The 60,948-nt window shown below is 38.9% G+C and overlaps 3 protein-coding genes and 1 pseudogene across 3 annotated transcripts; 2 read left to right on the top strand and 2 right to left on the bottom strand.

Annotated features, from left to right (window-relative positions):
- Nucleotides 1-238: 238 nt before the first annotated feature.
- LOC117493169 lies at nt 239-7,990 on the top strand (annotated as a pseudogene).
- Nucleotides 7,991-9,259: 1,269 nt separating this feature from the next.
- Nucleotides 9,260-10,641, top strand: LOC117493166 (myosin-7-like). Its single transcript, XM_034143595.1, has 5 exons — nt 9,260-9,412; nt 9,810-9,914; nt 10,244-10,339; nt 10,410-10,541; nt 10,618-10,641. Exons 1-5 carry the CDS (start codon nt 9,260-9,262, stop codon nt 10,639-10,641), a joined length of 510 nt encoding a protein of 169 aa, XP_033999486.1.
- Nucleotides 10,642-13,393: 2,752 nt separating this feature from the next.
- Nucleotides 13,394-32,514, bottom strand: LOC117492557 (myosin heavy chain, fast skeletal muscle-like). The gene is made up of 39 exons (XM_034142863.1): nt 32,311-32,514; nt 31,247-31,390; nt 31,004-31,160; nt 29,696-29,723; nt 29,496-29,607; nt 29,333-29,425; nt 29,138-29,201; nt 28,831-28,929; nt 28,640-28,743; nt 28,093-28,231; nt 27,888-28,006; nt 27,625-27,774; nt 27,362-27,532; nt 26,517-26,826; nt 25,623-25,711; nt 25,458-25,545; nt 25,223-25,340; nt 25,014-25,137; nt 23,778-23,914; nt 23,445-23,700; nt 23,116-23,358; nt 22,371-22,547; nt 22,149-22,294; nt 21,481-21,571; nt 21,007-21,396; nt 19,779-19,905; nt 19,350-19,468; nt 19,070-19,266; nt 18,437-18,620; nt 17,762-17,927; nt 17,555-17,679; nt 16,549-16,857; nt 16,257-16,460; nt 16,012-16,137; nt 15,254-15,424; nt 14,807-14,911; nt 14,624-14,719; nt 14,000-14,134; nt 13,394-13,464 (listed from the first exon to the last, which is right to left on the bottom strand). The coding sequence occupies exons 1-39, from the start codon at nt 32,512-32,514 to the stop codon at nt 13,423-13,425; spliced, it is 5,859 nt and encodes a 1,952-aa protein (XP_033998754.1). The 3' UTR covers nt 13,394-13,422.
- A 4,710-nt stretch (nt 32,515-37,224) lies between these two features.
- On the bottom strand, nt 37,225-60,059 carry LOC117492556 (myosin heavy chain, skeletal muscle, adult-like). The gene is made up of 38 exons (XM_034142862.1): nt 59,859-60,059; nt 57,411-57,554; nt 57,125-57,281; nt 56,170-56,197; nt 55,964-56,083; nt 55,491-55,590; nt 54,708-54,771; nt 54,523-54,621; nt 54,343-54,446; nt 52,934-53,072; nt 52,725-52,843; nt 52,473-52,622; nt 52,215-52,385; nt 51,329-51,635; nt 50,959-51,026; nt 50,663-50,750; nt 49,951-50,068; nt 49,743-49,866; nt 49,063-49,199; nt 48,169-48,424; nt 47,351-47,593; nt 47,046-47,222; nt 46,773-46,918; nt 45,207-45,297; nt 44,725-45,114; nt 44,518-44,644; nt 44,315-44,433; nt 43,386-43,582; nt 43,120-43,303; nt 42,884-43,049; nt 42,665-42,789; nt 41,834-42,142; nt 39,367-39,570; nt 38,069-38,194; nt 37,813-37,983; nt 37,626-37,730; nt 37,452-37,547; nt 37,225-37,368 (listed from the first exon to the last, which is right to left on the bottom strand). The coding sequence occupies exons 1-38, from the start codon at nt 60,057-60,059 to the stop codon at nt 37,225-37,227; spliced, it is 5,814 nt and encodes a 1,937-aa protein (XP_033998753.1).
- Between the last annotated feature and the right edge of the window lie 889 nt (nt 60,060-60,948).

The raw sequence follows: 60,948 nt of genomic DNA, 5'->3' as shown, positions 1-60,948 counted from the left end.
CAAGGACAATAGGGAGATATAAAAAGAGACCGTGCAACGGCTTGCGTTTGTTCTTGCAGATAGCAAGGTGAGTCCACAATCCTTTGTGCAGGTTTATTGTACTTTATGAAATTCTTCCTAATCCTGTATAAGCGCACTAAGTGGGTGAGTACATTTTAAGCATTATCCAGAGCATGAAAGAATTTAAAAGATGCTTCATGGTGCCTTTTTGGTCTTGGATTCAGGAGGATTTTCAAACATGAGTACAGATGGGGAAATGTCAATCTTTGGGCCTGCTGCCCAGTTCCTCCGCAAGTCTGAGAGGGAGAGGACGGAGGCCCAGGCTCGGCCGTTTGACAGCAAGGAGGCGTGCTTTGTCAGCGATGAGAAAGAGCTGTATGTGAAGGCTGAGATCCAGGACAAGGAGGACGGCAAAGTCACTGTCAAGACTGTGGATGACAGAGTGGGTGGACTGACAGATTTAACCTTTTATTAGATACTGAAAACAGACCGTGAAGACGATTTTTCCTGTTTTATGGGATGTGCTTTAGGACTTTATGCATTGTTATGTGAAAGGATTTTATGCAGCTGCAGTGTGTCTGTAACATCTGCAGTAAAAACCCGCAGAATTGTATTAGTGTGGCTTTCGACTGCCCTGGAGCTCTTTGCATGTAATATTTGTATAAGAGAATAAAAGTTAATATTGTGTTTTTATAGCTCATGAAAAATGTGAAAATCAATTTTATGGTGTCCACATTTTTCTGCTTTAAAATGTGAAGCATTATACTCTGTTTTGCTTTCCAGACTTTAACTGCCAGGGAAGACCAGGTGTTTCCCATGAACCCGCCCAAGTTCGATAAGATTGAGGACATGGTGATGATGACTCACCTCCACGAGCCGGCGGTGCTGTTCAACCTGAAGGAGCGCTACGCAGCCTGGATGATCTACGTGAGTCTCTCAGCAAATATGATGCCAATGAATGAAACAGTCTCGATACAAAAACTGAACCTAGAAATGAAAGTGCGGTTAGACATTTTTTTACGTGAGATTGTGAAATCCACTTGTTGCAATTCAACAAGGAAATCAGTTCTGCAGTTTGTGATTTATTTTTGACTTATTTAAGAAGTATACTATAGATTATTTTAAAAGAAGTTTATTATTATTTTAAAACCTTTTCATGTTTTTTGTTTTAATTCAGTTAAGTCAAAATTGTTATTGCAAAATTCCATTTTTGGTGTCTTTTTTATGTGCTGTTTATTTCTGCTCTGTGACACGCTTTGGGTTGCACAATTGAAAGGTTAACTTCTATTAAGTACATTTTTGTATGTTTTATTTGCACTTAAATCCAACAGAGGAAAAGTAAAAAATAAATAAAATACATGGGCAGGAATAGCAAAAATGCAGAATACACGACAGTAATGAGACATTAATTGTTTTACTGTCTCACCAAGGTTCAAATGACACTGAGTAACCATTCAACTGCAGATCAGATCAGCAACAGAAACAAGTCACAATAACATTCAATTCATATTTGACTTTTTGATCCAAAAATATACAGTAGATTTAAAAAAGATATCAATCTTTGAATACAGAATATTTCCCATGGAAGATTTTTATCTTTTTAACATGCATGAATACATTCTGTTCATGCTGGATATTCATATGAACTGCCATCTGTCACTGTCATCACAGCTGAGTGCTCATGTTTTGATTGAATGGATTGAGAACTGAAGGACAGACCATTTATAAAAGTAATATGAATCTAGTTTATGGAACATGGTACATATCAGGATGAAAACTATCAGTAGGTTTTATCCTCTGGAGAACATGAATGTCGGCGCAAAATGTTAATTAATCCACTCCAAGTTCAGATATTGCAAGATCTTTTCTTTTCCGTGTAGACCTACTCCGGGCTGTTCTGTGTGACTGTGAATCCCTACAAATGGCTGGCGGTCTACAACCCGGAGGTGGTGCGGGTCTACAGAGGGAAGAAAAGGATGGAGGTCCCCCCTCACATCTTCACCCTGTCCGATAACGCCTACCAGTTCATGCTCACCGGTATGTTCGCAGCCAGAACAACAATTCAGCTAAATTATTTGATTCATTTCTTTCATCATGTGTCACTTTTGTGTCCTCAGATCGTGAAAATCAGTCAATTCTCATCACGTAAGTGTAGCAGAGATTTTGCTTATCTATTTGCAGACTTTTGTACGTTAAGCTGTGAGAGGCTAGTAATTCAAATAATTTGAAGTGATCAAAATAAAAGACTAATCAAAAATGTTTTTGTCTCCAGGATACTCCTTGTTAGTTCCTAAAGAGATAGAGAAAATAAAAACAGTTTGTTGTTGCAATATTCATTTTGGCCACAAGAGGCTGTAGTGCACCAGTAATGTTTTAAATTGAATAAAAACACAATTTATTTGTTGTAATTTGCCTCTTGGGCATTCCGTACAATTCACACAAAAAACAGTTAAAGGTATGTTGTTTGTGTCTTAGTGGAGAATCTGGTGCAGGCAAGACTGTCAACACCAAACGCGTCATTCAGTATTTTTGCGACGATCGCGGTGTCTGCAGACAAGAAAAAGGAGGCAGCCGGTAAAATGAAGGTAAGTTCAGGACAACATTTGACAAGCTGTGCAGGAAGTAGAGTCGGTTTGTGTTTCTTGGAGGCAAGTGGGTGTGAGAATTACATGTTTGCTTTCTGACAGGGGACCCTGGAGGATCAGATCATTCAGGCCAACCCTCTGCTGGAAGCTTTTAGGAACGCCAAGACCATGAGGAACGACAACTCCTCTCGCTTTGTGAGTCAAGAGTCTGAGTTATATTTTCTCCTGAATTTACATTACATATTGTTGTTATGTTATGTCTTACTGTTGTGCTACCTTGTATAATGTACTTTGGTAATTGTTGATATGGTCATGCAAATAAAGCTTCTTTGAATTAGAGTGAGATGCTAATGTTTTTCGAACAGGGTAAATTCATCCGGATTCACTTTGGCACAAGCGGTAAACTGGCCTCTGCAGATATTGAAACATGTAAGTGTATGCAAATGTTGTGCAGAACAGTCACATAGATGTTCCTGCAATATACAATTAATTTAGTTTTCTGTCCTTAAGATTTGCTGGAGAAGTCAAGAGTGACATTTCAGCTGTCGGCTGAGAGGAGTTATCATATTTTTTACCAGCTGACCTGCAACAAGAAGCCTGAACTGATCGGTAATCTGACTGTTGTACTTATTGTTCTTACTCAGACTTTCAAATGTAAGATATTTAAGCTTTATATTTCTTCTTTCAGCTCTGCTTCTCATCACCACCAACCGCTACGACTTTGCCTTCATCAGTCAGGGTGAAATCAGTGTTAAAAGCATAAATGACGCAGATGAGTTAATGGCAACAGATGTGAGTCGACTCGTTTAAAACTTAAGAAGCTCATCCCGTCTTTTCAGATACTTTACAATCTGTTTTTACTCTTCTTACGATGCAGGAAGCCATTGATATTCTAGGTTTCGCGGGTGAAGACAAAATGTCCATCTACAAGCTGACTGGCGCTGTGATGCATTATGGGAACATGAAGTTCAAGCAGAAGCAGCGTGAGGAGCAGGCGGAGCCAGATGGCACAGAGGGTGAGGCTCATCCATCCAAATTAACACTGACATGCCCATTAAGGAATCAGAAAATACAAAATATATATATATATTTTGAAATGTTATATTGCAGAAGCTGATAAAGCAACGTATCTGATGGGACTGAACTCTGCAGATCTGCTGAAGGCACTCTGTTATCCCAGAGTGAAGGTTGGAAACGAGGATGTCACCAAAGGACAAAATGTGCAGCAGGTACGATTTCTAATAAAAATGACTTCCTCTCTTTACATTTAATACAAAACAAAACAACATCCAAAGCCATCTGTTTGGTTGTATGCTAATTACCATATTGTATCAAACTTAAGGTATAATAAACCATAAAGAGGAAATATGTGGAAGAACCCTGATCTTTTACATAAAGAGGAGTTTTAAATAGCAACATTTCAGAGAACATTCATGTGCAAGTGACATAGTGAGAATACAACTGGATACATGGCAATTGAATTGTCAGAAATATATACAATTTCAAACCCCTATTCACTCTTATTTTATTAATAAGGGAAAGTAGGAAATATCCATATTTCAGACTCTTAAAACTGCATTTTCTGCGAGCTTTTTTTCTTTTCTTTACGCGAGCTTCTCCGGGTCAGATGGTGGGTTCCGGTGTTTACACATTGTAGGTTCTCCTGAATGTTTTCAGTTCTGCAAGTATAGCATTAAGAAATATTACTCAAGTGAAAGTATGCTATCAGGAGAGTGTGGAAGTATCATGTTATGATATCAAGTTTCATTGTTTTTCTTTCAACGCATTAAGATTATTTTTCATTACAAACGAATCTGCAGATTTATCCTGCCATTAATCGATTTATTCTTTGTGAGTGGGACCGTCACAATGTTTGATCAGTCCACATTTCATACTTATCAGTGCCTTAACATATTGTACTTACACTATAAGGCAAAAACTCATACTGAAATTTGTTTAGCTGGAGCCATGACATCTATTTCTTAAGATTCTTTCTGTTAGACAAATATAGTCAAGTTAAAAATACAGTCTCTTACCTCTTGAAGAAGTAGAAAGTTGATTCAAAAGAAAATACTCAAGCAAAGTACCAGTATCTCACAATTTTACTTGAGTAATTGTATACAGTATTAGCTACACCCCTGTTTCTGTATGCATAATTGAGGAAATGCAGGAATATAAAGTATATCAAGCAGCAAAAGTGGGGTTAGGATTTCTGTTCCTGAGCAAATGGAGAAATATGGAACAATGTATCGATAAAAGTGAGAGGCTGGTGTTAATATGTTTTAGTTTTAAATGCGTAACTCATGCAGAGGCCGCTGCAGGAGGAACCAAAAAAGGATCCAAGAAGAAAGGAGCATCTTTCCAAACTGTGTCAGCGCTCTTCAGGGTAAGATGCCTATATGCCTAAGTTCTAAACGTGTTTTGTTTCTTAACACTTGACAACTTCCTTTGTAACACCAAGTAAATTATGCTAGCAGCTAGTTGAGGCTATAATTTGAGCTAAATGCTAACAACATCATCAACATGCCAACCAAAACAAAATGCTAAATGTGTGATGTTTAGCATGTGTACCATCAGCTTAGTGATGCTAATATGTTTAGCTAACATGTATATCAATTATATAATGAAGATAACAAAAAGAGGTTAATGCTATTTAAAGATTCTTACTATAACATAATGTTTGGTTTTAGAGGTAGGGTTTCCCTCTGTTCTTGTATTGTGCATTATTTATTAGTCTTGAAAAAACTGAATGGTGCCTGAATTCTATTGTACATCAACTAATAAACGTTATATTGCATTTGTATTATTTACATATTTGTATATGAACTAAATAACAGTAAAGTGGGGGAAAAAATGTACCTTTTTAATTTATTCCAGGAGAATCTTGGGAAGCTCATGACGAATCTGAGAACCACTCATCCTCACTTTGTGCGCTGTTTGATACCAAATGAGACCAAAACACCAGGTATGTTAGATTTGCTCATTATAACATATATATATATATATAATATACAATTTTGGGAAGAAAACAAATTATTTTGTTCAACATAGGTGATATGGAAAACCAGCTGGTTATACACCAACTCCGCTGCAACGGCGTCTTGGAGGGAATCCGGATCTGCAGGAAAGGATTTCCAAGCAGAATCCTCTATGGGGATTTTAAGCAGAGGTAAATGAAGCTTTGGATTTAAATCAGCAGTTTTCACATTCTTCATGCCACCCCTTAGGAATATATTAATCTGGCCTAGAATGACTGAAGGTCAGCCAAGTTTTTAAATAAACTTTTATGGTGCATAGCCACCAGTAAATATGAACAAAATAAAAATAAACAACATGGGACAATGAGTTTTACAAGTAAGAATTTGGAGAATTAAAGGTGGGGTAGGTAAGTTTGAGAAACCGGCTCGAGATCGCTAGAATTTGAAAATACACAACCGGAGAAAATCTGTCACTTCCTTATAGAGCCCCTCCTCCAATACACACGAACGCGCACATGACCAATGAGGGCACGAGATAAGTTTGTGCACAGATGGAAGGCTGACAGGCAGGTAGGCCATCCAGTTATTTTAGCCGGGCCGGCTAAAATGATTGGTCGTACTTTTACAGTATTACGGCTTCCACAGATGACATTTTTTTATGAATTTTTTGTCAAAGCACTTAAGATATTCATTGCTATCGGGATGTTAAGAGCATTCCATGGAATATAACAAAAAGTGTATCACGAGCCGGTTTCTCAAACTTACCTACCCCACCTTTAAGGTAGTGATTCTCATAAAAGCCTGTAATAAAACAAAGTATGTTTTTAACAAGATGGAACAGAAGTGTAAGTTGTTGACTTGCCTACAATATTTTTACTTTAAAAAAAACTAAACATTCTAAGCCTCTGATAGTTTTAGACTTCCTGTCTAATACTCAGACTTCTGATTATTCCTGGTACAGATACAGGATCCTGAACGCTAGCGCTGTTCCAGAGAAACAGTTCATGGATAACAAAAAAGCTGCAGAGAAACTGCTGGGCTCCATCGACGTGGACCACACTCAGTACAAGTTTGGACACACTAAGGTTTGCATTCATTACTTTTTCAATCATAGAGACTAAATAAGCTTTGGCAGATTAATATTTACCTTTAATTTCAGATGTGTTTTTCAAAGCTGGTCTGCTGGGCGCTCTGGAGGAAATGAGGGATGAGAGGCTGGCGCAGGTGGTGACTTCCACCCAGGCTCTGTGCCGCGGGTACCTCATCCGCCTGGAGTACCAGAAGATGATGGCCAGAAAGTAAATATGCAGCTTTTCTCTACTTCTGTGGCAAGCTGTTTTAACATTTGATCAGTGGAGTTAAAGTAAACACAGATTTAAACAATTGCTTTTTGACTCTATATAGCTATACATCATTCATAGATTTATAGCTATCTAAAAATGCAGTTTTAAATTAAATATTGATATCACTGCCTAGAACAGTAAATGACTGAAATTACAGATATCTAGGATTGTATTTGAGATATCTGGAACGCAATTGTTACACATGAACTTTATATTTTAACGTGTAACAATTAGATTTTTAAAATCTACAATTCCTACTGTAGTCCGAATCACATTTCAAATATCAGAAAATAAGTTTACAGATTGCTCAGCCCCATATAAAAAAAACACATTTCACATCCACATGTGTTAATATGACATATCAGTTCAATCAGTATCAATTTATATATAATGTAACAATCTTTTTTCAACATTTGAAAATGAAATGTAAGATATCTGTGTTGGTTATCGTTACTTGTAAAAAGAAGAAGTTAGTGATATTGATATTTCAATTAGATCTCTGTATTCAGTTTTTACTTGTGGAAATGTAATTACTACTATCAAAAAACATAACAAAAATGTTTACAGATATTCTAAATTAACATGTTATCTAGTCAAATAGAAATATTGCGATGTGTTTATCGCTTGTGAAAATCCATACTAGTCAGCTCCACAGATAAGATGGCAAAACAGCTTACAGTATAACCTTTCTAATTTGTGGTTAAAATAACGTGTATGTGTTTTGTATATAAAAGAAAATAGCATTATAGATTCAGACTTTTGCAGAGTAAAGTAATCCAAATCTGACCTGGACAGGGAGGCGATCTACACCATCCAGTATAACTTCCGCTCCTTCATGAATGTGAAACACTGGCCGTGGATGAAGCTCTACTTTAAGCTCAAGCCTCTCCTGAAGAGCGCTGAGGCTGAGAAGGAAATGATCCAGATGAAGGTGGATTTCACAAAACTCAAAGAGGATCTGTCCAAATCAGAAAACCGGCGCAGGGAACTCGAGGAGAAAATGGTCTCTGTCGTACAAGAGAAGAATGACCACCTCCTGCAAGTCCAGTCAGTAAGTGATAACACGGAGGTAGAGGAGGGTTAGGGTTAGTGTGTCTTTTTTTTTGTAATTTTGTGGCTCTTTCAAGTCATGGTGGGTCACAACTTTGTTGTTATTAGCATCTGGTTAGCTAGCTATGCTAACGAATATAAGAAGCTTTTTCTACAACCAGTGAGGTAAAGGCACATCTTTATATGATCATTATAGTTATACAAAATAAGAGAATAAATTAAACAGGTATAAAATACTATTAGACAGTACAAAAAAAGTTGATTGATTTGTAAAATATCCATAAAGAAAAAGAAAATCTGCTTACAGTTCTGTTTCATATGGGTGTTGAGAGATGTGTCCATAGATCTCTTCATTTTCTCAAAGTGCACCAGATTGATGCTTTTAACTTCAACATTTAAAAAAAAAAAAATCTTGTACTTGAGCAAAAGTAGAAGTACTCAGATCTTGTATTTGAGTTAAAGTAGATGTACTCATCCTAGTACCAGAGTGTAGGAATGCTCTGTTTCAGTAAAAGTCCTGCAATCAAAATGTTACTTAAGTAAAAGTACAAAAGTATTATCAAATTATATTTAAAGTACCAAAAGTAAAAGTAGTCATTGTGCAGATTGGTCCATTTCAGAATAATATATATGATATGTTTATAATGATTGATCATGAAAGTGTTCTCAAAGCTGGTAAAGGTGCAGTTAGTTTGAATGACTTTGTATACTGCAGGGTAGCTTGTGAATTTACTCCAGGTGGAACTAAAGTCTGATTTAACACTTGATTGCTGTGTCAGCATTCTCACTAAACAATTGAAACACACACACACACACACACACACACACACACACACACACACACACACACACACACACACACACACACACACACACACACACACACACACACACACACACACACACACACACACACACACACACACACACACACACACACACACACACACACACACACACACACACACACACACACACACACACACACACACACACACACACACACACACACACACACACACACACACACACACACACACACACACACACACACACCTAATAGTAGATGTTCTACCTCCTGATACAAAAAAAGAAGTTATATATGTGTGTGTGTGTGTGTGTGTGTGTGTGTGTGTGTGTGTGTGTGTGTGTGTGTGTGTGTGTGTGTGTGTGTGTGTGTGTGTGTGTGTGTGTGTGTGTGTGTGTGTGTGTGTGTGTGTGTGTGTGTGTGTGTGTGTGTGTAGTCGCTGCAGCAGTAAAGAAAAGCAACAGCTAACCTGATCAAAGCTGCTGTTATCAGAGCATGCAGGTGACGCTCCTCTCAGGTGCTTCACATACAGCAGGTACCCTACAGGTGGAGGTGTGTTTGTGTCTCAGAGGAAGCAGTGTGAGCTCTGACAGGTGGGCAGGTCAAAGGTCAGAAAGGTATTACATCACTGTGTTACACAACGCTCAGGTAGGGTCAGAGACTTGACCTGAAACACAGGATGGAGAGGGTGTTAAAGGATCACATATGGTAAACAACGTATTTTAAATAGATTTCTAATTCATGTTTCTCTCATTTTGACACATCTCTCCATAATAATCAATCAGATTGATGGATTCCAGAGAAGAGGAAACTTTAAAGGCCTTTTTCTCAAAATGATGACTCGGTGACAGTCATTATATAATGTGACATATTTAGCTTAATATTTGGAGTACAACAACAATCCTGATATCATTAGAAAGCTAGGAATCTCCTCTTTCCAACAATGTATACAACTCAAAATGGGTCTTGGGGTCAATGCGACTGATTTCGATGGAGCAGGTCACATATTGAATCGTTTAAAGATATTGTAACTGCTCGTTTGCAGGTTAGAGAGCTGGAGACCGAGCTTGAAGCAGCACAAAGACACGGCTCGGACGCTGTGAAAGGAGTCCGCAAATATGAGCGCAAGATTAAAGAGCTCACCTATCAGGTAAACTCTCATACCTTGTTCCTATAGTGGGGGAGGAAATATTCACATCCAAGTTCTAGTATCACCCTGTAACAACACTCCATAACAAGGTAATGTCCTGAATTCTTACTTTACTAAAAGTCTTTACCTCAATTTTCTATTTTACATCCGCCTTTTCCCTAGTAATACACTGTGGTTTTCACTTGACAGGAAGGGGGACCAAAGAGTTTCATCTAAAAATGAACTGAAGCTAACAAATCTGCAATGTTTACCTCTGAAGTTGAATAAGTGAAACACAAGTATCCTACCAGTCAGTAGTAACGGATCTGTTTCCTGTTTCTGATTTTCAGTCGGATGAGGACAAGAAGAACGTGATAAGGCTGCAGGATCTGGTGGACAAATTCCAGCTGAAGATCAAAGCGTACAAGAGACAGGCCGAGGAAGCTGTGAGGGACTTTCTTTTTAATAAGAATATTTTATAATTGGTGCATTTGAATCTAATTTGGTGTGTGACAGGAGGAGCAGGCCAACACTCATCTGGCGAAGCTGAGGAAGGTGCAGAACGAGCTGGAGGAGGCGGAGGAGCGCGCGGACATCGCAGAGTCCCAGATCAATAAGATGAAAGTCAAGGGTCAAGACATGGGGAAGGTGAGTCCGCCGGCTCCTGGTATCAAACTGTGTCTCATTAATACTGATGATGATTTATGTTTTATGTCTCATGCAGCAGGCCAAAGACAGCGGAGAGTAATGAGTGGCTGCCAAGAAGAAGACTGAAGCTGAGCTAGTGTGCAACATACTCTTAAGAAATGTGTGTTTATTTCGTTATTTAAAGCCATTATGTGTGTGATTTTATGCAGTGGTGTCAATTAGCTAAGTACATTCAACTTAATACCATTTTGAAGTTACCATTGTGGAATTCACAAACAAGAAAAATGGGTTTGTTCCACTGCTTAACATTGGCTGTTAGTGCAGCAATAGCATCGTAACTTAAAATGACGGCAGCTCTGATCAAGGTTTTCTGTAACAGTCCATGGGTGTTTCTCAATCGCGAGTAAAGCTGCTTCAGAGCCACTATTTCAAGCATACTACGTCATCGAGTGCCGCCGAAGTACTGTTCCAATCTCCAGCATACTTGGAAATCTACCGAGTCCGGCGTACTCCGTTTGGAGAAATATCGAGGCTGCACATGAGTAGACTCCGCGGCCTTAAAATCCCCACAATGCTTTGCGCACGGACCAATTTCCCCAAATCTGTGGTGGAAGATGTAAGGCGGGGCCTCTCATATGACGCACACCTGCACACTTGCTAGCGTGTTCCACACTTCGTTTTCCGAATGCCAGGAAGTATTCTTGCCTCGCTTCTGAAGCAAGATGCTCGGCAGACATGTGCTACCAAGCAAGCGTACTCGCGATTGAGAAACACCCAAAATCTATTCACAATATCTTTCTCATTAACAAACCTTTAAACACTGCCACAGCCCATACCGTGATCCCTTTAGTGTTTACTTCCTGTCTGTCTCTACTTCTGTTGATTTCTCTGACGTCCAGCCTCTATAATGGAATCTCTTGCCTTCTCCTTTTATTTACTGGGGACAGTTTAGCCATCAAATATAAAAGTGGATATTCAAAAAGGTATTCCACGTTGTTTTCTGATGAAGAAAACTAATGTTTTTCGTCCACACCTAAAGTAAAATCGACCGGACTCCGTTCTTTTTACAGATTGATATGATTGCGCATACTTGATCGTCCTTAACAAGGGCCGGTTCTCCTTGGCAGTGGTCTGTTAGCGAGAATTAACAGACACCTGAAATCCAAATTGATCAATTATAATCCAGTATTCAACTAAACCACGTAATAAATAGGGATACAAAATAGCTCCGTCTTTACCAGCTGCGAGACAATGCATCAATAATTAAAATACAATGATATAAAAAATATTATTCTGCATATTGAGTTCTTTTACTTTTGTTACTTGAAGCACATTTAGATTTGAGTACTTGAACCGAAGTCAAACTTTTAAGGAAGGACATTTGATTGTTATAAAGTATTTTATACTGTGGAATTACTACCTTAAATTAGGTTAAAGATCAGATGACTTCTTCTGCATCTGATTGGATGAGATCTTTTATTTTATTTCTTATACAACCAAGTTTGTTCCATTGAGATTTAAGATCTCTTTCTAATTATTTTGATGTTTATTGTCTGTAGAAAATGACAACATATTGCTGTATTCTCCTTTTATACTTTAGCAGGATTCTGAATGAATGGGTGAAATATTATACTAAAGAGTATTTTTTTTTTTTTTTTAATTGAGGTAAAATGTGTACTTCTTCCACCTTTGATATATATATTTTTAATCATTTGTTAATTCAGGACGTCTCAATTGCATTTTGTTTTTATCAATACAGCAACCTTCCCAGCACAGCAGTGCTTAAAAACGTTTTTGCAATCTTGTTTTACTCATTAGCACTCACTTTTTGAATGTGTCCATTGCATTGTGGATGAAAAACAAGTGTCTTTTCTCCTACCACCACTGGAGGGCGGCAACGCAGGAAATGTTTCACATCCACACATAGTGGCTTTAAATGCTAAATGTAGTTTGCATTGTGGTAGTTGATGTATGTTGCCTTCATTTCAATTAAATAGTAATAAAGGAAATATCCCACGCTTTGATTTATTGTTTTCATCTTGAGAGGCATATCACCATTATTTGTATTATTATCTTTTTTGTTTTCATTGGTCAACGTGAGGGACATACATTTACCTGTCAAGTAACACAGAACACATTGACTTATATTTTTCAAACATGTATTATTGTTCTAAAACTAAAAACGACAGCAATGCTAAGAATACAGAAGGAAACTGATCTATGACGGTTAAGGAAATGGAAAACATTTCAATTGAGATGAGAGGAAATGACTAAATGATGATGGATTTAACCGGAAATAAATCTTATGTGGTGATATATATAAATATATTGGATGAATGCATGGATAAATATTGTTAGTACCTCCATTTAACACTTTAATTTAGGAGTATGCGACATATATGCACAGTAACGTAAGAATCACCGTATGTTGTCAGTTTATATTTTTATGGTGATTTAATATTTAGTTTTCCAAAATAATCAGGTTATTGCAAACTGTGATGGAGTGAGCCTCGAGCTAAATAATAATATATCATTAATAAATTAGTCATATTAGTTGTCTTTCTTTTTTTTATTCTCAAATCAACAATAAATGTTGATTTTTCAACACGGGAGATATAATGTAATTTTATTAAATGTTTTAAGACACATTGTAGCAACAGTTCATGTTTTACTCTACAGTATATCAATACTGGATTTGATGTTGAGGAGGTCATTTAATATTAATGACAGTTTTGACTCAATTGGCAGGTGATTGTTAATTTATTTTAGCAATATTTACTGATTTAGTTAAGAGTTGACATATTATGGTGTTAAACTTTACACATTCATATTATTATATCTCATTTATTTCTGTCATGCACATTAGTTATCCGCTGGAGAGTTAAAGTCCAACATTCAGCTTCTCGCCCTGCTCTTCTTGTGCCTGCAAATGATGCAAAAACAGTGTCTATTAATATGACGTTTTATTAAGTAATTTATAAAAAGGTGGAATTTCTATTCTTTGACCCTAGATTACTTCTTATTTTGCATATTTGGGGACCACAATTGATTTATGATAATGTATTTTTTCTTGATAACTCAATTGTTTACCGTGGTCTTAAATGTGACTTTACATGGTGATCTTGGTCCAAGGTTGTGATGCAGAATAAATATGTGAATTACAACTCTGACTTTGTGTTGTATGTAAGAGACACATACTTTTAAAAATATCAAAATTCACATTTGTCCTCCTTCTCTTCTTTCAATTTTCCAAATCTGTCAGCCCAGCTGTTATTATAGTTTAACAAACATTATTATTTCATTTTAACTTTTGAATTACCTCTATAAGTTGTCTTTTTCTTTCAACCGTTTGACAAAGGTAGCCTGTGGTCCTATCAACTCCTCAATAACCCAGTTACCCCTCTCAAAGAAACAGCTTATTATAAGTATTTACTGTACATGTAAGAGTCCCTCAGTACCTTGTTCCCGATCTCCCGGCTCTTTGCTCGCATCTTATTGGACAGAGACTCGGCCACGTCCGCTCTCTCCTCGGCCGCCTCCACGTCGTGCTGAACTTTCCTGTATCTGGCCAGGTGACTGTTACTCTGCTCCTCCTGGAATATATGAAGAGTATTGATAAGTGGTGGAAGAAGTATTCTCATCATTTACTGATGTATAAGTACTAGTACTGCACTGTGGAACTTCTTTGAGAGTAACAGGCCTTCATTCAAAACCTTATTCCTGTTATAATGACTTTCTATAAATATTAAGGAACTAAGACTTAAGTCTATTCTTGTTGAATCAAGACTTTATTTGTGGAATATAAAATGTTTTACCTGAAAAGTTATTGCTTTATTTTCAATAAATTAAAACTTTATTATCGATACCTAATGACTTTATTATTATAAAATGATGACTTAACCCTAAAAAATGACTACTTCTCAGAGAAAACAGATGTGTCTTTAGAATTTGTAGAAATAACATTATATAAGAAAAGTCTATCTACAGGAGGATCAATATTTGATATCATCTTTAAACGTTAATAACATCTCCAGTGGTGAGGCAATTACTGAAAATGTTTCTGCAAATCTTGATTCACTCACAGCTTCTTCCGCGTTCTGTTTGTAGGCCTTCATCTTGTTCTGCAGCTTGTCCACCAAGTCCTGCAGTCGAGTGTTGTTTTTCTTGTCTTCCTCACACTGAAACAAGTACAGGTATATTTGTACAACATTAATATGGAGGTGAAATGCTTCAATAAAAGATAAGGAGAAACAGAGTTTCTGTACCTGATAGCTCATCTCTTTGACTTTCCTCTCGTATTTACGGACTCCCTGCACGGCCTCCGTCAAACGTTTCTGCTCAGCTTCCAGCTCGCTCTCCAGCTCACGGACCTGGACAGCGAGAGATCCAATGATTTTCCAGGGTTTTATTTAGACTTCTGTCTAGGGACTTTAGTTGACGGCTTTATGGACAACTACACAGAAACATACAGTATTCTTGATGGATTGGCCTTTTGTTCTTAGTCACACTGCAATCCATCGAACATTTAAATGACTTTGACAGGGTTTTCATTTTGCATAAAAGCACAATTTGTCCTTGAAGAGAGACTGGATATTCTCTGATCTACCATCATGTCCATTTTGGTGCAGATTACAAACCTTAAAACCTTTTTTTATTATTATTATTATTATTTCTATGAATCTCTAACGTGGAAGCAGAAACATGAGACATACCCTTGCTTCCAGTTTCTGGAGCTGTTTCTTCCCGCCCTTCATGGCCAGGTTCTCCGCCTCGTCTAAGCGGTGCTGCAGATCCTTCACCGTCACCTCCAGGTTCTTCTTCATCCTCTCCAGGTGAGCACTGGTGTCCTGCTCCTTCCTCAGCTCCTCCGCCATCATGGCCGCCTACAGGTGCCCGAAGAAGAGCAAAGCATTTATTCAGCACAAGCTCTTTATTTGCTCTATTATAAATACACAAACATAACACAGATAACAAATTATATATCGTACAGGAAGAGACAGAAAACCCACTGATTTATCTTACAGAGAACTCAATATAAATAAAGGAAAAATAATACAACTCTATAGTAATGATGGCAAATTATTAGACCGAAACATAATGAAGAAACTGAAAAGTGTGTGTGTGTGTGTTTTGGGGATTTCAGATTATACACATGATAATTAGTAAAATGAAATATCACATAATAAAAGTAAAGCCTAGACACATCAGCAGAGAAGGGAAATAGCTTACTGAACAGCAGTTAAAAGCACTTTTTGTTAACCTTTTTTGTCAGGCGGGACTTTTTCTTAAATCTAATGGAAATCAACCTCTGCAAGTCAGACATTTAACTAGAACAACATCTAAGAATTTGCTTTAAAGTATGTTTTGAACTGTTCATACAAATGTCCTCCACCTGAAAGTATCCTAAGAATGAAAACAAACATTTGAGAAATGTTCATGAGCTAAATAGTGAGTGTCTGAATGCACTCACATCAGTGATGGCTTTCTTGGCCTTCTCCTCTGCGTTCCTCGCCTCCTGAACGGCTTCCTCTATCTCTCTGTGAAACTGCATTATATCCGCCTCCAGCTTCTTCTTGGTGTTAAGAAGACTGGTGTTCTGCAAAAGATAAAAAGAGACTTAAATCCAGCAGGATCAAAGGTTTTATTCGACCAGTGTAATGCCTGGATATAAAAAGGGGTTTATTCCAATATGTTTGATACTCATAAACCACCTACCTGAGTGTGTAGCAGTCCTGCACGCTCGCTGGCGTCCACCAGCTCCTGCTCAGATATTTTGCGGCTCCGCTCCATTTGATCCACGAGCGCTCGGAGCTCCTCCACCTCGGCCTGCATCAGAGCCGTCCTGCGCTCCATCATGCCCACCTGCTCCTTCATGTCGTCCTGCCCTCTGATGGAATCATCCAGGTGGATCTGGGCGTCCTAGAAATGTGTTTAGATTATGAGCTACCTTACATGCCAAAGCGATTGTCTAAACCGGATCTGTTTTTTGCTTTATATCTTGCTGTACCTTGAGTTGCCCCTGGACGTTCCTCAGCTGTTTCTGTGACTCGGCTGCCTGCCTGTTAGAATGACTCAGCTGGAACTCCATCTCGTTCAGGTCCCCATCCATCTTCTTCTTCACCCTCAGCGTGTCGTTCCTGCTCCGCACCTCGGCGTCCAGAGTGGTCTGCATGGACTCCATCAGTCTCTGGCTATTCCTCCTCAGCTGGTCCATGTCCTCGTCTTTCTCCGCCACCTTCCTGTCCACTTCAGCCTTCACCTGGTACAGCTCAATTTGCGCTTGCAGGAGCTTTGACTCGTCTTGCTCCAGGGAGGCCTTTGAAAAAAACATCAGTTGGTTCTTACACGGGGCTGGGGGAAGTATTTGACTCTTTTATATACTGTTGGTCAGTTGGATCTACGGAAATGTATCTTATTCTATAACATTGTCATACGTTTGTAGCTTTGACGCTAGCCCTGTTTTCAGCTTTGTGACGATTCATTACCCAGCTGATCCAAGACATTTTAATTAGTTTAAAATTATTTTCAACACTTCAGTTTATCATAAAATATTTTAAATCATCTGGAGATACTGTACCTGGTTTTCACAGGACATGAAGAGGATAAGAAATGTCAATGTGTAAAGTCAGAAAATAAAGTTTTATATTTTTTTCAAAGTATTATATATATCTTTAAGATGAAGTGAAATCAAGGTAATGAGATGAATTGAATATAATACAATAAAGATATTTCCAATATTTGAAGGAAAACCAGGAAATGTTTACATTTGAGAAGTTGGAACCATTCAGGAATTCAAAGATTATCAAAAATGTGCAAAAATCTTAATTTGTGAAGTAAATAAAACTGACAGATATATGTGTAAAAGTACAATATTTAACTAAGGAATGTAGTTGAGTATAAGAAGAAAGTGGCAAGGACGTTCAAATTCTACTTAAGTAGAAAAACTTAGTTAAATTCCCCCTCTGTACTTCACCAATGCTTGAGACGTATTTAATGTTTGTGATCATTTATACCTCAGCTTCATCCAGAGAAGTCTGCATGTCATATTTCTCCGTCTCCACCTGCTTCTTGAACTTCTCCAACTCGTGGACCGTCTTCCCGCTCTGCCCTATTTGCTCCGTGAAGTCAGAGATCTCCTCTGTGATAAAAACAGAATTAAAAATTTTAAAATGTTCCCAACAACATAAGCTGCTCTTTTCTCACAGTGAGACTTGACTCACGTTGCAGGTTTTTATTCTCCCTCTTCATGGTCTCCAGATGATCCAGCGCTTCTTCGTAGGAGTTCTTCAGTTTGAAGAGTTCGGTGCTCAGAGATCGAGACTCCTTCTGAGCACTCTCCAGCTCCGCCTGGGACTCCTCGTACTTCTGCTTCCACTCGGCCACGATCTGAATTCAGTGAAACATTAGCTGGTAGAAAGTAGTCTTTTGAGAATATAAGATGGATAAATGGATAGTATATATAGAAGATATTTTTTGTCAAAGGTTTATGATAAACAGATACTGCACAACTTGAAAAATAAGGTAGCACCTTCACTTTGAAAGTAGTAAGTATAATTGAAATGTTACTCAAATATTGAAAGAACAATGTCATGAACTTAGATTAGCTAAAGATAAAAAATAAAATAAAAGACAGGAGGGATAAAAAGTTCAGTCTAAATTAAAAATATAAAATGCATTATATGCCCATATTCTATCAATTTAAAGCTTTGAAATCACAAAAAAGTCACTGACAATAAATATTAGGTAAAAGAAAATCCAAAATTCAAATATAAATATACATGCCCAGACTTAAATCCAAATACAGATCCAGAAAACGTGTCTGTACCATACTATTAGTTATTCATTATTAATGATGTGTTTTATGACATTGATGTGGTATTAATAAACGCAAATACCTTGTCGAAGTTCCTCTGCTTCTTGTCCAGGGTGGCTGCCACGCTGTTGGACCGCTCCACGTCCACCATGAGGTCCTCCATCTCGTTCTGGAGTCTCTGCTTGGTTTTCTCCAGAGAGGCACACTTTGAATTCACCGCCTCGATTTGCTCTTCGGCCTCTTGGAGACGCTGAACAAGCTTTTTCCTGTCAAAAATGTAACCACTATGTTTAAAAGTTTAAAAGGCGACATTTGTTATGTACAAACAAAGTGAGTGCTAGAATGCAGCCAATATGACAGATATCAGTGAATTGATGAATGGGTCTGTAATTAAGTCTTGTTTTCCTTGGAAATGTCATAAAACACCAGTGACAAATATAATAAATTACTATTGCAATATATTCAAATAGTCAGTCCGTTTTTAATATATTTAAAAACATATATATGTATTTCCATGTTGTTGCTACACATTGAGACAAATTGAATTTCCCAAACAATGTAAAAAAAGAAAGCCTTGTGGAATTGCAATATAATCAGTAGAAAGAAAATGTACTTTTGAATTAGAAAAATAAAGAAATATACTGTAAATTGAGCTCCTTTAGATCTACCCTATCTCTTAGAGACTGTTTGATGTTTGAGTCTAACTGATGATTACTTGGCCTCCTCCAGCTCCTCGGTGCGTTGGATGGCGTCCGTCTCGTATTTGTTCCTCCACAGCGCCACCTCGCTGTTGGCTTTGGACAGGCAGCGCTGCAGCTCGGCTCTGGCCTCCTGCTCCTCCTCAAACTGCTCCCTCAGGAGGTCGCAATCGTGCCGGGCCGACTGCACGCTGTGAGCCAGAGCGATTTTAGCCTAGAAAGAAAAACAACCAAAAGACATTTAATAAGTAAAAGACGCAAAGTAAAGCAGACAAGTGTTACCAAACCTTTACTGACCTTTGTTTCCTCCTCCACCTGCCTCTTTAACTCGTCGATCATCGTGGTGAATCCCTGCTTTCCTCTGGTCAGCTGCGAGATGAGGCTCTCTCTTTCTTCCATCTGTCGGGAATATTCAGCTAAAAAAACAACATTTCTTTCAATACAAACCAATGGTGTAAGGAAAACAATTACTTTGACCTAAGTACTGCACATAAGTACAACTGAATATAACATTCTCATTAGGTAATAGTTCAGAGAGCTCCAACTCAAACACAACATTAGTGCTTTAAACAGCCTATATTCTTTCAGACTACGTACTTTTACTAAAGTCACTTTATCAATGCAGGACTTTTACTTCACTCTTACATCATAACTGATTTTGTTCACAGTGTGGATCTGAATACTTCCTCTACATCACTTTTATTTTAAAGGAGAAAAATTCCATACCATTCTCAGTTTGGAAACGAGCCCTCTGATTGTTTAGATCGGACATTTGCCGCAAGTTCTCGTCATTCTTTGTCTTTAGCTCCATAAGTTGATCTTCAAGTGAGCGACAGGTCTTCTCCAGGTTCACCTAAAAATGTGTAAAGGTTGTACATTACGCACTGTATTATGTATGTAGGTGAGTATTCGTAATGAGTTACACTTTTGAGGTACTAGTACGTTACTTAGGTTGTTTCGTTTCATGCTCATTTCTACTCCATAAGACGTAAACGCGGATACAAGCGGTCGAGATGGGTTTTCTCCGCAGGCTGGCTGGCGTCTCCCTTAGGGATAAGGTGAGAAGTTCAGTCATCCGGGAGGGACTCGGAGTTGAACCGCTCCTCCTTCGCGTAGAAAGGAGCCAGTTGAGGTGGTTCGGGCACCTAGTAAGGATGCCACCTGGGCGCCTCATAGGGAGGTGTTCCAGGCACGTCCAGCTGGGAGGAGACCGAGGGGTAGACCTAGGACCAGGTGGAGGGATTATATCTCTTCGCTGGCCTGGGAGCGCCTTTGGATCCCCCAGTCAGAGCTGGTTGATGTGGCCAGGGAAAGGAACGTTTGGGGCTCTCTGCTGGAACTGCTACCCCCGCGACCCGACCACGGATAAGCGGGAGAAGATGGATGGATGGATGGATGGACATTTGTCTGACAGCTTTAGTTACTTTTCAGATTACAGTTCGTCATCCTTTCTCTGTACAGTGAAAACCACGTATCCCCAAAGTGTTCATTTTGATAAACTGAAGGAAGAAGTGTTCTTTTATGCATTGCAAACATTTAATTTAAATGAGCATTTCAGTCTTTAAAAATCCTCTTGGATCAGCTGGAAAACACATCATCACAAGGCTGAGGCTATAAGGAGCCACTCCCCACGCCCCTCTGAGAGATATTTGGTTCAAAAAGAACACAATGTTGCTCTAGGAGGAGATTCAGGTGATAAGGTGGGGGGGGGGGTTACCTTGGTTGGTGATTGGCTAATGGTTACACAAGCCAAAAAAACGTTATGACATCATAAAGTGGCCAAAATCTGATCAGCTCATTTTCAGGTTTTTATATAAATGGATCAGGACAAAAAGAGAGCGAATCTTTTGTCCTGAAACTTTCAGAATCTCTTTACACAGAGGGGACACATGTTGATGAATAAAAGACATGAAAAAGTGGATTTTGCATAATAGGTGACCTTTAACAAAATCACCTTAGTTTTGGCGACAGTTTCCATATTAACGGACAAATCGTCGATCTCCATCTTCATCTCACTCTTCTCCTTCTCCAGCTTCTGTTTGATCCTCTGGAGGTTGTCGTTCTGCTCTCCCTGCTCGGCCATGCTGTCCGCCTGCTTCTTGCGCAGCGCGGCGGTGGTGGCCTCGTGGTGCAGCGTGGCCTCCTCGAGGTCCCGCCGCAGCTTGATGAACTTTGCCTCCCGCTTCTTGTTCATCTCGATCTGCAGGGCGGTGCCCCCCCCGGCCTCCTCCAGCCTCTCGCTGATCTCCTCCAGCTCCCTCAAGAGATCGGACCTCTGCTTCTCAATCTTCGCCCGGACAGCTCGCTCGGCCTCGACTTCTTCTTCCAGCTCTTCAATACGAGCCTTAAAATAAAGAAATACAGCATGCATACCGTTAGGGTAGTTATCAGTCAAATGAATGCATTACTTTTATGTGAGTTTTATTACATGGAGCTCCTTCATCTTCTTCTGAAGCTGGTTATTAATCGTTTGCTCGTCTGCAATTTTGCTGAGCAGCTGGTTGTTTTCAAACTCTTTTCTGCAAGGAAAAGAAGATATGAGATGTCCTCAATCAAATCCAATTATATTTATATACAGCCTGTAGCAGCCAAAATCATAATGAAATAAAACAGATACCGGTAATTAACTCAAAATAAAACTGCCGCTGAGGCACCAGTTGGAGAATCTTACACAGGGGTAAATGATACAAGACCGGGCAAGAGTCGTTTTGTTCCCTTTATTTCCATGATCCAATATAATTAAACAAAAGTACAATTAACGGTTTTCCATTATTCCTTTCCTGAAGCCTTACCTATGCGCAAAAATGACCTATGCGGCTTAAACAACATGTGTGAATGTAGCTTAAGCCAGCATACAATACAAACTAGGGGCTGACTCAGGCTTGCCTTGAACCAGCCTCTTGTTATAAACTTTATCATGCGTTGCCTTTCATTTAGATGACGCTTTTATCCACCATGAGACTATCATTTCACAGTTTTATTTATTCTAATGGCCAAGGCGCAGTCGTTTTTGAAGAGGAAGGTCTCTAGCAGACTCTTAAATGTGAAGGTGTCTGCCTCTCAAACACAAACTGGGAGCTGTCAGTTTTAACTCACTTCTTAATCTTCTCCTCAGATTGTTGTTTGTCATTTTCCAGGTCCATCAGGGATTCTTGAGTAATTTTCAGATCCTCCTCGAGCTTCCTCTTGCCTCTCTCCAGGTCCATGCGGACCTTCTTTTCTTGCTCCAGTGAACCCTCCAGCTTTGAAGTAAATTGTACAAAGTTAATTAAGATATCTAGTAACACCGTAATTGTATTATTGTCTACAATAACTCACATCATCCACTTGCTGCTCCAGCTTAGCTTTAGCTTTGGTCAGAGAGTTGACTGTGTCTTCCTCTGCCTGAAGATCATCCAGTGCTTTTTTATGAGCCTCCTGAAGAGCTCTCTTCTCTTTGGTCAGTTTGCCAATGTTTTCCTCCTGACCAGCCAGCTCCTCCACCAGGTTTTTAACCTGCAATAGTACGCATTAAATATGAAGAATAAACATGAATTACGCAGCACTCAAATTTCTCCCAATGCCAGAGAATAACAAGTGTAATCATGAAAAATAGGGCTTAGTAAAAAGAATATCATTTTAAAAACAGTCTTGACCACTAATGTATGGCCTTTTGAATGTTGTAAAGGTGAAAAGGTTAAATGTGTATCTTTAATCTAAATGTGGTTGCATCTATAACAAATAATAACTATGTATAATAACAACAAAATAAATAACACACTGTAAAAGATACTTATTAAAAGTATAACCTGAATAACATTTCATTTTTAAATAGCTGTAACTATTATCAGCTGAATGTAGTTTAATGAAACAAATTCATTATTATTACAATGTAAACTCTCTTTGTACCAGTGTTTTGTTGTTGTAAAGGGGTTATCTGCAAAAATACTTGGTAGCTCTGTCTTCACAAAAATCCCATCTGTTGTCACAACGATACATTTCTATAGAAATGCAACGTTTTTCAGAGATACTCGGCTCCATATAAGGAGATATTCCATCAAACATTACCAGAGAAATCCCAAACCTTGTTCTCTGCGGCATGTTTCTCCTTCTCCACTTTAGCCAGAGTCAACTCCAGGTCGTCAATGTCCTTCTTGAGTTCAGAGCATTCGTCTTCGAGCTTCCGCTTCTTGGCGGTCAGCTCAGCGTTCATCTCGTCCTCGTCCTCCAGTCTCTCGGTCACCTCTTTGAGTTTGGCCTCCAGCTGGATTTTGCTTTTGATCAAGCCTTCGCATCTCTCCTCTGCATCGCAAATATTTTCTGAGTCCTTGGAAAAATAAAGAATAACGGTTAAATTTGATTGTTGAGATGATTTGATGGAGATCAGTGGCTTTTACTTGCGTTGACACTCACAGATTGTAATTGCAGAAGGAGGTTATTTTTCTCCTGCAAAAGAGAAACCATCTCCTCTTCCAGGTCCTTTCTCTTGGTCTCCGACTTTACGAGGTCATCTTTGTGTTTGACAAAGTCCTCTTTCATGTTCACCATCTCCTTTTTGGTCCCTGCACTCTTTAGAAGCGGCTTGATTTTAAAGAACAGCTTCATCCACGGCCAGTGTTTCACATTCATGAACGAGCGCAAGTTATACTGCAGAATCCAGACGCAGTCTCTGTAAGATAATAGTTTTTAGTCGTTTTGGTTTGATTACTGTCATTGTAAAAGAGCATTTTATGGTGTTGACCTTACTTTTGAGCAATTAGGTTAGAGATTTCTTTTCTCATGAGATACCCACGACACACTGCTTGAGTCTGGGTCACGAGAGAGACCAGCTTTTCATCTCGCAGCTCCTCCAGAGTGCCGAGTAAGCCCGCTTTAAAGAAGACCTGCAACAATAGAGTGTAGTAATGTGCCATCAGTCCATTAAACGCAATGAATAGGCGTCATGCAGAAAACAATATAAGAACCAATGTCCACTTATTTCTGATCCTATCTACAATATATTTTTGTTTTGTCAGAAGAATCCATTGATTTCTTGGACTCACCAATGATTTCCTATTTTTACTCTTATAGTTAAAGGTCCCATGTCATGGCCATTTCTACTGATCATAATTCCATTGTTGAGGTCTACTAAAATAGATTTATACTGTGCAATTTTCCAAACTCACATTGGTTTCTCATACAGCATCTCTGTAAAGTATGTGTATTCACCGGTATTCACTCTCTGTCCTAAACAGCTTGTTGGAGCTCCTGCCCCCCCCCCCCTCCCTGTGAGCCCAGTGTGCTCTGATTGGTCGGGACGTTGCGAGGCTCGCTGCTCAGTGAGCTGGCTTACTGGTGTGGTTTCCGGGTCGGCGATACAGCGAGACAGCGCGAAACTCATCCTGAGCACACAAACACTCACAGCTGAAGTAAAAACAATATGTGTGGCTTGATATTGAGTAAGAAAAAGGTTTATAAACGCTGTGAAAATGGGTCTGCAGAGAGCATTTTTCGTCTATTACCAACCAGGGAGCTCTATGCAAGTCAATGGGACTCCCTGTTAGTTGAAAATGTACGCTAAAAGTCCCCCCACTGCGTTTGATAGTGACGCCAAGGGATCCTGGTGTGTGAGGAGCTCCGCAGATTGGTCCATTTTGGTTCCGGGAACCACATGACGTCATGCGGTTCCCGGAAGAAACAAATGGAAAAAGAGAAATCTCCAACCAGGCGTTCTGGGGCAGCATAGACAGGTATTTTCTGTGTTAGAGTTTTACTCGCTACAGGGTGAACTTTGAGGGTTTTTGACTCTGCAGACCGTTTACATGCATAAAAACCTTCATAACACACAAGGGGACGGGTAATAACCGGAAAAGCATGATATGGGACCTTTAAGAGAAAATGCTGTGGTTGAGAGAAATGTTACCAAAATAAGGGAAAAAATCTTTTTTTACAGTCCACAAATTGTTTGTCTAATGTTAACCTTATGAAGCATCTGACACGTACCTTTGTAGCCCCAAATCTGTACTGAGTGTGGTCAACGTCAATTGAACCAAGAAGCTTCTCAGAAGCCTTCTTTCCGTCAATGAACTGTCCCTCGGGAAAGGCACTGGCATTCAGGATTTTGTATCTGTTCAAAATTGGATAAAATGTATATTTCAGAAACTGTATTTGTTTTCCTTATGTTGTTCTTTCAGGTAGAAATCGATGCTGACCTCTGCTTGAAGTCAGCATAAATGATCCTGCTGGGGAATCCCTTCCTGCAGATCCTGATACCCTCCAGAACGCCGTTACAGCGCAACTGGTGGATGACCAGATGATTGTCCGTGATACCTACAATGAAATGGACATTACACTAGGAGCATATTTCAATATCATGGTTTTCATTTTTCAGTGTACCAAACAACAGCCTTGGAATTTGTGGATATGCAATTTCTTGAAAATCTGTACCTGGTGTTTTAACCTCATTTGGAATCAGGCAACGCACAAAGTGAGGATGGGTGCTCCTCAAGTTGGTCATGAGTTTTCCGAGATTTTCCTACAGTAGATCAATGGTCATTAGATCTTAACCGAACAAGAAAGTTGTATCAGGACAGTGTTTTATAAATGTTGTACCCTGAAAACAGCAGACACCGTCTGAAATGAGCCACCCTTCTTCTTTGCACCTTTCTTTGCAGTTTTGCCGCCAGCATCTCCACCTGATTCTACAAAGAAGACAGAAGATTTTGTTGGCATACGCTTTCACACCAAGTGCTTTGCCGTACTTAGTTCCCAGCACTTAGTTCCCAGCACTTAGTTCCCAGCACTTAGTTCCCTCATGGAACTAAAGAGCAGATCGCGTTCACACCGGAATAAGTCCCTGAGGGAAGATTACGCAAATGAAGCCGCTGACGTCACTTCTTCTTCTTCTGCTTTGGGTTTACTGGCAGGCCGCAAACAACTTCACGGCGTATACTGCCACCCGAAGTCCCCGGCCGGAAGTCCCCGGAGTTGGGGACTGGCTTCAGTACTTCCGAGTACTGAAGCCTTCCGAGTAAATCGACAGAACGCCGACACCTCCTCATCACCACCGCACCCATGTTTTTTGTTGTGTTGCCATAAGTTAGTCTCTCTCCGTTGGTGCGCTGGGCTAATGCTAATGCTAATAATGCTAATGCCAGCAAATACAATGGCGGCTTCACAAAACTTTTCAGAGTTTTACGGGCCGTGGTTTGCAATTCGCCCAGCCAATCAGAAATTGGAACTTTTTTCTCCCCAGGAAAGTACCTGCTCTCTAGCAGGGACTGAAAAGGGGGGAAAAGTTCTCATGAACTAAGTTCTCTTTTTGGTGTGAACGCAAAATCCCAGGAACCAAAAGGGAAAAGTAGCCTACGGGGAAAAGTACTCCGGTGTGAAAGCGCCTGTATGAAACCCAGAGGTTGTTAGAGGTGTTGTTCAAATAATTGCCACCTCAGAGTCCCACTTGTCTTTATTAAGACTTAAGTTTCTGTCTTTCTGCAAATGTTGTACCTGCATCAGTGGCAGAAAACGAAGCATACAAGTAAGATAGCAATTTCATTGATGACTTCTCGTAAAGCTGCACCACAGACTCATTCAGAGGGTCTTTGTTCTTCTCCAGCCAGCCGGTGATGTTGTAGTCCACGGTGCCGGCGTAGTGCAGCAGAGTAAAGTGAGCCTCAGGCTTGCCTTTGACAACCTTTGGCTTTTGGAAAGCAATGTTTTTTCCTAGATGCTGGTCGTAGAGTTTGTTCTTAAAAGAAGTGTCTGATGCCTTGGGGAACATACACTCCTCTTCAAGGATGGAGAAGATGCCCATTGGCTGTTGAAGGAACCACAGACATACATTAATCATGGTGCCTAAAGGGAGAAAATGGTATGGTAGAATGGACATAACCATTCAAATTAACTTAGCAGGATGGTTAAAGCGGCCATCTCTATGTATACCGTTGACATTGCGACCGTTGTAGTGGTCATACTTCTGTAAACTATCACCCCCTACAGATGGCTGCAGACTAACTATGGTGAGGTTTGGAAGTAACAACATAAACAGGCTTTGGAGAAGTAGCTAGCTAGCTAGTAACTAGCAGATAGCTTGCTAGTCAGCTACCATAGCTTGCTAATTCTTCTATGCTTTGATTCTATTCTGGTTGTAGAAAATTAGTTCCACACTTTTCCCAGTGAGGTGCAACCAAGCTTATGTCCTAACTGAGGTGTGTTGTCACCATTACAACTTAACAACAATGGCTATTTGCTTTTGTACTAGTCAGATAACCACAGATCCAGTTCAAGGACAATTCTTATACTTTTCTATATAAATAAAATAGATAAACTAATGTGTGTTATATAAATCTTACCCTTTCAATTAGCTCAATGCAGGCCGCCAAGTCCATACCAAAGTCAATGAACTCCCAGTCAATCCCTTCTTTCTTGTACTCCTCTTGCTCCAACACAAACATGTTGTGGTTGAAAAACTGTTGCAGCTTCTCGTTGGTGAAGTTGATGCAGATTTGCTCCATGCTGTTGTACTAAAGACAAGTATTAACACATGACATATCAAAATAAAACTGAGAATCATCACCATCAACTGACCAAAATAAACCTAATTGTCCAAACTCACATCAAATATTTCAAATCCAGCGATGTCCAACACCCCAATGAAGAACTGCCTTGGTTGCTTTGTGTCAAGCATCTCATTGATGCGTATCACCATCCATAAGAACATCTTCTCATAGATAGACTTGGCCAGGGCACCAACTGCATTGGTGACCTACAAAGGAGATTTTGAGGATGAATGTTTTGCCAACACAAAATGTGTATTTTTAGGCAAATTTGGTAATGACCTATTTATCTATATCCTGTATATTGGAACTCTCACAGTACCTGGGGGACTGTCTGGCCTTTGGTGACATATTCATTCCCCACTTTCACTCTGGGGTTGCAAAGACCCTTCAACAGGTCAGCAGAGTTCAGAGCCATGAGGAAAGCCACTTTGTCTGCCACTGAGACAACACATGTGTTTGTATTAATACCTGCATGTTTTCATTATGAACAAATAAACTACTACAACTAAATTGAGAAGTCTTACCCTCGGTGCCGTCGGGCTCCGCCTGCTCCTCCCGCTGCTTTTGCTTGAACTTCATGTTCCCATAGTGCAGCACTGCGCCGGTCAGCTTGTAGATGGATAATTTCTCATCGTGGGTGAAGCCCAACACATCAGTGGCAGTCTGTTAAACAGAGTATTAGGGTGGAACATTTTTTTTTTATCTTCCTAAATGACCACCGTCAGAACAGGAAACAGTGTTGACGACTTTTATATGCACTGGCGTATAAAAGCCGTAATTTTAAGCAAGTTTTCTGTATTCTATTAGCTCCTATTTGAGTTGAATAAATACACTTTATGAACTAGCAAATACAGGAGTACAGCACCAGTAAGACTGCCTTGTTAATTAATCAGAAAAACACTATAAACAAACTTATAATCCCTTAAACAGACAGTGTCTTTCTTTTCACTGTTTCAATTATCACCAAATCTGGTTTGGTTTGAAAAGACCCCATAATTTCACAAAGATAATCGCCAATCACCACACTCTAATGCGTAACCATCTGAAAGTGATAGACAAGAGATAGCTCACATCAGTAGCCACCAGCTCTTCTTTGTCGTCGATGCTGGCCACAGTGATCTGTCCCTGACTGATCATGGGGAAGTCATACGGGTTTGTTGAGATGAGAAGCATTTCTGAACATAGAAACAGAAACTAATTATCATGAATTTATTCAACAAACTGTCTCTTAATCTGATACAGATATAATGTCCTCAGCATACCTATCAGCTCTGGTTTGTGGCCAGTCATTATCTGATAGAAGATGTGGTAGCTCCTCTCTTCAGTCAACTGAAAAGTCACTCTTGACTTCTCAAGCAAATCTATATTGAATGATATAACACATTATTCTTTTAAAACTAAATAAACAAATGAATAGATAAACAAATAAAGTACAACTTGAAATACACTTGGTACCAATTTGGTATCAACTGGTATTGGTATTAGTCTCATCATTTTACACACAATTAAAAGCCCTAACTTTACTTATACATTTTAATGAACATTTTTACAGTGGAAAAACAAACTTACAGGTTTCAATATCCGCAGAAGCAAGTTTTCCTGAGGTTCCAAAGTGAATTCTGATGAATTTACCCTATGAAAGATCATACATTCTTCTGTGAAATTGCCCAGGTGAAAGGTTTATAAAAAAGGCTTTGAGATGAAGGCTATTCTTGGATCTACTGTCGCTTGTTTGAAGCCTCCATTTTGAGAGCTGATACTTACAAATCGTGAGGAGTTGTCATTCCTCACAGTCTTGGCATTCCCAAAAGCCTCCAGCAAAGGGTTCGCTGAAATAATTTGATCTTCCAGCGTCCCCTGGAAGACACAGCCACCTTCATCACATTCCCATTCTATTTTCTATGCTTATATCTTGTTGAGGGATTACCTGTATTTTGCTAGATGAGTGCTCTTTCTTGTCGCCTCCAGCCACTGCGATTGTCGCAAAGTACTGGATGACACGCTTGGTGTTGACAGTCTTCCCTGCACCAGATTCTCCACTGTGAATACAGAACAAAAAATCATCCTGTCTATTTTTTATGGACTGAATTATAAAATACATTTTGACTAATACGCAACAGGACTCACGTGATCAGGACAGACTGGTTCTCACGATCTGTTGATGATAAATCTTAATGTCAGTGACAATATGACTTAAAGGCCCTGTCATTATGAGCAATGGGATCCTTTATAAACACTGTTATACAGCTGTGAGGGATTTCATTATATCTTTAGTACCACTATGTTAACCCATAAGGACCCACCGTGACACAGGTGTTACATGACATTTAAATGTTCTGGAACGTTCCTTATACAGCTTTAGCCTTATTTTTATCTTATGAAGTCCCTAAGTCACACACCCTGAACAGTCTGGTGGGTCATGGGCCAGGTCATGGGATTTTGTGTTCCCATGACAACATGTTCAAGATGTCCATGTGCCAGAACGAGCTACATTTCAGAAGCTTGTTTTCTGTTGCTAAAGGTAAAATTCCAGCCATTTAAGAATTAAAATGCTTACATAACATGTCCTTTATTACATTTAACCTGTTGTGGAAACATGTCTTTATCAGATTGATATCTCAATCAATCTCAATCTTTATTTATTTATATAGCACATTTAAAACAACCTTCAGTTGACCAAAGTGCTGTACAGGCAATAAATATTAAATAACACAATGGGAGTGCAATAATAAAACAATAATTAAAAACATGATAAAAAGCACAATAACTAGAAAAATATTAAAAAAAAAAAAAAAAAACACATACAAATGTAAAAATGTAATGTTCAACTAGTATTAAAAGCCAGTGCAAAGAGGTGGGTTTTTAGCTGAGATTTAAAAAGTTCAATTGACTCAGCAGTCCGGATATGTACTGGGAGGCTGTTCCACAGTTCCACAGTCTTATATGAAACAAATTAGATAAATAACGCTGTGACACTGATGTCACATCGGGACATTAACCTTAAACTTTCACAGTAAACCCGGAGTGACACATATGTCACAATTAGAAATATGATTATGATCTGCTCAGTTAATTTAGCTGGTTCAATGATATTTAGTTAATATATTCTTTATTCTCCAATTCAAAGAATATTCAAACTAATTTAAACCAAAAATCATCCTCATTAATTCAGTTATAAATAAGAGTTACTTTACTATTAACGCCCAATGTGACATATATGTCACTTTTCAGATCTTTGGCACTATGAGGGGTTACTTGTCAGAAATGTGTTCTATGTGGTCTATTTCGTTTAAATTATGTTCCCCTAATTTCCCCAAAAGTAGAAATGGGTCCGGGTTCTTATGTTCAACATTAAAGGTCATCATTATGTTATAACAAAGACTCAAAGCTCTGTTATTCTGTGAGAGGCTCTAATATTTCCTCCCTCTTTCTTACCTGTAAGCATATTTTGATATGCATTATCAGAGACGGAGAAAATATGTGGCGGGGCCTCCATGCGCTTCTTCCCTCTGTAGGCCGAGACCACCTTTGGGTCGTACACCGGCAGCCACTTGTAGGGATTTACAGTGACACAGAAGAGCCCAGAGTACGTCTGCAGGTGGAAATAAACAGTGTGTGAGGTAAGAGAGTTCAGAGAATCAAATACAAAATTGTGAGAAAGTCCCTTTCATTACTGACATAAATCATCCACGCTGCATAACGATCTTTGAGGTTAAACAGCACAGAGGGCTCGTTGAGGTAGGTCATCATGGCCATGTCCTCCATCTTGTCATACTTTGGGGGATTCATAGCATGGCAATCTTCCTCCTTGACTGTTACAATCTGGAAAATAAAGTGAGAAGAGGAGATGGAATTATATTTATTGAACAAAAGAGGATATTCCTGCTGCAGAAGCTTTAGATCACATTAAGAAAAGTATCTTTGGCTTCTACAAAGTTCACCATGGTACAGAATGATACATAACACCATTTAAAACATTCAAATATACAGTATACAAAAGTGGAAATGGGCATGTAGCGAAAATGTTGTAAAGCTAAATAACTAGCAGGATTCAGGAGAACCAATTATATCAAATTAATTTAAATATAAATGTATACTTTGCTACATTTCAACAGACTTCAGACTCTACAGTATGGGTTTTAACTAATACAATACAAACATCACTTTAAAATGAAGAACACTTGTGGTGATTGGCTGCAATCAAAACCATAAAGCTATTAACCAATAAACAATTGTATTTTCTAGGTCAGAGTAAAACAAGTATAACAGTAAATGCAGGGATTGTTTGACTGGATAAGTTGTAACTACTTGGCACTGATTGGGACAACCCAGACCTAATAATCCTGCTACAGTGGCTTGTTTAAAGGCACATTTTCTGAATACAAGCTACTGTATGTGCATTACTTTATGGATTGAGCAGGTCCATGCTTTCACAGTATGTATAGAGCACCTACAACAGCATTATGATACAAAATAGACATGTATATCTAATTTTCTCAAATATAGGACCTTTAACATAAAAAATTGAAAAAAGTCAAGCTCCAACCAGTTGAGGCTGAAAGTCCCACACATGGCATATTTTTCACAAATCATATAATCTTCTTGCTACGCTAACCAGTTTTAAAGCGTGCTGAAGTGTGTTTTACATACATTCCAGGCAGCTGCTGTTTAAATTAGAATTTCTGTATGATAAATGTAAAGTTTCAAATGATGTTTGCGCATTAATTCCGTTAGACATGTACCTCGTCAGCTTCAGTTTTCACGGTGACTTGGTCACCTTCTCTGTTCTGGATGACACCCTTGATGTACAGCTGCTTGGGCTCGGGCACAAAGCAAGCCGTTCTGGCATCAAACGGGCGGTTCTGCGCCTCAATTCTCTCCTTCTCAGGTTTGCGGAGAAAGACGGATGCAGGCCCAAATTGGGCCATCTCAGCATCCGAGCTCATGTTGCTACCTGGAGATTTTTAAAAAGCAAAAAGTGAGTTATTGCAATCAATTAAATAAACCAAAATAATTATTTATCTAATGTGTTACTTACCGGGTTAACAGGACCCAGTAGAGTTGTATCAGAGCCAACAATGTTGACAGATGCCACAGGGGGAAATTATAGACCAATTGTCAGTGAATGGCAGGATGCTAAGTGAACACCAGCGGGAGGTTGAGTCTCCTTTTATCAAGACGAATGTGCTGCTGAAGCAAACCGGATGCTCCCAACTTGGCAATGTCACTCATGTCACATTATCGATCTCTGCTCTACACTTAAATATGGCACAGGATCTTGTAGTGGTAATAGGAACATGTCAGTGGCGGCAGGTGATAATCCTCAAGCACTATTTTTACATGCCTTTCATACTGTCAAGAACTGTCATTAGCTACTTAACGTCTATGTGTTTACTGACTACTTAGCTTTTTAATGACTGATGAGCTTCTTCATCAATGTGTTTGATGTCAAATTTGGATTTAGTGATGTAAATGTTTCATTGTTTATTTATGGGTATAAACCAGACGTAACTTAGTCTCCCTGATGCATCATGACCTTCACCACCTGCTCATTCACCTCCAGGGCACCTTGCTGAGATTAAATGGATCAAAAAGCAGACAGTTGTCAGTACAATGTCGACATAGCTTTTAAGGAATGTCTCATGAAGAATGAACTTTTATCCACAAAAATCTGTTATTTCTTTTGGGGGAACTCTATTGAACTCTACTCTACTTCATTTCAAAAGTGTAATAGTTATTAATATCTAATTAGGGATGATAATTCATCATACACATTATCAAGTTCTGAAGGTTAAGTACTTCACTTCTCTGACATAACATGCAACTCATAATTCTACAAGCAGACACTGCTCATTATTATCACTAGCTACACCTGCACGGCAGTTGGTCAATGGAACAAAAGGGAACCTTTTTTTTCTTCTATTTTAGTAGTGGTTTTCTTAAATTGCATTTTGTATATCCTAAATCTTGAGACTCTCTGTGATCCACTGATATCACTCAATAAGACACCATTTACTGAAATATATGTATAAGAATAGGGTAATAAATGTTGAAGCAAAATATTTCCAACAAATAGGATTTCTTTATTTTTCATCAAAACAAGAGCCACAAAGAAAAACATGCATCAAGGTTTGAGGATAGCTTAAAACTGTCTAGATTATTTTACATTCTTTCTATTAAAAATGTTTTCAGTATCCAAAACAAAGAAATAGAAGAAAAAGTGGTTCATCATTATAACGATTATATAACAAATATATTAATGAAGTGTATATGTTAAAACGTGTAAAAAGAGAACAGAAATGGGCCAAGAATGGGACCCTGTGGCACACCACCAATTACAAAGGCCAGATGAAGATAATGAAGATTACATCCTGATGTGACATTCATTTACTACAAATGCTCTTTTTTTCTTATGCATTTTGAATTGTATTCCTTTTATAATTATTCAAACCATAAGTAATTTTTCTGCAACATTTCTTAAGCCATGTATTCAATGCCAAAGTTAGAGGCAGCCAGCCACCTTGAAGGAAATGGTCTGGTTTGTCTGGTTTTGTTTACAAGTTAACACATAACGGTGTCCTAGGATCACATGACGACAGCTTTGCTACCACATTTAGAATAAGCAATGGAAACCGTCTGTAACTTGAGCTCTCATTATATTAGGGGGAGCAAGTGTGAACAGCAGGTTGTCATCATGAAAATACATCAGCATCATAGCTTAATATCCAGCAGTAAAGCAGAGTGTATGTTGGTTTTGTATCAAGAAATCACAAGGAGAAATAAAATCAAAGCTTAAAATCTGATCTTTGTTAGAATGAACTACCTCATGCGTGCCAATTATGTTTCTTACCAACTGGTGAAAATCAATTAGGTTTGATAAGCCTGCTCTGATTGGTTAGCTTGTCAACCGCTTAGAGATGTCCCGCCTCTTAGCCTGTACAATGTGTTGGAGCGCTAGCCAATAAAAGCATGAAAGTAACAGGCAGGGAGGGGAGTGAGTGGTAGAGAAAATCCCTCTGGAGGCAACTTTGTGATTTTAAACTTTGCAAACATTTACATGCACAAAAACCTATTACAATACCGGAAAGGGAGACTCCCAAAAGCATAATAAAGCTTGCAAAAAAGCAACTTGAAAAATAATATTAAACCTCTTGCAACTTGACTTGGACTTTACCACCATTGACTCAAGACTTTCCTTGGACTTGAAGCCCTGTACTAGAAAATTCCTGATATGTTCCACCAAGCACAAAAGATTAAACGTATTTTATGTAAATGACAGTGAATTCATTTACTTCCTGACTCATCAAATGTTAACGGTCAAGTCAGCACTTTCCACTTTGTTATACCAGACAGTATCCAATCAAGTTGCACGAGAGAATCATAAACAACTGCAACGCTAAGTGCCAGTTGTAAAGTTGGTACAAAAAACAATTTCATTTGGGAACAAAAACAATGCAATACCAAGCCAAAAACTAATTTTAGAATGGTTAACGTGTGGGTCAGAATTGGTGACTTATGATTTGTTTAGGATTTGAAACTCAGAGTTAGGACTTGAGACTTATACTAAGTATTTTAATTTAATATTTTTGGTTACATTTGTAGTGTACACTGTAATGTTCTTGCCACCAAAACAAACCTCCACTGTGAGAGAATCACCCTGCAATGTTGATGAAGTGGTAACCTGTGTTTGTCCCTTGCTCTCCACTTAGTGTGAATGACCTGTCAGCTCCTCAAGTACCTCCTGTCCTCCGCTTTGTACTCACTCCTCTCTCTGAGGTAACCTTCAGCTTTTTGTACTTAACGCTCCTCTACTGAAAGTCACAGTCACTCTAACCTTGCTTCACAGGGATTTCTACAAATGTCATGAACATACCAGCTGCTGCTTATTACTGCACAGTGGACAGGAGAGAAAATATGTGGATTTTCACATGGTCCATTTCTAAAACGCAAGGTTTACAATACTCAAATGGCAGGCCTGTTAGTATTTAGGTTTTTAACAGTTTTCAGTTGAAGCTGTGAGCCAATGCTAATGTGATTATTTACAGTTGAATTGGTGAGACTGCAGTGTAAATGAGCAGATTTTCATTATCAGTTGAGAGCTTCAGTTTTTAGTGATAAACAACAGTGTGGTAGCACCATCTGAATTTGTAACCATGCTTGTTTATGCAGTGATATGTTTTTCTCCAGTTAAGCAATTGTGACCATGTTAGTATTATTATAACATATGAGCAATATGTATTATCAATAACATCAAATATATTTTTTTTTAAATATGTGTACAAAATCCAAACTCTCTGCTTCTTCTTCTTTTTTTTACTTTAGTAAGTCGATTTAAAAAGGTACTTGAAAAAGGATGTAAATGTGGTAAACAAATAAAACATTGTACATTTTAATTGTTTCAAGTGGAATAATGTTCGACATAAATATGGTGTCTCCATCTTTTGGCGATCTATTTGCAGGCATTGAGACAAAGCTAATGGGGACTCTTTTTTAAATTTAAGATACATTTTTATCATTTTTGAGCCTTTTACAATCAAAACTGTGATATAAAAAAAAAATATATGTCACTGTAACTGTATTATTTTTATTTTAAGGATTAAATATCCAAGGAGATTAAAAAACGGGGTTCCGACTGCAGGCAGGATTCATTTAATAGTATTATTTATTTCCCATAATGTTCAGAGACACTGATTGACAGGCATGCAGAGAGCATAGTTTTTGTCTGGGTAACAATGAGGTTTTAGTTTGGGTCAGTGCGTAAATATCTGCAGAGTAGACACTATTCCTGGAGCATGTTGAGCTGTCTCTGTTTGCTTTGCTCAGTCCTCACTGATCCCAGGCTTAACAACAGAGAGAATGGAGAGCAGATGAAGAAACCTAGTTTTGCACATGTTGATTTAACATCTCAGACTAGCGAGTCTATATTTATATAGATAGAGACGGTGACAAAGAGTCTGGTTGGTCCATACTGAAATATCTCAACAACTACTGGATGGGTTTTCAGTAAACCTTCATGCTCCCCAGAGGATGAATACTAACAGCTTTGGTGATCATAAGACTCTTCCTATAAGGGCACCTATGGTTGACACTTTTAGGGATTTGGGTAAAATGTTTTGAAAGCTATTGGAGGATTGCCACGAAATTTGGCTCAGATATTCATGTTACCCAGAGAACAAACCCACATGACTTTGGTAATCTCTTATCTCTAAGGGCCACCAGTGGACTTGACTTACAATACTTAGGTTTATAACTGAATACCTGCAAAATAAGTGACATTCCAGGCATGGAGGTAGGTGGCAGAGACAGTGGTAAGTTTTCACCTGTTTGGGGAGTTTATATCCAGTTTACTTCTGGCTTTTTTGCTTTGTATGTCGGGGGCGGGAGATTCATGTGATTGGTTGTTGGTCGCGTTGCTCGCAAAAAATCCCCAAGCTTCAGATACGCCCACCTCCAAGATTTTTTTAACGCTGCTGTGTGGACGCTCCGTAAGTCATATGCATGAACACAGCCAAAATGATCAATAAAATTACCAGGCCAAAAAAATTCCCTTTTAATGAATAAGGTTTAAAACCAAAAATCAATATCATACTATTTTCCTTAGACCATTCAAAGTATGATATAATGAGAATAATTGGTTGTCACTACAGTTTAGATTTCTATTCCCCTTTACCGACAACATCACGGCTCTTTGATCGTAACTTATTCAACTGGGATTCTGCCGTGTCGGCTCGTTCCTCCGCTTCCTCCAGTTCATGTTGCACCTTTCGAGCTTTCGCCAAATGGACGCCGGTTTGTTCCTCCTGAGTGTCATAGAAAATATCATAAGTCAGACTGTTTTTGTTTAATGTGCACATGAACATTTCACACGTGTATTTGTACTCACCGCTTCCTCACTCTGCCGCTTGTACACTTTTACTTTCAGCTGCAGTTTGTTGACTAAATCCTGAAGTCTTGCCACGCTCTTCTTCTCCTCCTCACCCTGAAACATTTGAGGGTGTTATTCCGTTTTTTGCACATCTCACCTGGTGGCACTCACAGTTATATGGCAGGATTTTACCTGATAAGTGATCTCTTTAATTTTCCTTTCGTATTTCCGCACACCTTTCATGGCCTCGCTGCTGCGTTTCTGTTCTGAATCCAATTCATTTTCCAGCTCACGCACCTTAAAAATACAGTCATTTCAAATCAAATTTTGTTTTATTTTTACCTCCAAAGATTTGTTTTTATCCCTTTTTGATTCATACCCTGGCTTCCAGTTTTTGAAGTTCTTTCTTCCCGCCTTTCAGAGCCAGCTGCTCGGCCTCGTCCAGACGCTGCTGCAGATCCTTCACTGACACCTCCAGGTTCTTCTTCATCCTCTCCAGGTGAGAGCTGGTGTCCTGCTCCTTCTTCATCTCCTCCGCCATCATGGCAGCCTGTATGGACATTTGTATTGTATCTGCACAACCTCTTTGAAATGGCTCTCTGCAGTAGATTAATACAAATTTGGAGGAGACTTACATCCATAATGGATTTTTTGGCCTTCTCATCGGCGTTCCTCGCCTCCTGGACGGTATCCTCCATCTCTGACTGCAGCTGAGATAAATCTGACTCCATCTTCTTCTTGGTGTTTATGAGGCTGGAGTTCTGATCAGTAGAAATCATATAAATATGACACATTTAGTATAATTGTGAGATAATGGAGGTGGATTTGTCTCTATTCTGTGCGTGGACAGATCAACAATCTGTCTGTAAATGTAAAAACCTTTCACAAATGCAAAAATAAAAGATTTGTAAACTCAAAAATATAATGTATTGTAAAACTGAACTGCAAAAACAAATTCTATAAATAAGAAATCTGTAAATACTTCAAATGTATTAAAGGAAAACAATTTGGGAATATCTTTCTGACGTTTTAGAACTTTCAATCAGAAATGGGTGAATATAGTTTCATTTTTGGATCTCAATTCTCTGTTATGGCTTTTGCATTTTACACTTAAAGGTGGGGTAGGTAAGTTTGAGAAACCGGCTCGAGATACACTTTTTGTTATATTCCATGGAATGCTCTTAACATCCCGATAGCAATGAATATCTTAAGTGCTTTGACAAAAAATCCATAAAAATATTTCATCTGTGGAAGCCGTAGTACTGTAAAAAGCACGAACAATCATTAATTAGCCGGCCCGGCTAAAATAACTGGATGGCCTACCTGCCTGTCAGCCTTCCATCTGTGCACAAACTTATCTCGTGCCCTCATTGGTCATGTACACGTTCGTGTGTGTTGGAGGAGGGGCTCTGTAAGGAAGTGGCAGATTTTCTCCAGTTGTGTATTTTCAAATTCTAGCGCACTCGAGCTGGTTTCTCAAACTTACCTACCCTACCTTTAAGGAGTTTTAAAACAAACTTTTGACTAGGACGACTGAAAATCTACTTGTGTCACTCGGCAATCTGATAGCACATGCTGATGACATGTCTGAAATGGTTTACGCATTTCAAAGTAAGAGCATGAAGGACTTCCAACCTGAACAACTACAAGAAAAGTCACAAAGCACATTACATCTTATTGGATCCTTGCTAGGTCAAATGTAGCAGTGGCACGTAGAACACTGTCCTGGGTGTCGTTTGTGTGATGTTGTGTTACACGTTGCACGTTTATCTGGTCTCTATGTGTGTTGGCCAGTGTGAACTTTTCTTCCAAAACTTTTCATCTAACCTAATGTCTTGTTTCTTGTCCAGTTCTACCCTATACAGTCAATGGTTACACCATTAACTTTGACATTGTTTCCTTATATATCTTTCTGGTACAGCCGTGTCCTAACCTGAGAGTGCAGTAATTGAATCCTCTGGCTGAAGTCGATCACTTCCTGCTCGGCCAGCTTGCGACTTCTCTCAGATTGCTCCAGCGCCGCCTTGATCTCCTCGTTCTCGGCTATCAGGAGGTTGGTGCGGCGCTCTGTGATGGCTAGCTGCTCCCTGAAGTCCTCCTGACAGTGGAGCGCTTCATCCAGGTGGATCTGGACGTCCTGCAGCAGAAAGCAAAGGCTTGGAGCTTCAGAGGGGAGAAACTAAGATGAATAGGGTTAATATTTTAACTACTAGATATTACCGTTTAACTTGCCCAGTTGCCCAATTATTTTTCATATGACAAATTTGCTGAATTTTTCTGTTTCAATAATCAAATAAGATTATAACACGTGCTAATTTGTGTACAGCTCCAGAACAGAAATCCAAACATTGCATAAAACAAGGTTAAATATTTTTGGTTTAATTTTGTTAAAAAATGTAAGTCAATTTCACACCGGAGTACTTTTTCCCAGTATAGTTCCGATATAGTTCCGAAAATGTGCGTTCACACCAAAAAAATCCGGAACTAGAATTTAGTTCATGAGAACCTTTCCACCCCATTTTCCGTCCCTGCTAGAGTGCAGGGCTGAAGTCGAATAGTCCATTTAGCTTAGGAACCTTTCTAACGGAGTGAAATGACCCGGAAGTCCCTCAGTGGCAGCCATGATAAGTGCCGTTCGAATTCTCTAGATGTGTCAAAACTCAAGGCCCGGGGGCCAAATCAGGCCCTTGGTGGATTTAATTTCGGCCCGCAGGATAATTTCTAATTACTATTAGATCTGGCCCGCCGGTATATTGCACGCACACCTTCACTCAATCCTGAGGGTTTCCTCCGCTCAGAGCCTGACCCCAAACCTTGATGAACTTGCACCCAAGATGAGATGCCAAGTATCTGCTTGAACTAGCATCACAGAGCAGCAAACTGAATTTCAATGGATGTTTCCTTCTGCACTTTCTTTCTTGAGACAACAGGGCATGTTTGGTTTTTTTCTTTGAAGGAAATAGTTTTATTGAAGCTGTTGTTGGCCTGTGGAAAAATGTAATCATAAGAAATGACTCCGGAAAAGCTGCAGATAGAGCCATAAGAAATGAATGCAACTGATTATTTAATGTTTAATGTTTAATGTTGTTTTTATAGGCAATCATTTAAGCTTTGTTAGTTCCAGGTTTAACATTGAACCAGTCCGGCCCTCGACTAGTACCCATTTTTTTTATTTTGGCCCACTGTGTATTTGAGTTTGACACCCCTGCTCTAGATGATAGGAAAGGAGGTTTCAAACTTCCTTTATAATCTCCTTTAGCTTAGGAACCACTGGACCTCCCTCACCGAAAGGAGAGGAGAAAATGCTGCCCCACAATGCCTTGCAGCCGCAGCATTTGCCGTCACACAACGGCCGTTCACGGAAACAACCGATTATGACCGAGAAATGATATCATGAAAGTTATGGTGCTTATTAAGCATTTTAAAACGTATGTGGTAAGTTGCCAAAGTGCTTTGTTTTGAACGGTCATCAGTATTATAATCAAAAAGAGAAATATGAACGTTAGTTTTTACTGAAATGATCAAATAAAGTCAACATTTCACAGTCTTTACTGAGCTGTGTGGGGTTTGTTCAACTTTTAAAAGATGTTTGAATGGTGATATACACAGTGATAGATGTTAAGGACTAACGTTTATAATAAATACATTTGTATTGATTTTAAGATCTTTTCATGCAATCATACGTATTGGGATCATTTGTATTAATGAGGACCGGAGGGAGAGGGTGACGAGCATAAGTTTCACTTTCCTTTTTTATTTCAATTCCAACTTTGGTCATGAAGAATATGTTTCTCTGTTGTCCCCGTTCATAAAGCATAAAACAACAGCATCAGAGCACGGTGCAGAGTCTCTAGATGAGTTTACAGTAGTCCCTCGTTCTTATTAAACATCCATGTTGAAGTCCGCTGTATAGAAAACTGTAGTTTCCATAGTTTCCCCACAGCAGCAGACGCACATTTATGACCTCTGCTGGCGCATCATAAACACGTCGGATAGTGAAAGTGCAGTCGGATTCTCTAAAGTACCGCAGTCTCTTCTCCTAAGTCCTTTTGAATTCTCCTATCCACTATCCCTTAACCCCATGACGTGACATTTTTTTTTTTATAGAATGTTACATCAATCAGACTCTGATATACCGATTAATAATTAACAGATATCACCTTGAAACTTCCCCAGTTGATTACTTATATTCAGTCAATTTATTTTGTATACCACGTTTTCTGAAATGTAATGCTAAAATATGTATGTGAGCGATTATCTATTGCACATTTTCGGTGAATGTAGGAGATCTCAGTTATGGATATACTGTATGTTATGGAAGCAAACTAGCCAAAAACCTCAATGTGAACCTGTGATTTAAAAGTTTTCTGCCTGTAGTATCGGCATTGGCATTAACCAACCTTCAGCTGCGCCTGCAGGTTCCTCAGCTGTTTGGTGGCCTCGGACGCCTGGCGGTTTGCGTGACTCAGCTGGACCTCCATCTCGTTCAGATCCCCCTCCATCTTCTTCTTCATCCGCATGGCGTCGTTCCTGCTGCGCGTCTCGGCGTCCAGCGTGCTCTGCAGAGTGTCCACGGTCCTCTGGTTATTCCTCTTGAGCTGGTCGATTTCCTCGTCCTTCTCAGACACCTTTCTGTCCACCTCTGACTCGATCTGGTTCAGCTCCAGTTGAAGGTGCAGGATCTTTGCCTCCTCGTGTTCCAGGGTGGACTGCAACATAAAACAAAGCCCTTAAGATTGTGTCTATTATAATGAAAAATGTATCAATATGTGTCGTTCAAGAAGTAACCTTGATGGTTTATTGAAAGGCCTATCTGTCACAAGCCCAGGGGTCAAAAGTCTCAGGGGCCCCCATGGCTTTCACTTAAAACTTAAAATGACCACAAAGACACACAAAAAGAATCACAACAATCATAGCAACTACGAAAGGCACAAAACTGCTGCACAAAAAGATGCATGACCAAAAAAAACTATAAAAAAACTGAAACAATTACAAAGAAGTGACACTAAACAACAATAAAGAGACAACAAATTACTACAACCCGACACAAAAAGACAACAATGTGATAGAATATTACAAAAAATTAAAAAAATTACCAGCAAGGAACGCAAAATGGTCACACAGACACAAAAGCACTACAAAGTTATAAAAATGAATACAAAGGGATGAAAAAAGGTCACAATAGAACACAAACGTCTACAAAGAGACACCAAAGGACTACAAAGACACACCTCCACTTCCTCCAGTGTCGCCTGGGTTTCTCTCCTCTCCTGCTCGGCTTGCTTTGCAACTTTCTCCAGCTCACGACATATGTTAGTAGATTGTCCGACTTGCTCTGTGATTTCTGTGATCTCCTCTGAAAGTGTAAAGAAAAAGATGTATTATCATCGTGGGCCAGAAACTAAACAAACAACACCAAATGCATGATTTGTTTGCAGCAGAGCTCTTACGCTGAAGGTTTTTATTCTCTCTTTTCATCGACTCCAGATGATCCAAAGCCTCTTCGTAGGAATTTTTCAGTTTGAAAAGGTCTGTGCTCAACACTCGAGACTCTCTCTGGGAAACCTCCAGATCTGACTGACTCTCCTCATGTTTCTGTTTATATTCAACCAGAACCTAAAAGAGGAGAAGACTGGTTTAATAAAACCCTTAAACATCAGGAGAAAAGAGGAGGAAACGAACAAACCTTGTCAAAGTTTCTCTGTTTCTTGTCCAACGCCGCATTGGCTGCATTTGACCTTTCCAGCTCCACCATGAGATCCTCCACCTCCGCCTGCAGCCTCAGCTTGGTTTTATCCAGAGATGCACATTTGACATTAGCTGCCTCTGTCATTTCTTCAGACTCCTGCAGCCGCTGAGCCAGCTTCTTCCTTTGGAAACCAGACATAATTGGTGTTAACGTGGAAATAATGCATCAGCAGTGACTAAAAAAACATGGAGCACATTTCTTACTTAGCCTCCTCCAGCTCCTCGGTGCGTTGGATGGCGTCCGTCTCGTATTTGGTCCTCCACTGGGACACCTCGCTGTTGGCTTTGGACAGGCAGCGGTGCAGCTCCCCTTTGGCCTCCTGCTCCTCCTCGTACTGCTCCCTCAGCAGCTCACAGTCGTGTCGAGACGACTGCAAACCGTGCGCCAGGGCGTTCTTTGTCTTAACAAAAGCGAAAACATATTCATTACAACACTGGTTTATTGCCTGAAGTAAAACTGCTTCATCAAGATAGTACAATGTGGTAAAGCTTGTTAACATTTTGTATTTTATAACCTGATGTCCATATGGTTTAAGATACATTATTGGCTAAATAAGCAGTCAACGCAACCGCTGAGCATTTCTGCGGTACAACTTGCTGTGAACCAATGTATCTCTGATTCTGATTCAGCTGGACATTTGCCAGTACAATCATTTTGATTACAAAGGTTACAAAAATTGTAAAACAAAATGACTGTTATCATTTCACAAAAACACACATACATTTTGCAAATTTTCGGTTTCATATTTGCCTTTCTGCCACTGCTGTGACATGTTCACCTGCCTTAATGTTCAAATAGGTGTTTTCTTTTCTCATACTGTCTGTCCTGCAGCACTCTTTTCACCTTCTGTCTCAAACCAGAGCCCAGTCTGCTCTGATTGGTTAGCTGGCCGGCTCTGTTGTGATTGGGAAACTGCTTAGAGATCTCCCGCCTCTTAGCCTATCACGTGCAATGTGTTGGAGCGCTAGCCAATAGAAGCGCGAGTGTTCCATAGTGAAGTCACAAACAATGTTACGGAAGTTAACAAAGGAGTCAGCTACTAGGGGCCCAAGGTGCCAGTTATCTGTCAACTGTTGAACATATATAAATGTTGCCTATATTGCTTTTGAATGTTTGAATTGTGTCTTCAGACCTTAGTTTCCTCATCCAAGAGTCTCTTCAACTCTTCAATCTGTTGACCTCCGACGTTTTTGATTCTGTTCAGCTGCGACAGAGTGATCTCCTTCTCCTCCAGCATACGGGTTAGCACACCTGTTTGAAATAAAAAATGACACAAAATAAATATACCTACATCTTAATTGTATCTTATAAAAAAGTTCACATTAAGAAACGCACCATTTGCAGTTGTTTGGCGAGCACTGAGCGTTGTGTAATCACTCAGAGACCTCTGGGCTTCGTCAGCTTTGGTTTTATATTCATTCATCTGATCTTCAAGGCTCCTGCACAGTTTCTCCAGATGAGCCTGAAATATTTAACACCTGTTATAAGTATCACAAGAGGAGCGTAGATTAGAAACCATCGTCATATCTGGAGATCTTTTACCTTGCTTTTCAGGACACTCTCCGTGTTGCTCGCCATGTCGTCGATTTCCATCTTCAGCTCACTTTTCTCCTTCTCCAGTTTCTGCTTGACTCTCTGGAGGTTTTCCATCTGCTCGCTGAGTTCGGCCACACTGTCGGCCTGTTTCTTGCGCAGAGTTGCGGCGATGGTGTCGTGCTGCAGGGTGGATTCCTCCAGATCACGACGCAGCCTCTGGAAATCGGCGTCGCGCTTCTTGTTCATCTCGGCCTGAGCGGCGGTGGCCCCCCCGGCCTCATCCAGCCTCTCGCTGATCTCCTCCAGCTCTCGGGACAGATCACATCGCTGCTTCTCCACTTTGGCTCGAGCCGAACGCTCAGACTCTATTGCTTCTTCTAACTCTTCAGTGCGAGCCTACAGGAAACATGTGTTTAAAAACCTGTTAAACTTCTTATGATAGTAAAGAAAATGCATTGGAAAATATCTACTGTTGTTATGAATCATACCTGAAGCTCTTTAATTTTCTTTTGTAGTTGGGTATTCAGGACTTGCTCAACATCGACTTTGCTCTGCAGATTGCTGATTTCAAAGTCCTTTCTGAAAAGAGTACATTTTCAGCACATCAGATATTTCCATGCTTCATTACAATTAGAAAACAAAAACCCATAAAAACAAGAAGTTTCTACATATTTTCCAACATTTTGGAAAATATTCAGATTTGTAGCTGGAGTAAGCAGTCAGTTAGCTTTGCTCATAGAGAGGCGAAGTCCCTCCCTTTCCGGGTTCCCCCATGAGACCTTATTTCGGAAAAAGTATGTATTGAAGTCAATGGCGAGAGAAAGATTATCTTTCGATCCCGTTTGAATTGTGCCACGAATTACACATATGATGTTTGTCAATTTAAAAGATCATTTTGCAAGTGGGATCATTTCACTTCTTTCTTTCAGAATGAGGGGAAAAGTATTAAAAGAGGTGAAAATCACTCCAAGTCTAGGCATGTTGAGAGCTGTACATACACACAAGGGGAGTTAGTCGGTTCCGTAAGAGCCAGCATGCGGGACCGGGATTCTGGGATTTTTTTCTAGTTGAGTATTTTTCATAGTCTTATATTTCAACAGTTTTACGACAAACTGTGACTTTTTTTACATGGAAATGATTTTTTAAGATTGACAAACATCATGTGTAATTCATGGCACAATTCAAACGGGATCGAAAGATAATCTTTCTCTCCCCATTGACTTCAATACATAATTTTTCCGAAATAAGGTCCCATGGGTCGGAAGTAGATGGGCGGGACTTCGCCTCTATACACAATGACTGAACAAAACTGAATCATTTTTGCTTTTGCTTGTACATTACACTTAATGTCTTAAATAGTTAGATTTATATGATCTGGTAGGCAGATTTTAGTATTGAATACTTATTTGAAAGTGCTGACATATTCAATTTCCACAGTTTGATATTTAAGTCGGCACCAAGTAAACTTTATAGACATTTGAGATATTATACACAGCTATTTATTTGTTGGGCAAACATTGTTCCTTTTGGACTGGGGTGTTTTATTAAACTGAATAGATGATAACTGTCAAATAAACCTTAAATCATGTTAATAATATGCATACATTATGATAATATCATGTAAAATAATCTAGCGCCAATTTCTTTTAAATATTTTTCAGTGAATATATATCCTTCAATATATCGCTTTCCCCCAACACCCCTTAAACAAATTAGTGTTTTTGTTTTTTATTTAAATGAAAAGATAAATGAATATGAATTCACTAGTAGCATAATTATAATTTTCTACAAGTATCATGATAACCACCTGCTGCGATAACCGTGTATTGTGACAGCGCTACATTGATGGACAGAACTAGGCTTACAGTTTCAAATGATTTTCTAAGCTAAATGGCTGCAGATACAGACTGAATGTACATACATGAGATTGGTGTAATACTCCTCTTAGCAAAAAGGCAAAAGTTTAACCCTTACAAACTAAAATGTTCAGTTACTAAAAGTCATTTTATCAATTTTATTTCTAAGGAATAATAATGAATCACCCAACAACATACTTTTTCAGTCTCTCCTCCGTTTTCTGCCTTTCATTCTCCAGGTCCATGGTGGTTTCTTGGGACAGCTTCAGATCCCCCTCCAGTTTTCTCCTGAATCTCTCCAAGTCTGCACTCACCTTCTTCTCCTGCTCCAGTGAGCCCTCCAGCTGCAGGAGACAAGGAAGCAAAACCAGGGAAATGATGCAAACTATAGATATGTATCTCACACAAACTTCTCCAAACAAACGACCTTGATGATCTAATTAAAACATGGATGTTGTGGTCTGTACTCACGTCATCAACCTGTTGCTCCAGCTTGATTTTGTTCTTCATCAGAGTGTTCACTTTGTCCTCCTCGGCCTGGAGGTCGTCTAACGTCTGCTGGTGCACCTCCTGCAGAGCTTTGATCGCCTTTGAAGACTTCAGCTGTTTTTCCTCAAGACTACTGAGCTCCTCTACCAAGTTCTTCACCTAAGAAGAGAAGCACTTTTCTGTTAGTTGTTGTAAACCTCTACATCTCAGAGGTAAATATTGTAGATTTTAGTCATCCACATCTCCACCAAAAGCTCTTTAAAGAGGCATGAAATCATCAGAGGAACCTTATTTTCCGTGGCATATTTCTCCTTCTCCACTTTAGCGATGGTGAGCTCCAGGTCATCGATGTCTCTCTTGAGCTCAGTGCATTCGTCCTCCAGCTTCCTCCTCTTCGCAGTGATTTCTGCGTTGATGTCCTCCTCTTCCTCCATCCTCTCTGAGAACTCTTTGACCCTGGCCTCCAGGTGGATCTTGCTCTTTATCAAACCTTCGCACCGCTCCTCGGCATCGCACAGGTTCTCCCTTTCCTGAGGAGCACATTATAAACATATTATTAAGTGCAGTGAAAGTGAAACTGTTGAAGTTAAGATGACGGTTGTTCTTCTTGCCAGTACAGCCTCCTTTTTAGTTAATTATAAATAGTTCCTCATTGTGTTTGCTATTAAACAAATATTTTTCCTAATAGAAATATTTGTTTTATTTAAACAGTAAAATGCTAATTTTGTACCTACCAATTGCCATATTTGTCTAGACTTATTTGATCAAATGTGTTTAATTTTTAAATATTTTTATTTTAATATTGTGTATATGTTTTATATATATCTATTTTTAAACGCTTCGTGTGTCCCAATAATTGATAGTATTCATATTTTTTCTGTGCCATAAACCTAAATACAGTTAGTTTACCACCATCTGCTCTGTTCCTATTTATAATCTTCTACTTTTACTTTGTTGAATTTGACCCCTGCCATGTCCAATTTCCCTGCCGGAATACATTTTCTTATCTTACATCACTATTGATTATGTAGTTAAAAATAGAAACAAGTGCTGTCTCTCCTCATTTCTTTATCAATAAAAGCACACCACTCCGATGTTTACGTACTGCTTGGATTTGAAGGTAAAGGTCGTTCTTCTCCTGGAAGAGCATGACCATTTTCTCCTCCAGCTCCTTCCTCCTTGCCTCCGACTTTGCAAACTCCTCTTTGAGTCGAGAGAACGCCTCTTTCATGTTCTGCATCTCCTTCTCGGCCTCTGCGCTTCGTAACAGAGGCTTTATCTTGAAGAAGAGTCTCATCCAAGGCCAATTCTTCACATTCATGAAGGAACGGATGTTGTACTGGATGATGTAAACGGACTCTCTATGGGGTGAAAAAGCAAAATAAAACAAGGATTTTTAAGGCTTTGCATATTTTTATAAAAAGCGTTTTTACTGCCCAAAATGCTTACATTAAGTAGATATGTTAGCTAAGTGTTAACACCAGCATGCTAACAGGTTAACCAGTCTAACATATTGATGTAAAGCAGGTATAAAGATAACCATATTCTCTTTCTTAGCATAGCTTGTTAGCATGCTAACATTAGCTAGTTAGCACTAAACGCAAAGTACAGCTGAGGCTAACTTTGTCGGAAATAAAGGGTTTGATAAATTAAGATTTTGACATTCTAGTGGCGCTAAAGGAAAAATCATTAGCATCTATCCTGAGAGGAACATACATGTTTGAAGAAAATCTCATGGCAATCCATCAAATTGATGTTAAGATATGTTAGTATTTTTAAGTGAAATCCCAAAACACACATGCATTTACCACGTCTTGCCCTATGTGCCACGAAAGACAATGAAACTTTCTTGAGATTTAAGTTGAATTATTAAATAAATGTTTTCATTTTGCTTTAATTCTGTAAAAGTCCCCTATATCCTTATATTTCCTAGACATTTCTGGTAGCTTTGTTCAACAAAAGTCATGCGTATATAAAATAAATGTATTAGTTAGTAGACCTTTTCTTTGACATCTCCTTCAGCCGCAGCCTGGTGACGTAGCCTCTGGAAACGGCCTGGATTCGAGTCATCAGCACACCCAGACGCTCATCCCTCATCTCCTCCAGGAGACCCAGCAGGCCCGCTTTGAAAAACACCTGGAACATGAGAATAAACATTAGGAAGAGGATTAGGGCCAGGAATAGGGGGAAAAGCAAGATTTGTATAAGTGGAAAGGTCGAGAATTAAATCAAAATAGCAGTGAATGCAACGTGTGATCTATTCTGAAAAGTTCTACGTTTATTCCAGACATTTCCACTTTTTAAAAGGTATTTCAAAAATATTCTCAACATTATTACTGCAGTGGTGGAAAAAAGTAGCCAGAACTTTTAAGTACAAGTGGCTAAAATCCGATATCTTATCGGGACTGCTTATAAAATCGTACTCACCTAAAAGTACACAAGCATTGGTATCAAAAAGGACAGTTCAGGTTCATCTTAAGGAATGTTGTTCTTCATTTTTATTAAAGATCTCCCACAAATGACTGCCTGTATTCTACTGTATGCAGATGATTCTGCCATTTATTTTTCCAAGCCTGATTCAGAGTAACTTAGAGGCTCATTTTTAGTAGCAAGATCCTGTTTTCCAAACTAAGAAATATAATAAAAACCGAGACAAACAATGTGAGGTTTTTAAGATACCTTTGTGTATCCAAATCGATACTGGGCATGGTCCACATCGATAGAGGAGAGAAGTTTCTCTGAAGCCTTCTTGCTGTCGATAAACTGCCCCTCCGGGATCGCACTGGCGTTCAAAATCCTGTATCTGTCACACAGAGAGTAGATTTTCAAACGTAAAATAGTGTACAACATACAATACAAATAAAACACAGACAGAGTGTTGAGTTACCTCTGCCTGAAATCCCCATAGAGGATCCTGCTGGGGAATCCCTTCCTGCAGATCCTGATTCCTTCCAACACGCCGTTACAGCGCAGCTGGTGAAGGACCAGCTGGTGATCCATGGAGCCTATGTGGAAAATACAAAGGAATAGTTCAACAAATGTTTATCTTGAGTTAAGATAACTACGATTTGATTTGTTTGAGATCTGTAACAATTAGTAGAATAATTGTTTTGTGCATCGAAATGATCCTCTATTTTAAATGTTTAGATTAATCATCCAAGTGATTTTTCATGTAAAAATGACAGAACATGCTTTTTTCAGCCTTAACCATTTCCTTTGTTTTATACAACATTGAAGTTATTATTTTAGGGGGTTTGGACTTGAAGTTGTTTCAAAGCAAACCATTTTCCTCAGTTTTTCAAACAATTTCGTAAAGGATCATATCAATTATATACATGGATTTGATTTATTTAAAAGAGTTAAAACTCAATATAGCTTTCATTACTGTCAGTGAATATATAGCTGGAGCTAGCAGCTTGTTAGCTTAGCTTAGCATAAAGAATGAAAACAAAGGGAAACAGCTTGTCTGATTATAACAAATTCCACCCACCAACCTTTAACGTTGAATAATTAACACTTTTCTTGGTGTGAGGTTAAGATGTGTGAGGATGGTATAAATCTTGTTCCTTTAACTTCAGAATGAATATATTTCTTCTCACCTGGTGTCTTGGTTTCATTGGGGATGATGCATCTCACAAAGTGTGGCTGTGTAGAACGCAGGTTGGACATCAGTTTATTCAGGTTTTCCTGAAAGAAATAAACATATTATTGTCTTTGACAAGCAATTGTTCTATATAAAAAAATTGGACCTTTAACTAATCAACAATATTATAGTTGTATCACATTTATCAAAGGAATAAATAAAAAAAGAATTAAAAAGAATTGTTTTAGTTTTAGTAACTTTTACTAACTTACGAGACAGACACAAAATAAAATCATCATTATTGATAATTACCCTGAAAAGTGCTGAAACCGTCTGAAAAGAAGATCCTTTTTTCTTGGCACTTCTCTTACTTCCATCAGCTACAATAAGTAGTAATGATAAACACATTAATACATCAGTTATCATCAAAAACTACTATATGTATTATTCTCAAAAGTGCTGTAATGCAGAATTATTGCTTTGACTTTTGGTACTTTAAGTATATTTGGATGCTATTACTTTTAGACTTTTATGTAAATTACATTTTAAATGCAGGAGTGTTGCATGCAACATACTGTATTCAAACCATGTGGTATTATTCATTTTAATTCAATAAAAGAGTACTTCTTCCACTTCTCCTATACAAACAACAGAATGTCATTGTAATTCAAAGTGAACTGACCGTCAGCAGTGGAGTATGTTGCGAAGAGCTGTGAGAGCAGCTTCAGGGAGGCTTTCTGGTAAAGCTGCACCACGGTGTCGTTGAGCGGGTCTTTGTTCTTCTCCAGCCAGCCGCTCAGGTTGTAGTCCACGGTGCCGGCGTAATGCACCAGGGAGAAGTGGGCTTCAGCCTTTCCTTTGGAGGGCTTGGGCTTCTGGAAGATGCTGTTCTTCCCCAGGTGCTGGTCGTACAGCTTGTTCTTGAAGGAGCCGTCTGTTGCCTTTGGAAACATGCACTCCTCCTCGAGGATAGAGAAAATGCCCATCGGCTGCAAGGAAGAAGTAATGAGTGTTGGAGTAAGATAACGGATTGGTATAACGTTGAGAAATGTTGCACCATTTTTGAAACAAACCAGTTTGAAATGAATTAAATAATTATTGCTCTGCACTTCTAATTCTAGCTGATACATACATGCTAATATAAGAACATATTCAAAGTAACAATTTTTGATTACACATTTTATTTTTGTATATTCTTTAGTCACAGGGGTGTCCATTTTCTCACTGCATTTACTATTATTATTTATTTACGGCTGTGCATATTTTATTTATTTATATATACACAATATGAATGTAATATATATATTTTTTCTACATTGTCAAAAAGGGCACTTGCTATTGGTCCACTGTAATTTGTTGAAGTATCATTTTAAGTATATGATGTGTTCCTATCTATGTATTCATTTTTATTGTTAATACTGCCTTGCTGTTTTCAATCAGCTTATTTTGATATTAAAAAATGCAAACTAAATTTCCTACAAGAATATGCTAAGCAGCAACTTTTTTAAATACAGTAAAAAAATAGAGAAATCACAACAAATATATGTGATTATAAAAAAATGACGCACCTTTTCAATGAGCTCAATGCAGGCTGCCAAGTCCATGCCAAAGTCAATGAACTCCCACACAATCCCTTCCTTTTTGTACTCCTCTTGCTCCAACACAAACATGTGGTGGTTGAAAAACTGTTGCAGCTTCTCGTTGGTGAAGTTGATGCACATTTGCTCCAGGCTGTTCATCTGGAATGGACAACAATGATTACAAAAAATATAGACATTATTTCACAAAGATTTGCTCCATCTTATGTAGAAGTGAATCCTGTTTACCTCAAAAATCTCGAACCCTGCGATGTCCAGGACGCCAATAAAATGCTGTCTTGGTAGTTTGGTGTCCAGCTGCTGGTTGATCCTGGTGACCATCCACAGGAACAGCTTCTCATACACCGCCTTAGACAGAGCCCCACTGGCGTTGTTCACCTGGAATCAGAGGGGGAACAAGTTCTCATATTATATTCCTATATTCAAACATTATTTCAATGTAATTTATATAGACTTTTCAGATGTAGAAACACACTGTACCTGCTGAGGAGTCTGTCCTTTGGTGACATACTCATTCCCCACCTTCACTCTAGGATAGCAGAGCGCCTTCAGCAGATCTGCAGAGTTCATGCCCATCAGGTAGGCCACTTTGTCAGCCACTGTGGGACAGAAACCACACGTTATAATGTAGGCTTGTAAAATGTATCCTGCAACCCTTATTTAGTTTAAATTGAGCTTGGAAGCCTTACCCTCTGTGCCGTCGGGCTCCGCCTGCTCCTCTCGCTGCTTCTGCTTGAACTTCATGTTCCCATAATGCATGACAGCGCCAGTCAGCTTGTAGATGCCAACCTTTTCCTCCGCGTTGAACCCCAGGATGTCGATGGCTTTCTGAGAAACAGACATGGATGTAGAAACTTTGTGATTAGTACATTTTGGAGTAGATTGATGGTAGTTTCATCACATGCAAAAATATTTTAACTGATTATTATTTGTAATCTTACTTTTATTGAAATGATTGATTAATGCTCTTTCCATTTATTTAAAATTACATTAAAACTTATAATGAAAAAAAAAGTAATTCATAACAAGTGGTTGGTGTACTGAAAAAGTACATAAATACATAATACCTACATAAATACATAAATAAATAATATTTATTCATAATAATAATACTAATACTTTGTTTAAAGGAGAGGTGTCATGGCCATTTCCACTGATCATAATTCCATTGTTGAGGTCTACTAGAATAGATTTATATTGTGCATTTTTCCAAACTCACATTGGTTTCTCATACAGCATCTCTGTAAACTACGTGTATTCACTGAATTTCACTCTCTGCCTTTAACGGCTCGTTGTAGCTCCAATAGCTCCAGCCCCCACCCTCCCAGTGAGCACAGTGTGCTCTGATTGGTCGGGACGTTGTGAATCGCGCTGAGCTCCGTGGAGGTGTTGTTTCCTTGTTTAGGATACACAGCCAAACACAGCCAAACTCATCCTGAGCACACACAAACTCACATCCGAAGTAAAAACAATAAGTGTGGCTTGATATTGAGTAAGAAAAAGGTTGATAAACGCTGTGAGAATGGGTCTGCAGAGAGAATGGGTCTGCAGAGAGAATTTTGCCGCGATCCCAACTGTCTGTTATCAGCCTGCAGCCAGGGAGGAGAAATCAGCTGAGCTGCCTGCTCCCTGCACACAGATGTGTGTGTGAGGAAGTCCGTGGATCGGTCAATTTGGACCAATCAGCGGGGGGCTTAACGTAACGGCTCCGCGGACGTAACGTAGCGGCTCTTCGGGATTGGTCCATTTTGTTCCGGGTACCGCTTGACATCATGCCGTACCCGGAACAAAATGGAAGACTCAAATGGCCAGTGACGTATCTCCAACGAGGCGTTTTGGGGAGGTATTTTCTGTGTTAGAGTTTTACTCGCTACAGGGTGTACTTTGAAGGTTTTGACTCTGCACACCGTTTACATGCATAAAAACCTTCATAACACACAAGGGGACGGGTAATAACCGGAAAAGCATGACACCTCTCCTTTAAGTGATTTTTACAGAAAATGATATCGTACATTTCTTGTTTTCCACACATCGCTTAGTCTGTGTTTCATGGTTTTTGCATGTATTATTTATAATTATTTGACGCAGGTGCACTCACATCAGTAGCCATCAGCTCCTCAGTGTCGTTGATGCTCAGCACAGTGAGTTCCCCCTGGCTGATGAAAGGGTAGTCATACGGGTTGGTGGTAATCAGCATCATGTCTGAAATGAAACAGAGAAAATTCAGATTTCTCTGTGCAGGGTCAGTGCGGCATCGACTTCACAAAAAGGGTTTTACCGATTAATTCAGGCTTCTTGTTTGACATGATCTGATAGAAGATGTGGTAGCTCCTCTCCGCCGGCAGCTGAAAGGTCACTCTGGATTTCTCCAAAAGGTCTTAATAAAATAAACACAAGTTACAAACAGATATATTTTATAGCAGTGGGATATTAATGACACTGATATACTGTAAGCACACTTACACGTTTCAATATCAGCTGAGGCCAACTTCCCCTTTGTTCCAAAGTGGATGCGAATGAACTTTCCCTAAAAAAGTAAAACATTTGACTAATTATTTCTAATTTTGTTACAACTGACAAAAGCTTTGATATTTGGAAACTGAGAACCAATGGTAAAATAGTTAAAAATTACGTTTAGTCAAGTACTGGTACAATTGTCAGGTACTTGACTTCCGTATTTATATATAATAACTATTATCACTATTTTTACTCTAAGTACATTTTGATTCTCAAATCTGCAAAATCTACACTGTGGTATAACTTCCTTTACTTACTGTATATTAAATAGTACTTCTACTGCTGTTGAGAATTACCATCTTAATATTTATTTTATCCGCTTTTAACTAAAATACAAGTTAATTATAATATTAACATTGTAATACTTCCTTGTGATACCATAATGGTTTTCTAATTATCAAGAGATAACAGGTCAAGGTTTTGACATGGGGTCAACATTGCTTTAGTAGGCCAATACCCCAAGATGGAGAGAAGATATCTACCAAACTTTGACAAATCATTGAGGAGTTATGGCACATTTTCTAGTAAGCCCCACCCTTTGAGTTTTTTTGATTGGTAGCGTGTATGTGTAATAACCTTTTAGGCTTTATACGACATCTTGTGTTGATTAAGTCAACATCTTTAAAAGCTATATCTAATGTTTCTAGCTTTTACTACCCCTTCAGGGTCTGAGGCGTAACAATAATATTAGTAACTTTGAGCTTCGGTACAGATCAAAGTTGGACTTACAAAGCGAGAGGAGTTGTCGTTCCTCACAGTCTTGGCGTTCCCAAAAGCTTCGAGCAGAGGGTTGGCCTGGATGATCTGATCCTCCAGATTCCCCTGTGAGCTCAAACAGTGTGGAAAACTTAAAGTCAGTTAAAGGTTTTTACATAAAGAATTTGGGATATGTCTTTGTATGACTAAAAAAAATACTCTCATACATTTTGCAAGACACTATAGGTGAATAGAGTAAACGTTAGGAGTAGAAACCACCATTCAGCTTCCCGAGGTGATCATTTTCACTCAAACATTTTGTATTACATTATACATTATTATTATTATCTATGCAAATGAGGCATTAACAAAATAGCTCTCATAAACTCATAAAATGTACTTCTGTGTTTACCTGTAATGTCTTGCATTAAACCAGTTTTGTTCTAGCTTTTTCCGGACATTGTTATATCTAACAGGTACATTGTTATAATGTGATAGAAGTCGACTGAACCTGCATTTTTCCGGGAAGTTGCTCTTTCTTGCTCGAGTCTCCGACCGATGCAATTGTTGCAAAGTACTGGATGACTCTCTTGGTGTTGACGGTCTTCCCGGCACCAGATTCTCCACTGACAAACATCAGCATGAGATAGGGATGAGGAATTGAAGTATATTGACAGTCTATTGTTTAGTGGCTAAAACAAATTGTACTTACGTGATCAGGATAGACTGGTTCTCACGATCTGTTGAACGGAAAATAAACTGGTCAACTTTGGTATTGGATTTGGCTTTTGCCTGTATTTGAGGTGTCATCTCTTTAATGTTCACTTCGTTTTTAAACAAGCTTTGAGGTAGTTTTAATCCCATTGAAGATGCTACATCATTTTGTTTAACTTTTACTAACACTTGTATCTTTGTTCTATTTTAATTCTTTTTGGCAAGGGTTACTTTTGAGTATGAAGTCCTACATTTTTCTCTATGATATACAATTGTTAAGACTGAGACACAAATTAATAAATGTTTAACAAACAAAGTGAATGGGTCTTGAAAGTAACTTTGATTTTCTTCATTTAATCCTATTGCACAATCAAAAAGGCAGGAAGTAAGTGAGGAGAACTTTTATTTGAATGTTTCTATTTTCTGCCTTCACTTCAATACATCAAACCATCATTCCTTCACTTAATTTATTTATTTAATTGTTTGAATTGATTTGATGATTTACATTTTTTTAAATGTATGTAATCAACTTATTATAACATTGTAATTCATTATTATAGATGAATAAAAAACGTTACTGTTTTATAAGTTTAAATTCACAAGCTTCTCAGCAGTATAAAAATAATGATAACTCTAGTCATTTTTAGTGATAAACAATAACAAAGTATATTTTACTTGTAATTATTTTATACCTTTACTCTGGTAAGATTGCGGAAGCAGAAATGTCACTAGTATTAGAGTATTTCTGCACTGTGGTATTTCTAAAAAAGACTTTGGCAGAAAATATTGTATTCATTTCCAGCACCCAATAACTAGTTGAAAATTATGTTTTCTCTGTTTTCTTTGGAGGATATTCTATCCTTAGAATAAACTTGATGATGCTTTTAAAGTCATCAAGTAAGCTTCAATTAGTCATATACGAGCACATCCAGATAGTAATGGTGAGCCTGGACCTTTGAGCATGTACTGGTAAGCGCTGTCAGAGATGGAGAAGATGTGCGGGGGGGCCTCCTGACGTTTCTTCCCACGGTACCCAGACACCACCTCCGGGTTGTAGACTGGAAGCCACTTATAGGGATTCACAGTCACACAGAAGAGCCCAGAGTAGGTCTGAGAGAAAAAGACGAGAGGAAAACAAATTGTGAATTATGTTGTAGGAGGTTAGGTGTTCATTTCAATGCAAAGTCGAAATAAATAACATGTGGACCATAAACTGATGTATGTGTTTGCAGTAGTTACGTAAATCATCCAGGCGGCGTAGCGCTCCTTGAGGTTGAAGAGCACGGCAGGTTCGTGCAGATGTGTGAGCAGAGCCATGTCCTCCAGCTTGTCAAACTTCGGAGGGTTCATGGGCCGGATGTCGTCCAGGTGCACCGTGACAATCTGAGGAAGAATTCAAAGGTCCAGTGAAGTCCGTGACAGGTAGAAAAGATAGAAACAGGACAGATGTCAGAATTTATATTTATTTATTAGGTGAAACTCTACAATTGTTTTTATTTTACCTCAGATAAGATATAACCTTTGGGACATTTTCAGTAATTTTTCAATAATGTTTGGCTGTGTAAATGCATATACAGGGATGCAAACTCATCAGGTATGAAAAAGGTGACAAGGATCCGAGCCCCCCGACCCCACGGAATATCGGCTTTAAAATGAGGAATAACAGAGGATTTTAGCAGTCAGAACAACTAAAGCAGTTAATAATAACAGAAACGCCAAAGAGTCACATCTAATAGAAATATATAAAAGCATTTATTTGAATTGTGTAGCAGTCAGTTTATAATTTTGGCAGCACTGTTGAGCATTTTGAAAATGTATTTTCATGCCTCTGTGCAAGGCTTAGTCTTTCTATCTGTATTGCCAGTGGTGTAAAGTAACTAAGTTCATAAACTCAAGTACTATACTTGGGTAGAATTTTGAGATACTTGTACTTTACTTAAGTATTTCAATGTTTTGCTACTTTGTTCTTCTACTCCTCTACAGTTCAGAGGTAAAAGGTGTACTTTTACTCCACTACATGTATTTAATACCTTTGGTTACTTTACAGATGTGGATGAATGATGTGAAATATAATCAAGTGTTAAATCGGACTTTAGTTCCACCTGGAGTAAATTCACAAGCTACCCTGCAGTATACAAAGTCATTCAAACTAGCTGCACCTTTACCAGCTTTGAGAACACTTTCATGATCAATCATTATAAAACATATCATATATATTATTCTGAAATGGACCAATCTGCACAATGACTATTTTACTGTCGCTACTTTAACTATATTTTGATGATAATACTTTTCTACTTTTACTTGAGGAACATTTTGATTGCAGGATTGTTCCTACACTCTGGTACTTCTACTTTTACTCAAACCTGAGTACTTGTACTTTTACTCAAGTACAAGATTTGAGTACTTCTACTTTTACTCAAGTACAAGATCTGAGTACTTCTACTTTTACTCAAGTACAAGACCTGAGTACTTCTACTTTTACTTAAGTACAAGATCTGAGTACTTCTACTTTTACTCTAGTACAATATCTGAGTACTTCAACTTTTAATCAAGTACAAGATCTGAGTGCTTCTACTTTTACTCAAGTACAAGATCTATACTTATACCACCTCCGTTTATAGCCTAGGAACAAAACTATTAGAAAACGAAGGCTAAAGCTAACGTTAGCAGATAGTGACAATGTATGCTAGTTAGCTAGCTCAACGATTCATTAAATAATATTGCGACAGAAAAACTTTTCAGTGCACATCACGCTCTGCCGCTCAGGTCAGGGAGCTCTGCTCTGAACACCTGAACGGCCCGTTCTAACAGCTGTTCACCAGCGGTCCAGTCTGTGCCACAGTGACTCCGGACCGCACAGTTAATATTAACGAACACACCCGTAGGTAATGTAGCTGCTGAAGCTAGACCATCATCGCGGAGCAGCAGAGCCTTATTATACATCGATGAGCAGAGCCGACAGGCAGGAAGACTCGAGCACACAGCTCTCGCTTCATTGTAATATATATAAAAATAACACCATGCGTGTCATGATGGCACATAACAGCTCGCGGCCGCAGATTACTCCGGGTCCCAGACCCCCCCCATACCCCAAAAATATTTTTATTGCAGATCTACATGAATCACAAAAACGACCTATTTTGGATTCAAAACGGCGAATTTCGCCGAAAGGTGACAAGTTTGCATCCCTGAATATAACATATATGTTAGAAGGGGTGCAAGTTTTAAATTATTTTTTTTATTTTTCAAGTTTAACCTCAACTCTTAAGTATTATGACATTCAGACCCTTAAAGACACAAATTCACAACTGAAAGCCATGAAAACCACATTTTGGTATTGCATTGCAACATAAAATAATGCAATATATTATATCAGGCTTTAATTGGGAGACCTGTCTTGAAAACCTAATTTTTTTTACTATTTTTAAGTCATGGTATTTCGGGTTTCTGAAACAAAAAAATACAAATGTTGTTGCTAATCTTTAACAAATAAAATATTGTAAAAAAAAAAAATCATCAAAATATTTTGTATCGAACAAATAAATAAATGATTGTATTTTGTTTTTATCATTAAAAAAAAACACTGTAAAATATATGGAAAAAAAAAAATAAAGTGGGACATTTTTTTAAATATTTTAGTTTTGTTGCAGTTTTTTGGTTCAAACAACAAAGGGATGCACCGACCTTTGCGTCCTCAGTCTCCACGGTGACGCTGGATCCATCTTGGCTTCTGATCTTCCCCTTCACATACTCCTGCTTCGGGTCGGGCACGAACACTGCTGTTTTGGCATCAAACGGCATGTTTTGTGCTGCGATTCTCTCCCGCTCTGATTTGCGGAGGTAAGGGGCAGCCACCCCAAATATTTCCATCTCGGCGTCGCTCATTTTATCTGGCTGCAAGAGCGAGAAAACAAATGTTCTCAAACAGGACAACAAAAAGATGTTGTGAATTCATCATCATCATCATACTTACCAGAGTGTTGCAGACCTAAAAGAAGATCTCCCGCTCTCTACTGCTTATTGTCTCAGAAGGACAGCACAGACGTCCCTCACCCTAACAAGTCTTAAACCGCCTTTATAAGCGCTGGTCCGGCCTGTTTTGTGGGGCTTTGTTCTCCTATATTTGGAGATCTGGCTTCCACGCCACCTTGATGAAGTCAAGTATGTCCATTTTGTATTTGGAACTTGCTATGTATAGCTGTATTGTGTCACTTGTAAATGGTTTCAATTGTAACCCCTTCAGACTGTCCATTAAAAAGCAATGAATGCTAAGGAAGGCAGCTTAAAAGGCTTACGGGCCCCGACACCGCAGGCCTCATTTTCTGGGATCAGGGAAGATTAGGTCTGTTAGGGCATCGCTGAAATTCTGGCATTGGCTGTCTGAGTCCAACTGGATCACACACCACTGTTTGGGTTTGTGTTGGGAGCAGCCGGGCAACATTTAGCACATTCCAGACAGAGGCCTGGCTCTGATAAAGATCCTTCTTATATTGATACATCTAAATATGCGTTTTGATATATAATTAATCATTATGGTCATCATGCTGAGTTTGTAAAGTCTACTTGAAATCTGTTTTCGCTGCTTTGCCTCGTTCCTACAAATTTGTATGGAAAAACCAACACTACTGATGTGAAGTTTTAATAAATTATTTTTCAGGGAACAACAACTTAAATGTCACACTTTTGCAACATTATATCACAAGTATCATTCGTAGTAGTTTAATAAGCAACTTTAACTGACCTTGAAGCAGGCCGCTGTGTCTGTAAATGCTTT

This window comes from Trematomus bernacchii, unplaced genomic scaffold, assembly GCF_902827165.1.
Source record: "Trematomus bernacchii unplaced genomic scaffold, fTreBer1.1, whole genome shotgun sequence".
Classification (NCBI taxonomy): Eukaryota; Metazoa; Chordata; class Actinopteri; order Perciformes; family Nototheniidae; genus Trematomus; species Trematomus bernacchii.
Note: the sequence above shows the minus strand (reverse complement) of the source record. Positions and strands in the feature narration are given on the sequence as shown.

What these genes read in the sequence shown, in the direction of transcription:
- LOC117492556 (XM_034142862.1), bottom strand. Translation starts at nt 60,059, where the DNA reads ATGAGCGACGCCGAGATGGAAATATTTGGGGTGGCTGCCCCTTACCTC. An exon ending in ACGGAGGAGAGACTGAAAAA is followed by an intron (nt 45,298 to 46,772) that starts GTATGTTGTTGG and finishes TACTCTTTTCAG; the next exon opens with AAAGGACTTTGAAATCAGCA. An exon ending in TTCAAAAACTGGAAGCCAGG is followed by an intron (nt 37,731 to 37,812) that starts GTATGAATCAAA and finishes TGTATTTTTAAG; the next exon opens with GTGCGTGAGCTGGAAAATGA.
- LOC117493166 (XM_034143595.1), top strand. Translation starts at nt 9,260, where the DNA reads ATGCAGGTGACGCTCCTCTCAGGTGCTTCACATACAGCAGGTACCCTA. An exon ending in CTGTGTTACACAACGCTCAG is followed by an intron (nt 9,413 to 9,809) that starts GTAGGGTCAGAG and finishes GCTCGTTTGCAG; the next exon opens with GTTAGAGAGCTGGAGACCGA. An exon ending in TTAAAGAGCTCACCTATCAG is followed by an intron (nt 9,915 to 10,243) that starts GTAAACTCTCAT and finishes TCTGATTTTCAG; the next exon opens with TCGGATGAGGACAAGAAGAA.
- LOC117492557 (XM_034142863.1), bottom strand. Translation starts at nt 32,514, where the DNA reads ATGAGCTCGGATGCTGAGATGGCCCAATTTGGGCCTGCATCCGTCTTT. An exon ending in GGAGCCCGACGGCACCGAGG is followed by an intron (nt 28,007 to 28,092) that starts GTAAGACTTCTC and finishes GTGTTGTCTCAG; the next exon opens with TGGCAGACAAAGTGGCTTTC. An exon ending in CTTCTCTGGATGAAGCTGAG is followed by an intron (nt 16,858 to 17,554) that starts GTATAAATGATC and finishes TTTTTTTCAAAG; the next exon opens with GCCTCCCTGGAGCAAGACGA.